The 60948-nt window shown below is 42.1% G+C and overlaps 3 protein-coding genes and 1 long non-coding RNA gene across 7 annotated transcripts; 3 read left to right on the plus strand and 1 right to left on the minus strand.

The window, feature by feature from the left end:
* Positions 1 to 5392: 5392 nt before the first annotated feature.
* On the minus strand, positions 5393 to 10983 carry LOC128449634 (uncharacterized). The gene is made up of 6 exons (XM_053432906.1): positions 10827 to 10983; positions 8938 to 9260; positions 8738 to 8813; positions 8330 to 8408; positions 7777 to 7960; positions 5393 to 7687 (listed from the first exon to the last, which is right to left on the minus strand). The coding sequence occupies exons 2-6, from the start codon at positions 9256 to 9258 to the stop codon at positions 7082 to 7084; spliced, it is 1266 nt and encodes a 421-aa protein (XP_053288881.1). The 5' UTR covers positions 9259 to 9260; positions 10827 to 10983; the 3' UTR covers positions 5393 to 7081.
* A 6566-nt stretch (positions 10984 to 17549) lies between these two features.
* On the plus strand, positions 17550 to 28822 carry ca14 (carbonic anhydrase XIV). Its single transcript, XM_053433256.1, has 13 exons — positions 17550 to 17625; positions 17920 to 17943; positions 21185 to 21364; positions 21636 to 21781; positions 22781 to 22876; positions 22979 to 23045; positions 23750 to 23907; positions 24878 to 25004; positions 25861 to 25884; positions 26243 to 26327; positions 26474 to 26515; positions 27908 to 27961; positions 28711 to 28822. Exons 1-13 carry the CDS (start codon positions 17556 to 17558, stop codon positions 28820 to 28822), a joined length of 1185 nt encoding a protein of 394 aa, XP_053289231.1. The 5' UTR covers positions 17550 to 17555.
* A 6631-nt stretch (positions 28823 to 35453) lies between these two features.
* On the plus strand, positions 35454 to 40691 carry LOC128449027 (uncharacterized). 4 transcript variants are annotated; one of them, XR_008339843.1, is made up of 5 exons: positions 35454 to 35612; positions 35695 to 36075; positions 37006 to 38102; positions 38185 to 39637; positions 39720 to 40691. XR_008339843.1 is itself a non-coding variant. In XM_053431984.1 (4 exons), exons 2-3 carry the CDS (start codon positions 35707 to 35709, stop codon positions 38695 to 38697), a joined length of 882 nt encoding a protein of 293 aa, XP_053287959.1. In that variant the 5' UTR covers positions 35454 to 35612; positions 35695 to 35706; the 3' UTR covers positions 38698 to 39637; positions 39720 to 40691. The 4 variants fall into 4 exon arrangements, 3 of the variants coding, with proteins under 3 accessions (XP_053287959.1, XP_053287961.1, XP_053287960.1); XM_053431984.1 differs by lacking the exon at positions 37006 to 38102; XM_053431986.1 differs by lacking the exon at positions 37006 to 38102 and having other exon boundaries at positions 38185 to 39506; positions 39703 to 40691.
* Positions 40692 to 48739: 8048 nt separating this feature from the next.
* On the plus strand, positions 48740 to 49660 carry LOC128449028 (uncharacterized). The gene is made up of 2 exons (XR_008339844.1): positions 48740 to 48879; positions 48962 to 49660. It is a non-coding gene; the product is annotated as an uncharacterized LOC128449028 (long non-coding RNA).
* The last annotated feature ends 11288 nt before the right edge of the window (positions 49661 to 60948 follow it).

A 60948-nucleotide genomic window follows, 5' to 3' on the forward strand; every position in this document is an offset into this window, starting at 1 on the left:
GTCTGTCAGATCACCCTTCACCCCCCCACTCACTTTACCAACGTCCACGCTTTCACTCACACTGTTCATGTTGTGTGTAACCACAAGGATAAACAGTTTCGAGTTTACCAGACAGGTTCTCCCTTCGACCGTATTTAACTAACTTATACTGAACCGCACAACCCCATCATCAACACCACCCTTCATATGCTGATTCATCAAGGATCCATTAGTCACAATTTACCTTCTGGCTTTCACTCACCCACTCACTCACCCACCACTCAAGTTGTTTACATTCAGGTTAATAAGTTCCCTACGGCCCTGTTTATCTGAATAACCAGACTGTGCTCTAATGTGGTTCGCACAATATTTCAGTATCTAGTAACTCAGAGGAAGACTCCTAAGAACACCACAGAATAATAGAGAGACATTTGATCATCATATATTTGCTTTTGTCAACGCTGTGAGTCTTCCACCACCACAAGCCTCTTTGTGTTTAGAAACACAACTTGGATCCAGTTCCCTCTGTGACCTCTCTGTGACCCCTCTGCTGCAAGTGTAAAATCATAACACAGAAACGAATTTGTCATTTATTTTTGAATGATTCTTTTCACCAATAAAAAACAAAACTCACGACATTAACATTTTGTGTTTTTCAACTTTTGGTCAGTCACCAAAGGTTTGGTCTTTATGCAAAGGCGAAGAAAAGATTGTCAAAGTGGTTGTATTGTTGATTTTTGTTGATCAACAAACTGATTAATTGATTGTCTCAGCCCAATATGAGTTATTTGTAAGGTTAATAATTAAGGAATAACAAAACAATTTAATATTTAAACGACATTTAGGCTGATACTGCCTTTATCTGGTTGTAATCAAATGATCAGCAGGAAATATCACACACACACACACACACACACACACACACACACACACACACACACACACACACACACACACACACACACACAGAGGTTTGGGAAGCTATCCTTTTTAGGACCTTGCATTGACTTCCATTAGGACCAAAGCCTGGTCCCCATTAGGTCTGCTAGTCCTGACAAAATCAGGGTTTATGCTGGAAAAGGTCCTAAAGAAGCAACAAAAATGAGTACACACACACACACACACAGACTCAGATTGACCCACCCCGCTGCCTCCTCACTGGCACATCACATGTGCTTCCCCCCACCCACACCCACACAGCCGCGCCGACCCCCCTCGCCAACCGCTCTCTGGCCAACACTGTTATGTAATGACACCTCAGCAGATAATATGACAATACCGCAGATATTTCTATACAACTACACACACACACACACAGACACATAGCCCTCACTGGTAAATACACTGACTTCAACCTGCTTGTGCAGCTTAAACAATGTGTGGTGAGAATTGCATGAATTAATGTATTATATCAGTGGAATGTGAAGCATTTAGTCTGCAGTAAATCCTCGTCCAGAATCTGTAAAGCACAGATTGTTGAGCCTTCACAAATGTTTCCTTGTGATTGCTGTATAATATTTCCTATAATGTGATGTCAGCCGACTCGAGTGTATTAAGGTGCATTAATGCTTCCACATAAATATTACATAAGAACATAATTCATGACTTAAGTTGAGAGGCTCCCCGTGCTGCCTCATCCAGCTTTTTGAGTCATCAAGTGTGTGGTTATGATATATTTCATCATGCTGACCCAGTTTTATTTCATTGTATCTGACACAGGCTCTAAATCATGTTGGAAGATACAATCTCAGGGGGACGTCGTTGTCTTTACTTCCACGCATGACTTCAGTGAATGTCTCAGTGTGAGTCCTAAATACTAAATCTCAAACTGTCTACTAAAGGTTTCAGCTTTTATTCTCTCATTCATAACCCAACTCTGCCTCCTTTATGCGGCTGCATATTTCCCCTTGTCAGTGTATTTTATCTGGTGATTCCCTTTCACTCACTGCACTTAATAATTGAGCAGGCGTGTAAAATGGCGTCATCACGGGCAGGCTCCCGAGAACACATTTAGGCCAAAGAAGCTGATGAGGATGTTATTTGCCTGTAGCTCGGGCGTGCCCCAAATATCACACACAATGTCATGGGATCCACGTGTGTCCTTGAAAATGTAGTCCTGGTATCTCTGTATTTACCGTGTCCCCTGTTGGTCACGTCACGGTGATGGGGACCACAGATGGTGGGCAGACCGAGGGCCCGTCATCATGGTGAGCTCCTCCGAGGCAGAGATGACTTCAAACTTGCTCTGATTTCCATTGTGGGGCTGCCCACTGTGCAGTTTTAATGAGCATCGAGGCTGTTTTGGGACTGGTCGGCACTAAACCCCCCTGAGGGCTGGGGTGAGTAAGAGTGTGTGTGTGTTTGCGTGTGTCTGTGTTTGCTCCCACCATGTCTGACTACACGAGCGTGTGTGTGTGCAATTGTAAAGTCACAGTGTGGCTTCACCTCGCGTGAGTTTTACTGGAGACCACTGGGGGAGGGGATTTTTGGAATAAGTTAATAAGAGCCTCATTCACTTCATTACACACAACAACACATACAGCAGGTAACTTGACAGACATCCTGGAATCATTGACTTGTTAAAACCAATAACGGGAATGCGGACAACTAAAACCTACACAACAAGGGATCAGAGGGGCAGTAAGTTCATTACGTGCAATCCTCTTCATGCACCGACACACATGCTCAATTAATCCAACGCACGCTTTTTGGATAGTCACAAGTGAAAACAACTGAGGGCGGTGGGGATGCAATAGCAATAAAGGGGGTTTTACTGGGCGGACTGCAGACATGTGGTTAACACAGTGATGGCGGAGGGGGTATTAAACTTCAAAAAGCAGAACACAAAGAGTAAAAACACACAAACAAGAAGATGAAATCAGTGTTAAAAAAAAGTAAGTGGGAAAATCAGCATACGTCCTTCATGCATCACGAAGCTGAAGTGAGGTCTCCTCCCTGTGCCCTCCACACATCCTCCTCCCGTCCTCTTCCTCTTGCCCCTCGTTTCCATCCTCCAGAGGAGAAAGAAGAAGAGAAGAAGGGGGGGTTAGCGTCTCTGCTAAAAACTGCATGGATACAAGGGGGGGCTGAGGGGGAGGCAGGCTGAGGGGAGGAGGGAGGGGGAGGGCGGTTACTGTTGTTGTACCACAGCAGAGTCAGTGTGTCAGAGACGGGCCCATCACAAAATCAGCCAGTCAGTGTGTCCGAGTGTGTGATGGGGAGTGGCCCACGTGTGTGTGTATGAGTGTTTATCACTGTGTGTGTGTGTGTGTGTGTGTGTGTGTGTGTGTGTGTACCATGGCTGATTTCACCCCTGTCTGAAAGCGAGAAATTAAACCACTCCCACCTAAAATATGCCATCTCCTGTGCCCATGTGCACGCATGCAATATCCATGGTTGGGAGACTGGCGAGGAGAGAAAATGGTGAAGATAGTGATTCAGGAATTTGAGAAATGATAATTAAATCTATGAAATGAATTTAAAAGCGGACAGCAAATTGTTAATTTCTTGTTTAAATTACTGTAAACGGGATATTTTTGGTGTTTTAGCTGTCTTAGTCTGTCATCCAAAATATTTCAAGATTTCACTGGGAAGGGCATTTTCTTAGTATTGTTTTTTTAGCATCAGGATTTTTTTAAACATTTCATAAAATGATCCGTTAATTCAGAAAATAATCAATGACCTCATTAATGAAAATAGTTGTTAGTTGCTGGCCCTGTGACATCTTCAGAATATGATTTATGTTTATGTTTCATTTATGTTAACAGTCCAGAATCCAATTCTATTTACGATCATAACGTGAGGATACTCACATTCAAAAATGGGGAAAATATGATCCGGTTAACGATTTTTTTTCCTTCTTGTTTTTTCTCGTGCTGCAAAAATCTGAAATATATTATATATATTTATGTTCATACCCAAGTTTGAGATTTATGTTCATACCCAAGTTAGAGTTCTTCTTTGGTTATGTTATGATGGTGAACTGTTCAGTAAAATCAGCCCTTGGGTTTTGTTTAGAAACTCTGGTGACTGAACTGTATAGCTTTCTCCCAATATTCTGCACGTGAACTTTTACCCTTACATTTTTGTTTCAGAAGGACTGCTGTGTCTGTGTCAGTATGCAGAGAATCAGGTGGAGGCAGCTCATGTCTGACTGAGGTGTTGTTATTCAAGACATTTACACACACACACACACTCACCAGGCTCGTCTCTACACATCTACTCATTTACTCACTGTGATCACAATATCAACACCCAACCCAAACAGGAGAGCTACAGTAATGTTTGGGCTGCGTGTAGTATAGTAGCAGCTGGTCGGAGGATCATCCCCCCCCCCCCTACTACTACTACCACTACTACTACTCCTGCCAGTGAGATTAACAAGGCTGTAGTCTCACACCCTGCCGCCCCTCCTTCCTCCCTCCATCACCCCTCCTCACTTCAAAATGTACAGTCTCTAAATCTGCACCCCATTGAGTCACACATCTGTTTAGCGTGAGCTGCTCTCCAGAACAAGCCCCACTACATGTAGTGTTTTTATAGCAGAATATTAAAGGAAAACAGAAATGTGGAAAAAACACGTGTAAATATATGAATAAAATAAGCACAAAATACCGGCAGACAGTTCAGCTGTCAAAAATGTGTCATTTATTAAAAGATTTTTTGCCCTTTTGCATCATTATTGAAAAAAGATTAGCCAGAAGAATAATAGCAAGTAGAAATGGGGTGAGAGACGGACAGATTTAGCTGAGAAAAAAAGAGAAACTAATGGGATTGAGGGAGACGAAGGAGAGAGGGATAAAAGCAGACGAATGCAGCAGGGTGGGGGAGGGGAGACATGGGGTTTTGGGGGGGGGAACTATCGTCAAAATTTGGGACGAAAGAACGGGAGGAAGCAGAAGCAGAAGAAAAGGCAGCAACAATAAACAAGACGTATTATTTCTGAGCAGTCATCAGTAGAAAAACCCATACATGAAAAAACGATGAAAAATTTAAACAAGTGCAAATGGTTTGTCTTTCAAACCACAACCGTATAAAAACTGGGTGGAAGGAACCCCCCCCCCCCCCCCTCCCTCAGACAGAGAGCCAGCATCTGACGCACCGTGAAACGGGATGGGGCAGGACAGTCTGACCCTGGGTCTGCGACTGAGGGTGTGTACACTCCTTCACGCCAAAACACAAATCGGCAGCATGGAGGCTGCCATTGGCTCGGAGTTGACATGTGGGGCTTTTTCGAGGGAGGAGATCTGGTACATGGATAATACCCCCCTTCCTCCTCATCTCTCTTGTTATGTAAATGCATAAAATGATTCACTTGTAAAATTTTAAAAATACTTTAGTCTAAATATTTACTATTTTTGCCATTATAGGTAAATCCAATCACATTATTACCCCCCCCCCCCCCCCCCCCGTTATACATGAATAATAATATTGTGAGGTTTCCAAATAAAGAGAGAGAGCCTCCTATTAAAAATCTTAATTAGAAGTGTAATTAGAATAACAATAGCAGCAGTCGAGTAGAGCAGTAGAGGGTTAAATTAATATTTTCAGCTTTTTCAAGTTTTCAAAAGCACCATCTTGAAGTGGAGGTCAGTCTGTTCCTCCGTCGATCAGAACCAATAGAAAATCCCCAAATGAAGGCTCGTAGCAGCCGCTGCTGTTTGTGTGTAGAAGGTGGAGAAGTATGGATTCACCATAGAATGTGAATGTAAATGTCAGAATATTGGATAGTTTTGGATAGTGTCATTTTTTGTGCGTGTCTGCCGATGAGGGATGATCACATGTAGGTGTTCAGGATTCGAGTGTGTACTCGTTTTGTGAAACAAGAGCAAACAATCAAAACACTTTTTATGTTTTCCTGTAAAGCACCCATTGCTCTTCTGCTTTTTTCTGAACACATCCTATTTGGTAAAAAAGGCACAGTAGTCCCAATAGTCCAGGTCAAGAAATTTCACTTCCTTCAGTTAATTATGTTTCTCATATTCATCATGATTGCAATAAAAAACCCACAAACAGCATCTTCCCAATCACCTCAAAAAACCTTAGGCCAAACTGTGAGTGTGCACAGGAGGTGATACTCAGCCGCCCAATAAATAAATAAAAACAATAAATAAAAACAGTGTCGGATCAACACATGAATAAATTAACTGTGGGACTCCAGAGTCATATATGTCCTTGAGTGGTCCTTGTTTTGTCTTCAAGCTGGTCTTTTTTGTTAAGTCTCTCACGACCCTGATTATCGGCCAGTTTTGCAGAAACATTTGGACCCATAGCAGAACATGAAAGTTCAGGTAACTTCTGTCCACCATGATGTCGCTCCTTTCCACGCCGATCCACCGGCCAAGTGCCCAGACATTTCTCTGATTACATTCGTGACTTAATGACATCATTTTCCCCACTGTCTCCTGGATGACTCCTGAAGCACCGCACGTACAGTTGAATGCTGCGCTCTGTACATATTTCACATTGCTAGCTGTGAGATTTTCAAATGACATTTTTCTCTCCACAAACCAGACGCATCGGTTTCTATCTACAAGTGAGTGTAGAGTCAATGTGTCTCGTGTCATAAGACGCCACGTTACTCACTCATCGCTTGAGTTACCTCATCAAACTGAACCCTGGAAGCTTTTTGCTATGAACGCTGAAGCCAGCGCCTTCTATTTTCTGTCCCTCAAGTCAGATACCTTCTGAAACATCTCAGATTAGTGTATTTCGTTTTCATGCTGAGGAGGAACTGCTCATCAGCAAATCTTCATAATCTCTCCTATCGGTCGTTACTCAAAAACCTGTAAATAACCTTTAAGTGATTGGTTCTCTTTCCGATCCCCCTCACTCACAACCACCATAGTGCACATGTTTATGATTATAATGGAATTGTTATTATCATCTAGGTTTGATTTATTGAAATATATTACGTCTTGTTGTTTACACTAACTGTTGAAGTTGCGGTCCTGATAAGGGGTTGTGCTTCATCTATCATTTACCTACTTTTCCTTCCTTTCTTTAATGACAGGCCCTCAGCCTCTTCCCTTCTTCCTCTCACAGCAGCTTTTAACTCGAAGTTACAAAATCGAAGCCGCCGACTCTTTTCGTGTCAAATGCATCAGGTCTTTACCGGGGTGGAGCACGCCCTGGGTAACAGAGATTGGCTTTGAACCTGACAGGCAGCGACTGTCTTACTCTGTTGTCCGGCAACAGGCTGGCTTTGGCACGGGGTTGGCTTCTTCAGGTTGTTGCGCTGCTTGGAAGGCTTAGATGAAGAGATGGCCTTGTTTTGCCTAGCGGGGCTGCCCCTCCTACTCGATGGGGGAACGGCACTGATGGGCTGGTTTTCACCATTACTCGCCGCCGCTGCGCCCTCATGTGAGGGGAGGGCCTTTCGTGGGGACAGGATGGGGGCGACGTGAACCCACGTCGGACTCGGCTCAGAGCTTTGACCTGCTTTGTAGTTTGATAGCTTGCCTCGGTCGTCGCTGTCATTGTCCTTTCCCTTTGTGACCGCAGTTAGCTGTCTGTCACCGGCCACATCTGGGGAAATTGGATTTGCATCAGATGCCAATGATGGAGGAGGTGGAGGAGGAGCAGAGGGTTTGTCCCTTTCATCATGATCTCGCTTCACCCTCTTCTCTTCTGTTCTGACCTGAGGGCAATTGAGAAGCAGCGGGGAAGGCGTGGGGGTGCATGTACTTGTCCAGCTGAGTCTGCGTTTCTGGAAAAACAAGCAGTAGAGTAATTTGCATGAGAACCTGAAAACTTAGAGCGGTGGTGGTGGCGGTGGCTTGTTTCATGTGTTCTCACCTTGACGGGAATATGCAGCTGATCCCTGTGCTTATGCGGCGGCGTGGAGCTGGAAGAGTCTTGGAGGGAGAGGGCAGGGGATGTGGCCACGCTGGAGTTTGAGGAGGCCGGCGGGATAGAGATCTGAGGAAACCAAAGCTTTAGCATCATCTCCACCTTGAGCAGAGTGTTCAGGTACTTCTCACTAAAAATAGAAGAAAAGAGGAGACATAAACGTAAATTGAGGGAACAGAAGGTGATGAAATTGTGCACTTCATGATAAAACATCTGGATGCTAACAATCCTGTATATAGATCTTGGTTACACGTCCTCTAAACTGCAGTGTTGCTCTGCCATGGATGTGAATGCTGTAACTCTACCCACCCTAAGGACTGTTAAATAAAACATTGAACAGGAGATGAGGCTTGAAAGACATCTCTATAATGATCCTCCCCTCTAGTTATAACTACAATTTAATAATCATTAAGATGTTGTGTCTAATTATTCACAGGCGAGGAGGAGTCACCGATTAAACACTGAGGCTGGATGTGGGACAATGTGAATGATATCTCACCCGCTGTTTGGTCTCTGTAGAACCCCGACAATCCTCTGGATTCGATCCATAGCAACACTCTGCTGGAAAGTACTCAAACCTGTCAATCAAAGACAAATTCCTCCAGTCAGACGTTTACACCTTTGCGTCGTGGAAAATCCGTGCACATGTTGACACACGCACAGGCTCACACACATGCACACACAACACTTTCTCTTGGGAGATTAGTAACCTCTCGTGAGCTGATGGTTCAGCCCCAAGACTGTCGCTTCACACATGCTGCACTTTGGACTGCATCAATAAGCAGAAAAACTCCCTATTACATGGTGGAGACTGCTCAGACCTCTCGAACCATGCACTCAGCATCTTGAGTTACCAGTCTGCACACATGCTTATCTGAAGGTGGTGTCGTGCGGCGTGGATGCTTACCACGCTCGAATCGACCCCTCTTCAGGCCACTCAGCAGCTCCAGCAAGGGCCTGACAAAACCCTGCAGCTCAGCACACTGTGGGAGGGAGAGAAGACAGATCCAGACTGAGTTTGGGTTCGGACTTTCTATCTAAACCATTCTGGTGGGACTTGATCTGTCATCTATTCTTCTTTTTCCTGCACCCTGACCCATCCCTCACCTTCTGAGAAAACTGCAGGTCGCCGTGTGATTTCGCGGTCTGGCCTGAAGGGCCCGTATCGTCCTCCTTCTTGCCGCCACTCTCCAACCTGTACGACTCCTCCTCTTCTTCTTTATCTGTGAAGCTATCGCACGTCCACTGGGACCCTGGGCTTTCTGACCCCCTGTCTCCGTTGGCCGTAGCCCCTCCCGAGGAGGAGCCGTCTGTGAGGAAGACATCCGCGTCGTCCTCCACCTGATCCAAGTCGCTAAACGGGAGGCTGTCGCTGGAGCTCAGGGAATCGAAGCAGGCCTGGGTGGAGGTGCTGCCCTGGGACTGCATTGCTGTTGTGGGGCAGGAGCAGAGGGACGGGGTTATTATGACAAGTCAAACCTGATCGAATGTAAACTCAAAAGGACACAGGTCACATGGAGACAGATGAGAAGTGGAAATCATGCAAAAGAACTGATTTCCTGGTGCTTTACTTCCTTCAATAATACCCTCAATTACTCAAAATGGTGGGTATACCAGTGCCCTAGTTTAACATGGTGCAGAGTGGGACTGGGGCTAGGCAGTAGGCACACAATGGTAGTGCATGTCTGGCTCCCATTGAGGAGATTGTAGAGGAGAGTAAAGTGTGAGGGGGATGGGAGATCGTAGAGTAGTGAAATCAGAATAGGCCGTCTCTCTCCCTCCCTCTCTCTCTATCTCTCGGCCTCCAGTGCTCTCTCTTTCTCTCTCTAGCCCCTCCTCTCTGTCTCAGGCTTGCTCTGCCCCCCTTGGTTTCACACACAAACCTCTCTCTCTTTCCTCTCCGGCTGTGTTTCTGTATGCCTCTCCGCTCTCCCTTCATCTCATCCTGTTTGTTATGCACACACACACACACACACACAAGCCTGGTGCTCCTCTTCCTTTCCTCTTCCACAGACCAACCCTTCTCCGTTTCCTCTTATTCACATTTTACGTTCTCCATCTCTGGCCATGTGCCTTCTCTCCTCTCTTTTCCCTTTCCCTCTGTGTAATCTGCTTTCGGGGCCGGATTCCACCACCACAAGAGTGGGGGGAATTAGGAAGGGGGGGGGGGGGGGGGGGGCGTGATCACTGGAAGACACCCGGCCCCCTCACACACAAACACAGCTTGTGTCACTATCACATGTACAGTCTAAAAAAATTGTGTGTCCACATAGATGGAATAAAGAGCATGAACCACTTCAGAGTTCACATGTAGGAAGATATAACCAAACTTGTTTGCGCTTTTCATTTTTTGAATGTATCTGATGGATGACTTCCCTGGTTCCTTCTACAACCAAATGTCACTATGTTTTCATGCATTAAAAGTGGAAGACGATTCCATTAAATTAATCTCTTTTTTTTCTGATTAGGTCCACAAGCCCTAGGAACTGAGATGGGGATGGGGTACAGGGTGAGGTGGTGCATGTCTGCTCACTCAGGTATGGGCATGGACCACGAGGCTGCGTCTCAGGTGCGGGCTGCCTGTCTGCGCACCAACACAGCCGCTGCACTATATCATACAAAATGTTCTGTAGGCTTGAGAAGGGTCGGATCAGCGGGGGGGCGTCAGGAATCGAACCGGTGACACCAAACAACACAGCAAATATCAGAGCGAAGATGGAGTAGGATTTATCATTGTATGTTGCGGAAATCTTAAAAGTCCGAGCAATCGCATGTTATTATGAGGTAGTGAGTGATAATAATGAATGATAATAATAGTTGGCATAAAGCTCCATGAGGAAATATAGCTGTGTTGATGAAATGCAATCCGTCTCGGGATCTATCTGGGCAGGAAATTCCTTCAGGCTGCACCGTGAACTTCTGGAAACGTTGCAGACCCACGCTAACACACACACACACCCCCACACACTCGTACAATCACACGTATATTTACTCACCCTCAGTAATATGCTATTAAACACCAGCAGCTGCCACTAAACAAAGCGTCTGTGTCCGTACTCTGCTCCGTCAGTGTTCAGTCCGAACCGGATCATCGTCGGGTCTCCTAGCATCCGCTCTCCACCCGGCGGCTCCTCCGTGTGACACAGCTCGCTCCTTCTCTCTCCGCTTTACGAGTGACAACATGTGCGCAGATTCACGTGCCCATGTTTTACGCGCCTCCCATTGGCTCCCGGCCTGGCAGCGGCGCTCGCCACTGGCCGAAGCTACCAGCCAGTGATCTCATTGCTCGCAGCTGATTGGACGCTGGCCCGGGCACTCACGGTGCTTGCCCACTCATGTGTCGCCCGTGTGCACGGAGCGCGGAGCCGGGGCTGCGCGCTTTTACTACCGCTGTCCGGTGTAAACACATGAGAGATGCTCGATGTATCTCGTTCTCTATGGGTCCCGATGTGAAGAGGACCCCGCCCACCACACTCATAACCAACTACTACACGTCGTGAACGCGCCCGCATCAATAATAAATCTTACGCAGGCCTTCTGCGATTACACTGATCGGATTTAATTGAACTGATTTGATGAGAAGTAACGAGCAAGAAGAAAAATATCGATGAGGATGATGCTCGAATGTGAGGAGGAGAAACTGCTTGTGTGCTCTTTCCCTGGTTCACTGCTCATTTCTTCAGCTCGTCTGTCAAGTCAAATGTGTGATCAACAGATGATCCAATAGCTTCATGGCGTGATAGACGATTCCTAACAAACATGACAGGAGCAGGAGCAGAAATATCACATGTGACTGGCTGAGGTTACATAGGAATACCGTCAAACGACAACTTGTTATTCTAACATCATTCTTTGAACCTGCCTGTAAGGGCCAGCATACATTTGGATCTTATAACTGCTCGTCTAAATGTGTTATTGTAAAGTTTTGGCAGTTTTGTATTAGGAGATTTGCTGTATTCTGTATTGTCTCCAGTTGTCTCGTGGGTGACCAATCACATAAGTCACACAAACCAGTTTCTCAAGCTTAGCCACTCAAATATTTCGTCTCACAAACATCCCTAAAAATCCCTTAGGGTGATGAAAAATGTGTCCACGCTGTACACATTGCAAAACCAGAAAACAAAAGAATTTCCTTTTTTTTAATAGCATTTTGATTTCATTGTGTCTCTATTGATAAATTAAAGTCACTAATACATCAAAATAGATAGAGATATGACCGTAATGCAGAAAGTTTCTTTCCAGATCCACGGATTTATGGCTGTGGAGCAACAACCCCCTCCCTGGGCTTTACCTTACTAGAGTGAACTCAATGACCCTCGCTAGAAACGTATAGGGAAGTTCATCAGCCTAAAGCCTACACACACAAACCTACGCACACAGATCACCAGATGAATTGGTATTTTCTCTCCTCATAAGACTTTAACTGCTGGTCTGTTATAATGCTGGCTTTACTGGTATTTTTAGATGGGAAATACCAGGTTCAAGCGTGAGGAGTGAGTGGGGGGATGCCTCCTCTAAGCGCCTTGCATGATGCACCGAGGAAGGGGCTGCCTCCCATCCCCCACTATACATACAACATACATACAAACCCAATGACCCTCTCCTCAACACAGGCACGCACACAGACACACACACACACACACACTGACAGCTATCCATAGGACTTTGTATTGACTTCTATTCATTGTGGACAGCCCAACCCAGCCCTTTTCCTCACAATGACAGTAACAAAATCAAGATTTACCAATGACCTTAACCAGGATCTCAGAAATTACATTTGGCCTCAGTAGGACCAGGCTTTGGTCCCCATGAGGTCTACTGGACCTGACAAGGTCAGTGTTTATGCCATTCCAAGTCCAAAAGAGGCACAAGAAACAAGTGGAAACAACAATACCTGTCTTTTAACATTGTAACCATGCACAATCCCTTGGTAATCTTAACACCAGGTGAGCAAACCATCCCTTAGTGTCCGAACAATACAAAGGTTAACCTTAAACCAAGGTTGTTGTTTGTGTATACCAGCACCAGGTCAAAAGAAAAAAGCTTTCCAGCCTAGCATTCCAATGAACCACATGAACCCAGTGAACCTCCTCTGAGTTCATGAAGGCTGGAGACCACCCCCATCACTTCCATCACCCATCCCCCTGGGTCCCTTCCCCCCACCTGGTTTCTGTGGTGTTTTTTTCTACATTCCCTTCCCAGTACCCATCCCTTGTGTTGACATGCTTGAGAATTCAATAGCAAAGGTAACCATGTTAAGCTTAAGCCTATGGGTTTGGTGTGCGTTTGACATTGAAGTGGGTTAAGGATGAGTCAAATTAGTTACCCATATGACCAAATACACCCTTCCTCAGTTGGGTCACTCGAGGCAGACATTGAGTCACGCAAAGAGAATCACTTATGTTGATCGTGAAGTTACAACACAGTGTAGATGATTTGTTGATCTCCTGCTGGAGCTTGTGTCCTCAGATGAGGGCAGCGGAAGACAGTCGTCCGGAGAGCTCGGTGGCAGCACTTTAAGTCATGCTGAATATCACATTCATAAGCAACCTGTAATGATGAGACGTTACTCTGTGCTCATTGTGAAGGCATGCAGGCCTTCGGGTCGTGAACCCACGCAGGAGTTTCTTTAAGGCCAAATGCACAGAGCAGGTGTGGCGAAAGCCAGACACTGAAACAGAAATGTGATCTTCCTGAGTGAAGACCGAGGCCTAAAGAGAGACTAAACTGTCTCCCCCCTCTCTTTGCAGAGGCTGAGGCACGTTGGATCACGTTTCACCTGGAAACCGGACAGTTGGAAAACAATCGCACACTGCTGATGTCCTTGTTGCACTGGACCTGTCTACCTTCCCGCCTGCCTGTCTGTCTTTCAGCATGCTTCCCCCTCCCTCTTAAACGGTCATCTTTCAGTGAGACAAATTGGACTATAGAAAACAAGATGAAATCATGTGTGGTTGCAAATGTTTCAGCTTCAGGACATGACAGACAGAAAGAATACACCTTTAACATCCTAATGCATTAGTATGGTTGTTATAGAGCATGCATATCATAGTTTGAAGCAGCCGAGTGCAAAGTGATGACATAGCTCTGCACATTTTATGAGCCATTATCTCTCTCCAGGTCATGCAAACGGATTCTGTTTTGGTATTGGTGAACAGCGCTTTCACAACCGGCCCCTCTCAGATCCTATTAAAGAGATAGTTCGACCAAAAATGTAAATTGACTTATTATTTACTCTTATGTCGATGGATGGGGGGCAGAAGTATTTGAGTCCACAAAACACTTTAGCAGTTTCAGGGGTAAACAGCGTTGCAGCCTAATGTAATAGAAAATTATATAACCTGGCAACAACTTCCTCAATTTGAAAAAATAATAATAATGCAAAATGGTCCTCATACTACTACTGTGTTGTAAGCAGGCCCGAACATTAAAAATCAACTGGAAACGGTTTAACTTACGTAGTGTTTTTAACCCTGATGTCAGCTGTTATTCTCCTCCTAGTTGTAGGAGCAGAAACTGCAGCTCGATTTGGCTCGACTTTGGACTCTACTTTACCCACCCCTCCGTCGGCATAGTGGTGAGTAGATAATGAGTGAGTTTTCATTTTTGGGTGAACTGTCCCTTTAAAGGATGTGAGCTGTGCCTCTGCAGCTGTGGGATAATATATGTTTATACCAGTTTCCAATAAATGGCCAAATTACCGAGTTGTAAACACCACATGGCCATGTGATCACACTGCACCTCCTCTTTACATGTTGGAAAGACTCAGCTAGGAGATTTGTGAATGAACCCCCCCCCCCCCCCCCCCAGAGAAGGCCCAGCCAATAGCGTGGGGAGAATGCTCTAAACCCCGCCCCTCTCAGGCCGATGAAGGACCAATCGGGAGCCGGATGTGGCGGCTGCTGTTGCATAATTTGGCTGAACTGCTTCACGTTTGCTCGGAGCCGGAACACAGTGTGAGAAGATGGAGCAGCAGAGTCACAGGAGAACGAACACATGGGAGCTCACGATAGAACCGTTCACCGCCACTGAATCTAATAATCATCTTCAACATGACAGAGCTGCTGTGAGAGGAGAGTGTAGCGTGTTCCTCAGTCATGGAGGATAAAGGTCACAATAATGCAACTGATAAACAATGTCCAGAAAAACTGGTGAGGTCACATGTTGAAGATTGAAATAATCCTAAACCGTCAGATTACAGCTGGAAAATTATAATCTAGGGAATAGGAACACATACAAAATCAATGTAATACGATGAATACAATGAATATTCAATAATCAGATTACTGGTATCTATCTATCTATCCATCTATCTATCTATCTATCTATCTATCTATCTATCTATCTATCTATCTATCTATCTTCCCCCCTCTCTCTCTCTCCATCCATCTCTATATCTCTCTATTCACCCATTTATTCTCTCTCTCTAGACTCTAGAGGGGGTTGGATGGATGCCTTTAGGGTCTAGAGGCATCCACCCCCCCCCCCCCCCCCCATCTATCCACCCATCCATTCATTCATTCTATATCCATCCAACCATCCATCCATCCATCCATCCATCCATCCATCCATCCCTCCCTCCCTCCATCCCTCCCACCCTTCCTTCCTCTCTAACTCTCTCAATCTATCTATCTATCTATCTATCTATCTATCTATCTATCTATCTATCTATCTATCTGTGGGATTACGTGCAGTATATGATGCAGTATATGATGTAACCTTTGCAATTTTATTGTCATGTTGTAACATTGTTATGTAAGTAGATCAAAGAACTGTGATTATCTGTGATTTAATTAATACATCTCCACCCTGAAAACACAGGTGTTGATGATGGGGGCCACCCGCCAATAAACCGAACAAAGATGAAGATACAAGTTGTGTTTTTAAAAGATAAATGTTTAATCTACTTAACTCATGCGAGCAGCATGGCTTTAAATATCATTTTTTTTTCCATTTTGATGGACTCACGTGGCCATACACTATTCTATTTTTAGGAGCTGTTAGTGTTACTTTAATGTCTTATCAAATAACCATTATTCTGTTACTTACCGTCTATGGTGCTGTTCCTGGATCGCAAATATAATCTGTTCGGGAGTTAAAGATACAATTATTCCCATAAGGAAGAAAACCATCATGTCACGTGGAGAGGGCTCCCCCTTGTGTTCATAATAGAACAGGTCCATAACATTTGTGAACACTGTGTCCTGATTGTGTAACCATTTCTAAATAGAGACACAGGTTACTGGGATCTAAAATACTAAGATATAATTAACTACTTTTCTCTCTAGTGAATGATGCAGGGTTGTGTAATCTCAACACAAACAGTTAAATGTGAACACTCCTGCTGAGAAAGCTGCTCTGCATTTCACTGCGGGCCTCGGTTCATTGTTGGTTACAAAGAGAGTTAATGATGAAAATAACAATGGGCCTTTTTTTTAATCATTTAAGTATTCAAGTGCTGTAGCAACACACGACAGTGAGTGTGTTTACATACATACACTAAGATCCTGGTTGTGATCTTAAGATTCATGAGACACCTATTTATATCCCTGTCTCCATCAATCACTCTGACATTATCCAGGTTTCTGATCGGCTGTGTGCTCTCATGTTTTTGATTCCTCAACATCACAGCCTCTGTGTTCAAGACCAAGAAATAATTTTCAGGAACCTGAATTTGGTGTTTGCATGCCAAAGTATCCTGGTTTCCACTGGAGGCCTCCAGGCAGCAGATCCGGTTTTCTAACACGCTGACACTGGTAAACGAGTCAGTCTGTGCAACACAGGGAAACTGAAAGCATGACTTGTATTTATGTTTTTGTCCATATCTTTGCTTTTCTTTTTCATTATGACCTCTGTGAAAGAAAGCTCCCAACTCTCAAAATGAAAAATTAACAGCTGAATAAAATCAAACTACTGCATATATAAGACATAACACGATTATTGTGTATTTAATCCCTACCAAACTAACACACATCACACACATTACATTTACGCACACATAGCACTGCCACAATGAGTCCATTACTAAATTTGCTGATGAGCAGAATTTGTTATCAGTAATATTTTGATAACCCATTTATTGTGTCATTATATTATATTCTAGGCAAAACAAATAATTTTATTAATAAAGAAAAAAAAAGAAGCTTTATTTATATTTTAAAAAAGTTGATGGTCGCACCTCTAATTCAACTCTTGTTTATCAAGTCAATCAAATTGACACATTCCGATCCCTCGTCTGTCGGGAACTGAGCACCTCTGCATCACAAGGCTTTTTCTCTCCTTCTCCTTTATTTCTCGCCCTGTTTTTGGCACCCTGTTGTTTCTGTGCCGTAAGCTCCTTTTCTCTGGATTGTGTTCCTCTCACCCTCTGTTGTATCACCTTTTTTTCTGTGGTGACTAACGCTGAATTAACTCTCACATGCTGGTCTGTCAGTCACCTTGTCTCTCCCCTTTTTCCTTCTCGCTCTCTCTCTCCCTCTGTTTGTCTCGTGCTCTGGTGCCAGCGTTGATTCAGCAACATCCACAATGTGGCTGTTACCCAGAGCTGTGGCAGGTGGGATCACTGGTCCCAGCTAACCCCCCTCCCCACCTTCTCTCTCTCTCTCTCTCTCTCTCTCTCTCTCTCTCTCTCTCTCTCTCTCTGTGTCTATCTCTCTCTCAGACTTGCTCCTCATCTCTCTCTGTCCTCTTTTATTCATTTCTGTTTGTGGACAAGAAGGACTAACATGGACTCTTTGGGTCTTTTTATCTTTCTAATGCTGATGTGTTCCCAGTGGACTGCCGCCCCTGCTGCTGGTAAGGTTTTATTAACATTATAATCAGCATCATGCTTGGTTTGATATTAGTGTGGTAGCTTGTTTCAGTGATTCAGTGTGAGAGCTGTCGTATAGCCGCAGAGTTGAAAAGTCCAGACATAATTAGATTTGACAAATACTGTACGGCTGAGTAAACAGTTGGTTCAGGAATGTACTCAAATATTTAAGGAGTTAGGTGAAATATAAAATACTTCCGAGCTGTGGTGAACCAGAGGAATACAAATATTGGCTAAAAGGAGTTTTAGGAGTTTTTGTCTCTTTTATTCTTTTTCAGAGGAAATTACCTGGACCTACACTGGTGAGTTCAACTTTAAGTTAATTTATAGAACAAATATAAAGCAGCATAATATGTTGTAGATAGATGGACACAAAATGTAGAAAGTTAAACATATGATTATATATTTTCTGACATGGGACCAAACTTTTGTAATGAATAGGTGATAAGTACAGATAATTGAGAAATATTCATGTGATAAATGTTTTACTGTATGAGCAGCTGCTGAAGATGTCGTGTGACTTAATAGTATTAATAACAATCCACAGTGTTTTCACCCTGACAAGTTAAAACCATATCTCTAAAAACATAACTGTCTCAAAAGTGAGTGCAACATATATAGGATTTGTCCATTTCCCCCTCGTATCACCCACTCCTTCTCTTCCCCTTCCCTCCGTATTAGTTACAGCTCACCAAGCTGGCATGAGCACAGCAGTCAAACCGAGCTGATGAAGGGTTGGAGGGACACATGGAGGGAGAAGGCAGAAGGAGGGCTTAGCGAGAGGCTGCAGGGGCCGAGGGAGGCAGGTGCACGCAGGGATGAAGCAGGCGGGAGAGGAGAGCTCGATGGGCAGAGAGAGGGAGATGGGACGGGATGAAGCAGGGGCATACCAAATCGTGGCCTGTATTGTTGCAGCGCACAAAAACCTGTGTGTTTATTGTTCTGTGGAAGCACACTGGCTGCCTTTGCCGTGGACAATGACACTGTGTGAATGAATGGGGGCACACACACTCACACTCTGCGTGTATTCAGGAGCCCAACACCAATGTACAGTGCATACAGGACGCATAGCAAACCTCCAAGGCCGTGTCTGGAGCCCACTTGTATCTATACATCGTCTGTTTAAGCGTTGTTACAATAGATACAGCTGCACGTGTTGTGTGTGGTGCTGTGTCACATTGGCAGCCTGCATGTTGTGTGCTACGTCTCTTAAATTTAGATGATTTTAATTGGGCTATTGTCAACATTTGTTTAAGTGAAAGGGACTTGAATCCATGCTCAGTCCATACAGTGCTTGAGTAAGTCAGGGTGTGTGTGTGAGGCATGTTGTGAGACACATCAATCAATGACGTGGCTGCCACTGAGCTGCTAGCTGAGGTGGAAAGTCAGTTTGGTGGTGCACAAGATTTTGTCACGCGACACAGCAGAATGGCAAGTAATGGCGGGAGAGTCTGTGTGTCTTTCCATCATTATGCTCTGAATGTGAGTGAATATGTGTGCGTCTTTGTTCCTGGCTGTATTCTGCACAGGGGCAGCGTGCTAGGGGAGCTAGGGCAGGCGCATCGGGTCAGAATTTTCGGCCTCCGGTTACCATGGAGACCTCCAGGACGACCAATAGCAGGGCTGCGGGACTCGACTTTTGAAGTCGTATCATGGTGTGGGGCTTTGCTCTGGAGAGTGGAGAGAAGAGGGTGGGTTAGAAGTGCAAAATGGGGGTTGCAGGCACAGGGAGAGGAGAGGTGGTATGTGTTTACATCACCAACGAAGAGACCCCTCCTCGTATTGTTTGTTTGTGTGAGTCATGAAGGGGGGGACTACTATACTACTTCACTGTATTTAAGTGGATGACATTGGGTTTAGGAAAGGGTTGCAGCTACGATCCATCGCTAACAAACATGGAGCCATATTCCCCATATTTGACGACATTTATTTCATTTTCTTCAACTTTTTGCATAGACGCATTTGTCCTTAACAACTTTAGCGTCGGCAAAACCTGCAAGCGTAGAATATATCATTTGAAACCCGTTTATACGGACGACTGACACGTTTCCTTTTGTGCCTGTTTTCTAAAGCATTCCTTTGCAATTTAAATTCACATTCTTTCCCTCATGTGTCACTCACTTTTTCATTCAAACTCGTTCTTTCTAACTGTCTTTTATTCTGCAATTGAAGAGACCACTCTCTGTTTTTTTACTCTGTGTATCCAGGCCTCAGTCAGAGTATTCTCTCTTGCTTAAAGTCCTTTAGGTTCATCTGTTGTACGAGGATGAATTAAGTACTAATATACAATATCTGAAAGAATGTATACTAGTGTGTTTAATTAATTAATGTGGAAAATTCCTAGTTGCATGTGGTCAGCTATCAACTTATGTTTTGTACTAGCTACTACAATCATTACTTCTACATTTCTGACATTATAATTATTATTATTTGAACACCAGTTTGGTTTAATAATTTCAAATGCTGAATTTTGTGCATCAAACTCATTTTACATTTCTCCATGTGATGTTCTTTATTGGAGACCGATATAAAATTGCAATTTGAAGTCAATGTTCAGTCTGTGTTATGACTAAGAAAAAATAATTTAATACATTTTTTTATTTTTAACCTGCTATTAAAAAGAGAATTTATCATACAGCCAATTTCAGTTGTAAATCCTAGAATCTGAGGTACAGTATAAATCAATTTGTAATTTAAACTTGTATTAATATGTAAATAAAAATAAATTTCAGTAGCATGAAGAAAGAGACATTTCATTCAAGAATAATAGGTCTATTCATAGAGAGGACGGCTCTTATTATCACTTCTCAGGCAAATTCAGAGAAAAATAGATTATCACCTAATTGTATTGTGCTTAACCTCTGTTGATTCTGGATGTGTTGTTATGGCTGAACAGCTTTTTTTTTGCTTAATGTTATTCTTTGTCTAATGAGGCTTGTAGATTGTTAGGGTTTTAATATATTGCAGTAGAAGACATAACACTGGCAACAGCTCATAACTGTGTGCATTTCTTTGTGAGTGGCACACGTCACTTAGATTTTAGGTTCATTCGATACAACAACACAATTCAACTGTGGGTGGACCAAGCAAAGATCTATCCAGTACTGTGTGTTTAGTGATGCTCCTCCATGTGTGATCTTATGGAGTGTTAATAAACAACATTTTATATATTGCTTACTGGCAATGCAAGTACTATTTAGTGGAAAATCTATTAATATTGTGAAGTAACTTGCTTTTTTAAAAACACATGTTGAAGTTGCTGTTTCAGGAATAATTGTATCCTTTAAAAACATCTGAACATAGAATTCATACTATATTCTTCTGTCAATGTTATGCTGGATAATTCTGCATTATGAGTGTTTATTGTTTTCATTGTACAATTCACGTCCACGATAATGTGAACCTAAAGAGAACATGGAGGGATTATTGCCCTGCACAATTAGAGTCTGATCAATGGAGCTGCTTTTCTCTGCAGGACTTGGACGCAGCAGGCTGTGTAATTGGGTGACATCATTCTCTCTCTGTCTATTCTCCCCGTCAAAGGTTTGGTGGGTCAGTCCGAGTGGTCCGAGTACTTCCCGGACTGCGGTGGTACATCTCAATCCCCTGTGGATGTAGTTACCACCCAGACTAAATATGACCCCAGTTTGATCCCTCTGACCCCACTGGGCTACAGTCAGCACGGCAACATGCCCTTCACTCTGTCCAACAATGGACACACAGGTAACTATAGCAGCTGGTCTCCAAATCACAATGTGACCCTCTGCCAGGTTTCCCCAGCAGCTTTATGGTCCATCTGATTATACTGCACCTTCCTCAAACACAAGCCGGCAGCGCACTATTTACTGCTCATTAATACGTTCAGGAGATAAGTTATAATTAAGATAAATATCTATAACCATAACCACTTTTAAGAACAATGTACTATGCTTTCATGGTGTTTTTTAGAGCTTAGAAGAAGTCATCGGTTTTATTTCATTCTTCTCTTCTCCAGCTGTGATTGAGCTGCCAGAGTGGATGGGACTTGGGGGGCTGCCCTGGCTCTTCACAGCCGTACAGCTGCACCTCCACTGGGGCAGCGGCGGCCCGAGCCACGGGGGCAGTGAACACACCATCAATGGACTGAGTGCAGAGGCAGAGGTACTTGTGAATGCAGCCATGTGCACAGAGTCCAACAGACGTCAGACAAAGAAAACGTCAATCTGAGTCACAAGGAATGAAGAACAGTCAAGGTCAAGTGATTTGGTGATGATACTCTTTAACACAGCAAATGTGTTTGAGCTCAGAGGAAAGGTGTCCTCAACAAATGACCGAAAAGAGAAGCAAACCTAAGACATTACTGTCGGAACTGTGGAGAAATTCGTATAGACTTATCGCACTGGGGTTGGATGCCTCTGTCGACCAGTGCAGTTTCAGTCAACACATGTAACGGAATTCTCGATGGCTGTTCCAGATATATCACAACAACTCAAGATCACCATGATCTTTGACCTTTAACCACCAGAATCAAATCAGGGAGCGTTTTCTACCCAATTTGAAGAAATTCTCTCAAGACATTCTGGAGATTACGTGTTAAACACAATGCCTCCGGCCTCTGACTGTCGCTGGCTGCAGATGATTCATAATCATTTGTCTGTTAAATCTCTAATTAGTCAAGAATGATTCAGATTGTTAATTAAATAACCTTTTATGGAAGTGGACAAGATGGAGAGAGTGTATGAAGGAGGGATGGTTCCCCCGTCTTCAGTTTCTGTCCATTTGTCACTAGTCAGGAACGACAACACTGTGGTTTCCTCAGGGGTGAATGGATGGAGGGAAACAGGCCTGAAAGGATGCTACAACAAATGATGAAATGACAGATACAAACAAACAAAACAATGAGTGGTCTTATTACATAACGAGACAATTAAGTGCTTTCTCGTTCACATCAGTCTTTCCTCATCGCTCTTTATTTTTCTTCAGTCGTCCTCTCAAAAGAAAAAACGAGTTGGCAGGCAGCCTTTTCCTCTTTCACTCTCTCCCTCTGCTTTTCCTCTTTTTTTTAAACCCTCATCTGTCGGGAGGTCGAGTCTCTCTCTCTCACTCCCTTTCCCCTTTTCTTCAGAGTCACTCAACTAACTGTGCTCGTCCTCTCTCCAGCTTCACGTGGTTCACTACAACTCGGAGCTCTACCCCAACATGTCTGCCGCCATGACACAGAGGGATGGCCTGGCGGTTTTAGGCATTCTCATTGTGGTAATAAATAATTACAAATGAGGAAAAAACTGAAATGATAAATTAAGTCATTATTTTCGAGAAAATTCATGAAACATTCAAGTCTGAGTTATGTTTTTCCAGACAGGTGAGGAGACAAATGATGCATTCAACAACATCCTCAACTACCTGAGTCGCATCAGGCACGCAGGTAAAAAACAGGAAATATGAAAAGATACAAAAATGAAACATATAATTTATGAAACTATATGTTTTTGTTTGGCTTAACATGGCTTTACCGTTAATTTATAATCAAGTGATTTTGAATGTTTGTCCTTTTTTTTTGATAGATTGAATCAGATGTTAATGGGTTCTCCAGTCACAATTTATTGACCATAGACATGGCTTTTAAAATAAAAGTTTTGGGATGAGGGCATAAAACAAAGCATGTTGCAATTGAATTTTACTAAACTGATGACACAATTATAGAGAAATAAAAAGAACAGCGATAGAATTTGCTTTCCTCCTGGATGTGATGATATTTGGCTCCAATAGCACCCAGTGGACCTGCGCCTATGGCCCTATCTCGCAATGTTAGAGAAAATTAAATTTTCCGGATTTGTTTCTTTGTCAGAATCCGCGCCAAAAGAAGCCCCCCCCCCCCCCCCCCCCCCCCCCCTATCTACTAGATCCAGATTTTTATTTGGATTCACACCAAATTGCACACACTCATAAATATCAGTTCTCCATATGCAGCAGCTTTTTTTCATCAAGATCCATGAATTATTCCCTGAGGAATCTATTAAAAGCCTTGTTAAGCAATGTGATACAAAATGTAGGGGGAAACAAAACCTTCTGGTTTGAGGCCAAAATAACCCACTTACTCTTCTTTCTCCTCCCTTCGTCCACTGTCAGACCAGAAAGCTTCCATCCCAGCCTTTGACGTCCAGTCCCTGCTCCCGAAGGATCTGAAACGCTACTACCGCTACAATGGCTCCCTCACGACGCCGCCCTGCTATCAGAGCGTGATCTGGTCGGTGTTTCACGAGAGGGTTCAGGTCTCTAAAGCACAGGTGAGGCCGGGACACCTGAAGTGTACAGATCCTACTTGCATCAACTCAACAAGCACCTTTTTTTTCTACCGTCCCAAAAACTCTGGAAAAAAACAACTCCCGCGATTTGTTGTGGTTCCTCTATGTCAGAAACGATACGCTAGAGTGCGTCATAGTCACACCATGCCCATGTAGGGAGTCTCGCTACATAGCCTTGGACGAGCGAGCTAACGCTAGCCGGCTAGTTTTAGCTCGCGAGCTAAACGGGCCGGTTGAGCCCGGCTAGCGTTAGCTCACTGCTGCTACCCGTCCGACATTTAAGTGGCCGCATAAACAAGGGACCCCCGGGACACCTCTAAACGTTGACTCAACAGTGTGGAAGGATGCTGCGCCAGCCCAAGCTCCCACTGCTCCCAATGCTCCCACTGAGGGGCTGCACTGGGGAGCTGGGGCTCTCACAGCCAGGCTCACCGGGGGTGAGGGGGGCGGGGCACTCAAAACAGGTCAGTCTGAGGAGGGCTGTTTTAGACAGGGTAAAAAGGTGCTGTTTTAAATGATCCTTGTGGTATTTTGACCAAAATATGTTACAGATATTTCATTAAGACCCCAAGGAACCATATCAACTGTGGTAAAATGGGCATAATACGTCCCCTTTAAGGCCACTGATGACATGTTCCGTCCTATGGATCTCGTTAAAGCCAAACTGTGATGCAACACTTTCATTTGTCTAACGCAATGTAGATATTGATATTTGATTGATTGATAATATTATCAGAGATGAATATTAGTGAATATGGGCTATACATATACAATTTGATTTATTGATTCATCGATAAAGCTGCAAAAGCCTGGTACCCATATCCAAAGCAGCGGTAACACACCCCACAACTAACCTTGCTCTTTACTGCCAGTCAATGTTTGTCCTTGATTGTTATTGTTGCTAACAACTAATCAAACAAATACTCCATCTCTTTTCCTCCATTCACTCCAGCTGCTGAAGATGGAGACGATACTTTATTCCAGTAAAGCCAAAGATCCCGACAGGATGCTGCTGCAGGACAACTACCGCACGACGCAGCTGCTCAACCACAGGGTCGTCTTCGCCTCCTTCTCTGCAGGTCAGGCAACAGATACACAGATATTTATGACTGGAGAAAAAAAATGACATACCAACTCTTCCAAGTTTACAGCTACCATGAAAGATAAGCACTCTCTACATTTGCTAAGCTGATTGGTGTACTTTATAATTAGTATATTCCTGGAGTTTATCCCTTCAAACTGCACAAATGTGATGGCGCAAAAGGTCAAAGCCAATCTGCTTTGAACTCCGGTGCCCCCCGAAGGCATTTCCACACTGTTAGATTGTGCAGGCGGCCTGCTGCTTACAATGCCAACCACAACAATTAGACGGAGAGTGGCCATGCAGAGCAAAGCTAGCAATTAGCACAATCCACGCAGAGAGTGAAACGTGGAATGCGGAGAAAGCATGTGGGAAATAGTAAGGATTACCGGTGACTTTGTCTGAGAGGGCCTTGGGAAGGCGGCAGAGAGAGAGAGAGAGAGCGAGAGAGAGAGAGAGAGAGAGAGAGAGAGAGAGAGAGAGAGGAATAGTGGGAAGGGGTGGAAGAGTAAAGGAGGGGTTGCAGTGTTTGTTTGCCAGCTGATTAGAGAAAAGGATTGTCGCAAACGAAACACTGACGGCATTGTTATAACGGGGGAGAGGAGAGAGAGACAAAGAGGTGAACGAGGGAGAGAGAGTGGCAGACAAAAACAAAGGGCAAAGAATCTGTGTGAAGTGGACATTGTGGTGAGCGACTGAAGTGGAAGACCTGTGATGTCAGCATAGCGGTCACAGGCAGCGAGGCCGACCACACACAAACAGACTTCAATCAGCCGAACGCACAAATCACTGTGAGAAAAATAAACATCCACTGGGATTTTTAAATGATTTGGTCTGTGTCTTCTCTGTTGTAGAATCAGGGAAGGAGCTGTCCCCCGGTAAGACCACATCACCTCCTCCGGCTAAAATCAAAATGTTTCTCTGGTGTTAACAAGGGCTGTGGAAAAAAACTTATCAATAATTATCATGATATAATTTTCTTAATCAACAGCCAGGTCCAAATTATATTGACACAATGCTCAGATGGAAAAAAGTAAAGTTTTCATCACATTTAAAAAATGATAATAACGTGACATCATCTGAATAATTCTCAATATTGACCGGTAACAAAGTATTTATCTTGAGGTAATTCGGCCATGTTCTCCAGCCCTACTGATTATCATGTCCCTTCTTTAATTGCTATGATTCCTGTGTTGTGTTTGAAGCTCTCTTGCTTCCTTGTGTTGTCCTGCGCAGGTGAAGTCACAGCCATCGTGATAGGGGTGATGTGCGGCTGTGTGGGTCTGGCTGTTATCGTTCGCTTCATCGTGAAGACAATACGGTAAGAAGCGATCGGTGGCCCTGCTTTCATTAGACCTCTCCTCCACCGGTGGCAACAGCAGACACTCTCCACCGGTCGGCTGTGGGAAAATGTCCCAGTGGAAAGCTCCCGTCTCTTCTCATCCTCTCTCTCCCGTCTCTCGGCAGATTTTTTACTCTCCTCCACCATGAAACAGTCGTGGTAAACAGGTGGCCTACTTGACCTCAGTACTGACAGAAACGCTCAGCATGCACTGACTCTGCTGCTCTTTTTGTGCTTGAGAGATATTCTTATGCGCAGATCTTGGATCAATGCTTTAATAAACTAATAATGCACATAGGCAAATTTGTAATTGAGTTATATATCTGCAGGGAAATACTATTGTATTTTACCGTAATGCTCTACAGGGACATTTGAGACATTTTGTTGAGTCCAACTGATACAAACCTGGCTGATATATTGGTACTGGTGTGTTTATCACATGAAATTCAAACAGATATTGTGTGTATTAGGTAATAAAGAAACAGTTTGGCCATAACATAGTTTGTCCAGCAAAGAGCACTGACAGGTTCTCTTTTGTTTTTAATATTTGTATACGAGGCCTCCAATTCAATTTGTCACTCATCTTTCAACCTTTCATCAAAAATGTTTTTCGTGTTTTTACATATAGATAATATGTGTAGTAAAATAAATAAGACGAATTATATTCACTTAAAAAATCTGTATAGTTCTAATATTTATTTTTGATCTTAGTCTAAGCTATTGCAAGCCAATGAAACATCAATTAACTTAAAGCTAAGTCTGATCTGACCGATACACACCTTTATTTTGTCATAACTCACTGAGGAAAGTTATTCAAACATCATCTCCGTACAACATTATATGGAGAATCATTGATGAATCATCGCGGGAAGCCAAATCGGTTTTGTTGGGGTCATGAAAATGTCTCAAAATGTGAAATCCTGATGTAAGATTTCTACACAAAAGTTAAAAGATTAGCGCTAAGGATAATCTGATCTACTTACCTTTGCTGCAATGTCATGGCTGTTTCCCAATATTCTGTAATTACTTTCTCTCACAACTACTCACCACATACCAATGAAAGTCTGTGGTGCGTTTGCCCCCGTGTCCAAACAGTAAGTTATTTAACCTTTTCCCCTGCTTTGACCAAGGGTTCCCAAAGTCCCCATATTCATTTCAGCTCAAAGTCTAAGTCATTCCTCCTAAGAACATGAATCAGATTTAAATGATTGGATATGTTGTTGTATAGAGTTGATTTATGACAGGGAGAATCAAACCTCTCATCACAACTGTTTTCTCCAGTGATTTCAGTCACATTAGAACCTCGTTCCCTAAAACCTTGTTAAGGAGCCTTCCAGGGGCCCTTACCTCTCACTTTGGGAACCACTGGCTTTCATTATGTCAATCAGCCAAGTGCAATTACTTTAAAAGAATCATTTCCAATCCCTCTATCTGATGACAGTGGACCAGGGGGAGGGACTGGAGTTTTGAAGTTGTTGCACATTGCCACTTTGAAATTTGAACTCTGGGATTTTGTCTCTGTTTTGGTCATGTGACTCTGTCTTTTGATTTTCTGACAGCTCTACCTCTAGCTGGGACGTCCTGCCCAGTAACCGGCCTGCTCCCACTCCAAGGTCACCTTTCAGATTTATGACCTCTGACCCTAAAACTTTAACTTTGACACAGTTAGATTCTCAAACACATCTCTTAGCTTTAACCATCCATTTACAGTGTCTCATCCTCTTAGGTTAGACCCTAACACCCCTGTTAGAGAATTAGTGTCTAAAGAAATTCCACAGGCTCTGGGAAATCTCTTTAGATAAATTAACTGACTTGTTACCTCACAGTGTTTCGTGTGTTTTAAACTTTTAACCATCAACAATTGTTATTAATCCTTTTGTCCTTTTATCCTCAGTTTTTAAACCTGGTGCTTTAGAGGCTTTCTACCACACTCTATTGTCTTGATTGATCCAGTGTGACCCACTCAGGTTTATTCTAACCTGACTCACTATAATATTTTAACAAAATTAAAGCAACACTAAGCAACATCTTTTTTTAAACCTTAAAACAGCAACTTCAAAATTAGTATGACGTTACACTGACATGGACATTTGACTGCGGAGGGCGCTGTTGTTCAGTAAAAGTTACATTGTTGTGTTTTACCAGGTCATACCACATATGTTATCTTATTCTCTGAGTTCTTAAACCCTTCTTGCTTTTAATTGTCTTATCGTGCCCCAGCAGTTGATATTTTATAAGGTTTTCAGTTTCTCAGTCGAAGGCCATAACAAACTACTCCAGCACTAACAAGTCTACTGTCGGGCCAGCTTTACATCTCATGGCATGACTCAGAAATAAATTACCGTTTCATTTCAAATTTCAGGGCTAAGGAGCCAGAGAAAGCAAATGAGAAAAAACAAGACGTGGCTCTGAACTCGACCTCTGGGGCAAGAAAGACAGAAGAGCCCTCGCCGTCTCTTCAGACTGAGCCCTAGCTGACCGCACACAGTCCACTTCAGGCCTCGATCAGACGCTCAAACACTCGACTCCCCTCTCAACGGTTAAGCCATCGCTGATCCCAGGGGACAGAAAGCAAACATGTTCTCATTCGCCACAGCTCAGCAGGAAAAAACGGTTTACAAACAACGAGGGAAGGATGTAAAGTGAACACAGGACAAATCACCTGCTTAAATGGTGTCAGTATTATTATTTCCTTCCAAATTCAGAGATGTTGGGAGGTATGGTATCAGACATTTCTTTAGTTTGCACAAGACGCACTTAGTGTAAATAAGTCAGTTTGCTGGCTCGGAGTTAAAATGCCTGTGGTGCATGACGTGATTCATGTAAATACTTTGTAAAATACATTTTTATTCACGTTTGTCATCTCATCTGGTTCATTCTGCCTCGAAACACAAGCACACTGTACTGTATGAACTGAAATAGACTAGTTTTTCATTTAATTAATCATTAATGTTACGTTATTATGATTTTTTGCCCCAGAGACTTGAAGATTAACAAAAATTTGTCTCAAAGTGTCTGGATTTGTAAATACGGGTTCTGTCCAAACATATTGACTCTGAATTCAAATCGGATTATTTTGTGAATGTGTGATGAGTTATATTTGTGTATATGCGTTTATCTGTCAGAAAAAGACTTTTGGAGCCATATATCATCTTCGTCTGATTTTTGTTTGTTTTGTTGTATATAACTCGCCACATTAAAATACTTGAAGGTCAAACTCAGTTTGAACTTTTTTCATGTGCTTGATTGACATTATCTTGATCAGATTACATAAACATCGCCTCTTGCAATGCAACTTTCCCCAAAATACGCAATTTTTCCAACTCAACTGCAGAGGGTGATAATGTGATAATAAAGATAATAATCACATGTTGTTTTTAGTTTGTTCAACAGCCCAAAAACGACTCAAAATATCATTTAAATACAACTTTAAAAGAGAGGTTTGTAACATAATGTGTACAGTTTGTGCCACTGCCCCCTAGTGGCCAATTAGACCATGTATTGCAGCTTTAAAGGAACTGATACGTTCTAATTGTTGTTATTTATACTTATGCTGTGCAAAGGTCCAAAGCCGGAACTCAGTACCTTTCAAACAATGGTAACATGTTGCACTATATATTTCATCACTGCGTCACTTGATATTTACATGTTGAACATAAAACATAAGCATCGGTTTCATTACCGTCATCCAAATTCTACTATGGTGATCTATTCTCAGCCAGGTTTGGTCCTGAAGCAGCAGAACTCAGACTTCAATCAGCTTCATAATGAGATCTGCACATCAGCATGTCACAGCTGTACACTGAGCCATCTGGTAAGTGATGTGTGAGCTAAACAGGGAAATATGAAACGAGAAAAAGGGAAGTTGAACCTATATTTTACTTCTGAAAGCACTTTTTTTTCTTTTTCCTCCTACAAACAGATGCCTACTCACTATTTTTGTCTGCTGATCGTGGTGGTTATATCTGCCATTAGAATTAGGGTTTGTTTGATTTGATATGATTGCTGTCTTTTTGGTACGCAGTTGTATTCTTCATTAGATATGAACATGGGTATAAATCCTTCAAACCCAAAAAGTTCTTAGATTGATTGATTTTTATTTATGAATAAGCAAAAAAAACAACAGAATGAATGAAAAGTGGAACTTTTTTTAATTTCCAACATGGTCTTCAGATGTCAACACAAAAATTGACATTATGAAACAAGGACTTATCTAAAAGCTAAATAATAGACATTGACAGCATCGAACCAAAAGACCAGTATACCACTGGTGCTTCATTTACTCAGGATCTCTGTCATTTCCAATCAAATCTAAGTTTTTCCAAATATTTCACTTCATTGATTTACGCTCCTTATTTATTGTTTACAATTATGGTGCCATTTACTTTTAAATTATCTACATGTTGTTGGGACAGAAGAGAAGAGTAAAGAGTGATTTTCTACATCCTGATGTAGACATTAAAACATTAGATAGAATATAAGATGCCGTCTGAGAAAGACGTACAATCATCTTGGTTTAAGGCAGCACACAGACACTGCTAATCTAAATATAGCTGACTGAACTACACTGAGTATTTATAGCTGTAACTGGATCATCTTTCACAGTGATGGCTGCTCTAAAGCACAGCCCTGTGGACAGACTTATATAATGCAAAACACATGCAGTCTAGGCCACTCCCACTGCTGACACAACACAAGGAAGTGAAATGTTGGACCGCCACTGACAGACAGAAGGAGACTCTCACACAAATGACACAACTGGAGGTTTCAGGTCACTCGTAGCTCACGTGATTCTCCAGGCCTGTTAACATAAGGTAGGGAAGCTGTAGGGCAGCTGATTGCTACAGTCCTGCTACAGACAGACAGACAGACAGACAGAGACAGACAGACTCAGCTCTTTGACACACTCGTACATAACTCAGAATCAGAAAAAGTAAGTTGACTGAGTGGAAGAGGGTAAAGTAAAGTTTCTTTGTTCATGCTGTTGTGACCTTACAGGCTGTGTTCCTCCCTAGGTCTGCTGGGTAATGGCTGCTCTCAGGGGGTTTCTCCCTCTCGCCATCTGCCTCCTGCTGGGGCATCAGACGTTTGCCAAGAATGACGCTCCCTGCCAGAAGTCCAACAGGAACAACGGCTTCAACACCTTCGTCAAGCGCCACATCCGCGCCGGGTTGCCCAACACTCTCGACCAGAACGAATGGGAGAGGTACATTAAGAATAACGGCGGCTGTGACAGACCCACGCAGTCTTTCCTTCATCCTGCAGATCTTGACAGGGTGAAGGCTGTGTGCACGAAGGCAGGCGGGAAGACGTTCAAGGAGAACCTGTGCATCAGCAACAAGCCTTTCACTTTTGTTACAGTGAGGAGCCAGCAAGGCACCTGCGGCATCAGGAATATACGTGAGGAAAGTAAACATCTGATTCTGGCCTGTGAAGAGCTGGAGAATCAGTGTCTGCCTGTGCATTTTGAGGGAAACCCTGGAAATGTAAAGCCCCAGTACAACTCAGGAAGCTGCCAGGACCCTGAGAGTAGAGGCCACTCACCCAGCTTTAAAGTGTCATTGCTCCTCTTGTTCCTCTTATCATTTCTGGCTTTTTACTTATTTTAATAGGGGAAACATGAGGGGACAATAACGATTTTATTAAGGGACATTTGAGCAAAACTATAAGTACTGCAATTAAATTGAAAGACGTTGAGGTTTTAAAACAGCATTAAAAAAAGTATTTTCTAGTTGTATTTTTTATAACTTGTATTATATTTCATACTCATGCTTGTGTATCTGTAATTTGTGTGTCATCCATCTTTTTGGTGATATGTTTTCGAGGATAGTTGCGCCAGTAGTGTTACATTTTAGGATTGCGATTTGTGATCATGACCGACTGCATGCGTTGTGTGTATTAAAAAGGGAATCAATCACATTTCCACACCAAAGGGATTGTACATTATTATATATGTGTGCGGTATATTTAATAAAGTGAATTTAGAAGAATTTGAATCTGTCTACAATCATTTCCACTGTGTTTTATTTTAGGTGTGAAACAGATACATAGTAGGATCTTCACTCGATTAACAGGCACACGATATGACAAAATGAAAACATCAAAAGTTTTAGAACACCTCAATTTTTCAAATCTTCGAGCATCAAAGTCTCAGTTTACTTTATTAAGAGGTCAGCATTATCATGTAGTGTTTGTCAAATTAAAACATTATTCAAGAATTAAAACCCAAACTGAGAATGTACAGTCTGATGATGGTTACAGTGCCTTGCATAAGTATTCACCCCCTTTGGACTTTTCTACATTTTGTCATGGTATAACCACAGATTAAAATTTATTTCATCGTGAGTTTATGTAATGGACCAACACAAAATAGTGCATCATTTGGAAGTGGGGGGAAATATTACATGGATTTCACAATTATTTACAAATAAAAATCTGAAAAGTGTTGAGTGCATATGTATTCACCCCCTTTACTGTGAAACCCCTAACAAAGATCTGGTGCGACCAATTGCATTCACAAGTCACATTTGCAAGTCACATAATTAGTAAATAGGGTCCACCTGTCTGCAATTTAATCTCAGTATAAATACACCTGTTCTGTGACGGACTCAGAGTTTGTTGGAGATCATTACTGAACAAACAGCATCATGAAGACCAAGGAGCTCACCAAACAGGTCAGGGATAAAGTTGTGGAGAAATATGAAGCAGGGTTAGGTTATAAAAAAATATCCAGAGCTTTGAACATCTCTCTGAGCACCATAAAATCCATCATAAGAAAATGGAAAGAATATGGCACAACCGCAAACCTACCAAGAGGAGGCCGTCCACCCAAACTGAAGAGTCGGACAAGGAGAAAATTAATCAGAGAAGCAACCAGGAGGCCCATGGTTACTCTGGAGGAGTTGCAGAGATCCACAGCTGAGGTGGGAGAATCTGTCCACAGGACAACTATTAGTCGTCTACTCCACAAATCTGGCCTTTATGGAAGAGTGGCAAGAAGAAAGCCATTGTTGAAAGGGATCCATAAAAAATCCCGTTTGGAGTTTGCCAGAAGCCATGTGGGAGACACAGCAAACATGTGGAAGAAGGTGCTCTGGTCAGATGAGACCAAAATTGAACTTTTTGGCCTCAATGCAAAACGCTATGTGTGGCGAAAACCCAACACTGCCCATCACCCTGAGCACACCATCCCAACAGTGAAACATGGTGGTGGTAGCATCATGCTGTGGGGATGCTTCTCTTCAGCAGGTACAGGGAAACTGGTCAGAATAGAGGGAAAGATGGATGGAGCCAAATACAGGGAAATCCTTGAAGAAAATCTGATGCAGTCTGCAAAAGACTTGAGACTGGGGCGGAGGTTCATCTTCCAGCAGGACAATGACCCTAAACATACAGCCAGAGCTACAAAGGAATGGTTTGGATTAAAGAATGTTAATGTCTTAAAATGGCCCAGTCAAAGCCCAGACCTCAATCCAATAGAGAATCTATGGCAAGACTTGAAGATTGCGGTTCACAGACGGTCTCCATCCAATCTGACTGAGCTTCATCTTTTTTGCCAAGAAGAATGGACAAACCTTTCCATCTCTAGATGTGCAAAGCTGGTAGAGACATACCCCAAAAGACTTGCAGCTGTAATTGCAGCGAAAGGGGGTTCTACCAAGTATTGACACAGGGGGGTGAATACTTATGCACCCAACAGATGTCAACTTTTTTGTTCTCATTATTGTTTGTGTCACAATAAAATTTATATTGCACCTCCAAAGTACTATGCATGTTTTGTTGATCAAACGGGAAAAAGTTTATTTAAAGTTTATATGAATTCCAATTAGTGACAGTACATAATGGGAAAAAGTCCAAGGGGGGTGAATACTTATGCAAGGCACTGTATTTACCATCCAGAGCATGTGTCACTCTGAACCTGACCAGAGATCAGTAATCCATCTGTGCTCACCTGAGATGTGGTATCTTGCCTCTGGTGGTAGAAACCCGACGCTTCCACTAAATTCCAGAGGAAAAAAGAAAGTGTTAACTGTGTGTGCGGACTGGACACATTTTGGAGTGTGACATTTTTAGCGATAAATTACTTACTCCCTAAAAAGCAAATAGATGGTAAAGATTTAAAAAAGAAACACATAATTGTCTTATTGAACTACATCTTATCTAAAGTTTGGATTAATTCAGCAGCTGAAGACACACCAGACGTCTTTCTATAATGAAGATGAAACCTGGTTTGGAAAGTTCCTCCCACCACAGCTGTAGAAGTTCCCACAAACGTGTTGCACCTGCTTCTTTGCTTTCACCTTTTTGTCCAGTTCATCCTTTGGTAGGTTCATTGCTCACCTTTCTGCCTTTTAAGGTTATCTAGTGAACTTAAAGGGATAATTCACGAAAAAACTAAAATTCACTCATTATCTACTCACCACTATGCTGATAGAGGGGTGGGCGACGTGTTGAGTCCACAGAGCACTGCTGGAGTTTCAGGGGTAAACATTGTTGCAGCCAATTCCGGTTTAATTGATTTAAATGGAACCATTTCCTCAGATGTAAAAAAGACAACACAAAAAAACATAAAATGCCTCCATGTTGCTCGTGTGGTGTCATCCAAGTGTCTGCAAGCCCCGACATTCTTATTCTCCTCGGAGGCCTGTTAATGTTCGCACAATCACAACGGAAAACCACACACCCTCTCGGCCAAGGGCTCCTGCGATGTGTGCGCTGGTGTGGCTACGTCCGCTAGCATCGCCACTTCCAGTAGTTGACCTTTAGGCCCAAAACATGGTGAAAATGAGGCCGTTTTGATTTGAATATGAATGTCGGGGCTTGCGGACACCTGGATGACACGACACAAGCAGTATGGAGGCATGTATTCTTGTTTCTGTTGTTTTATTACCTCTGAATAAGAGGTCACATTGGCTGAATCATTGTTTATCCCTGTGACTCCTACAGTGTTTTGTGGACCTTAAACCTTCATCCACTCCTCCATTGGGATAGTGGTGAGTAGATGAGTACATTTTCATTTTTCTGTGAACTATCCCTTTAAACTTTTAATTGTTCTAAAAAATTTGAAATGGTAGAGAATAGAGTGTAGATTAGGCCACTCCCTCTGCTGATACACTTCAAGGAAGTAAAATGTGGAACTGCATCTAACGGACAAAAGAAATCTCTCACACAAGGGGAGCTTTCAGGTCACTGCTACAGTCCTGCTACAGACAGATAGAAGAACTTTGTCAAACTCAGCTCTTTGACACATTGGGACATAACTAAGTAAGTTGACTGAGCGGTAGAGGGTAAAGTAAAGTTTCTTTGTTCATGCTGTTGTGACCTTACAGGCTGTGTTCCTCCCTAGGTCTGCTGGGTAATGGCTGCTCTCAGGGTTTTTCTCCCTTTCGCCATCTGCCTCCTGCTGGGGCATCAGACGTTCGCCCAAAATGACGCTCCCTGCCAGAAGTCCAAGTGGAACAACGCCTTCAACACCTTCAAATATCGTCACATTCTCAATAAGTTGCCCAACTCTCTCCAGAAGGAAAAATGGAATGAGCTCATCAAGAAAGACAACAACTGTAGCAGAACCAGGCAGTCTTTCCTTGGTCTTGACATGCTGGACAAGGTGAAGGCCGTGTGCACGAAGGAAGGCGGGAAGATCTATGAGAAGAACATGTGCATCAGCAACCAGATTTTCACTTTTTATACAGTGATCATCCAGGAAGTTACCTGCAAAATCTTGAAGGTAATTCGTGAAAAAAAACACCTGATTCTGGCCTGTGATAAGCTGGTGAATCTGTGTCTGCCTGTGCATTTTCAGGGAAACCGTGAAAATAAAAGCCCTGACAACAACGCCAAAAGCTGCCAGGCCCCTTAGAGTAGAGGCTACGCAGGCAGCTATAAAATGTCATGGCTCCAATAGTTCCTCTTTTAGTTTGAGGAACATGAGACAACAACAGAGTTTCTATTTAGGGCATTTGAGCAAAGCTATTACAAGTAATGAAATTCAATTTGAAGAATTTAAGGTTTTAAACCACCAATTTCCACACCAAAGGGATTGTATTTTATTATATGTTTGTGGTATATTTATAAAGTGAATTAAGAAGAATTTGAATTTGTCGACTATCATTTCCAACGTGATTTATTTTAAGTGTGAAACAGATCATTGTAGTAACTTCACTCGACTAACAGGCACATGACATGACAATGTGAAAAAATCCAAAGTTTTAGAACACCTCAGTTTTTCCAATCTTCGAGCATCAAGTCTCAGTTTACTTTATTAAGAGGTCAAAATTATCATGTAGTGTTTGTCAAATTAAAACAATATTATTAAAGAATTAAAACCCAAACTGAGAATGTACAGTCTGAAGATGTTTATTTACCATCCAGAGCATGGGTCACTCTGAACCTGACCAGAGATCAGAGGTCCATGTGTGCTCACCTGAGATGTGGTATCTTCTTGCCTCTAGTGGTAGAAACCCGACGCTTCCACTCAATTCCAGAGGAAAAAAGAAAGTGTTAACTGTGTGTGCGGACTGGACACATTTTGGAGTGTGACATTTTGAGCGATAAATTACTTACTCACTATAAAGCAAATAGATGGTAAAGATTTAAAAAAAGAAACACATAATTTTCTTATTGAACTACATCTTATCTAAAGTTTGGATTAATTCAGCAGCTGAAGACACACCAGACGTCTTTCTATGATGAAGATGAAACCTGGTTTGGAAAGTTCCTCCCACCACAGCTGTAGAAGTTCCCACAAACGTGTTGCACCTGCTTCTTTGCTTTCACCTTTTGTCCAGTTCATCCTTTGGTAGGTTCATTGCTCACCTTTCTGCCTTTTAAGGTTATCTGGTGAACTTAAAGGGATAGTTCACCAAAAAACTAAAATTCACTCATTATCTACTCACCACTATGCTGATGGAGGGGTGGGCGACGTGTTGAGTCCACAGAGCACTGCTGGAGTTTCAGGGGTAAACATTGTTGCAGCCAATTCCGGTTTAATTGATTTAAATGGAACCATTTCCTCAGATGTAAAAAAGACAACACAAAAAAACATAAAATGCCTCCATGTTGCTCGTGTGGTGTCATCCAAGTGTCTGCAAGCCCCGACATTCTTATTCTCCTCGGAGGCCTGTTAATGTTCGCACAGTCACAACGGAAAACCACACACCCTCTCGGCCAAGGGTTCCTGCGATGTGTGCGTTGGTGTGGCTACGTCCGCTAGCATCGCCACTTCCAGTAGTTGACCTTTAGCCCAAAAACTAGGTGAAAATGAGGCCGTTTTGATCCGAATATGAATGTCGGGGCTTGCGGACACCTGGATGACACGACACAAGCAGTATGGAGGCATGTATTCTTGTTTCTGTTGTTTTATTACGTCTGAAGAAGAGGTCGCCTTGGCTGAAACATTGCTTACCCCTGAGACTCCTACAGTGTTTTGTGGACCCAAGCACTTCACCCACTCCTCCATTGGGATAGTGGTGAGTAGATGATGAGTACAATTTTCTTTTTTCGGTGAACTATCCCTTTAAACTTTTAATTGTTCTAAAAAATTTGAAATGGTAGAGAATAGAGTGTAGTTTAGGCCACTCCCGCTGCTGATACACTTCAAGGAAGTAAAATGTGGAACTGCATCTGACTGACAAAAGAAAGCTCTCACACAAGGGGAGCTGTCAGGTCACTGCTACAGAGAGACAGACATAGACAGAAGAACTTTGTCAAACTCAGCTCTTTGATACACTCGTACATAACTCAGAATCAGAAAAGGTAAGTTGACTGAGTGGTAGAGGGTAAAGTAAAGTTAATTGGTTCATGCTGTTGTGACCTTACAGGCTGTGTTCCTCCCTAGGTCTGCTGGGTAATGGCTGCTCTCAGGGTTTTTCTCCCTCTCGCCATCTGCCTCCTGCTGGGGCATCAGACGTTCGCCCAAAATGACGCTCCCTGCCAGAAGTCCAAGCGGAACAACGAATTCAACACCTTCGAAGAGCGCCACATTAGCGATGAGTTGCCCAGCGCAGACGACCTGAACAAATGGAAGGAGTACATCAAGAATAAAGGCAACTGTAAAAGACCTATTCAGTCTTTCCTTCTTCGTAAAGATCTAGACAAGGTGAAGGCTGTGTGCAGGGATGCAGGCAAGAAGATGTACAATAATAACCTGTGCATCAGCAACCAGCCTTTCACTTTTTTCACTGTGACAAGCGAGATAGGCACCTGCAACATCTGGAGTGTATCTAAGGAAAACAAATCTCTGATTCTGGGCTGTAATACACTGGCGGATGAGTGTCTGCCTGTGCATTTTGAGAGAAACCCTCAAAATCGAGGGCCCCATAAATGCGCAGAAAGCTGCCAGGCCCCTTAGAGTAGAGACCACACACGCAGCTTTAAAATGTCAGGGCTCCAATAGTTCCTCTTTAAATTTGAGGAACATGAGACGACAACAGAGTTTCTATTCGGGGCATTTGGGCCAAAACTATTACAAGTACTGAAATTAAATTTGAAGAATTTAAAGATTTTAAACAACCAATATGTAAACCATTTTTTTTGACAGGACTTTTTTATAAATGTATTTGTTACTGTATTATATTTCATGCTATAACATGCTTGTACCTGTGTATCTGTAAGTTGTGCATGAACTATCTTTTAGTGATATGTTTTAGAGGATTGATGCTCCAGTGGCATTCAATTCAGTTTTAGTTTTAGGATTTGGGATGACCGACTGCATGCGTAGTGTGTATTAAAGGGAATCAATCACATTTCCATACCAAAGGGATGTATTTGATTATATATGTGTGTAGTATATTAATAAAGAGAATTCACAAGAATTTGTCTACAGTCATTTCCAACGTGGTTTGTTTCGCCTTTGCTGAAACCCTGTTTACTACTGAGACTTCTAAAGTGTTTTGTGAACTCAAACACTTCACCCCCCCCCCCCTTCCATGGGTCTAGTGGTGAGTAGATAGAGTAAATGTTAATTTTTCAGTGAACTTCCCCTTTAAACTGTCCTTAAAAAACTTGAGAATAAATATAATTTAGGCCACTCCCGCTGGTGACACAACACGAGGAAGTGAAATGTGGAACTGCATCTGAAGTACAGAAGAAAGTTCTCAAACAACTGGAGCTTTCAGGTCACTCCTATCTCACATGAGCCTCCACGTCTGTTAACATAAGGTAGGGAAGCTGTGAGACAGCTGTATGCTACAGTCCTGCTACAGACAGAGACAGACAGAGACAGACAGACAGAAGAATTTTGTCAAACTCAGCTCTTTGACACACTCGTATATAACTCAGAATCAGAAAAAGTAAGTTGACTGAGTGGTAGAGGGTAAAGTAATGTTTCTTTATTCGTGCTGTTGTGACCTTACAGGCTGTGTTCCTCCCTAGGTCTGCTGGGTAATGGCTGCTCTCAGGGTTTTTCTCCCTCTCGCCATCAGCCTCCTGCTGGGGCATCAGATGTTCGCCCAAAATGACGCTCCCTGCCAGAAGTCCAAGTGGAACAACGGCTTCAACACCTCCGTCAAGCGCCACATTCGCGCCGGGTTGCCCAACACTCGAGACCGAAACGATTGGGAAAGGTACATCAGGAATAACGGCGACTGTGACAGACCCACGCAGTCTTTCCTTCGTCGAGAGGAGCTGGACAGGGTGAAGGCCGTGTGCACGGATGCAGGCGGGAAGACGTACATGAGGAACCTGTGCATCAGCAACCAGCCTTTCACTTTTTTCACAGTGAGGATCAAGGAAGGCACCTGCAGCATCAGGAGCATAAGCCGGGAAAACAAACATCTGATTCTGGCCTGTGATAGGCTGGGGAATCAGTGTCTGCCTGTGCATTTTGAGGGAAACCCTGGAAATCAAAGGCCCAATAACAACGCAGAAAGCTGCCAGGCCCCTTAGAGTAAATGCCACGCAGGCAGCTTTATAATGTAATGGCTCCAATAGTTCCTCTTTTAGTTTGAGGAACATGAAACAACAACAGAGTTTCTATTTATGGCATTTGAGCAAAACCATAACAAGTACTGAAATTAAATTTGAAGAATTTAAGGTTTTAAACAATCAATATGTAAACCATTTTTTTTACAGGATTTTTTTTATACATCTATTTGTTACTTATTTTATATTCAATACTATAACATGCTTGTGCCTGTGTATCTGTAAGTTGTTAATGAACTATATTTAAGTGATATATTTTAGAGGATTGATGCTGCAGTGGCGTTTCATTTAGTTTCAGGATTTGCGATGACCGACTGCATGAGTAGTGTGTATTAAAGGGAATCAATCACATTTCCATACCAAAGGGATTTTTTTTTTATTATATATGTGTGCGGAATATTAATAAAGTGAATTCAGAAGAAATTGTCTACAGTCATTTCCAACGTGGTTTGTTTGGTCGCCTTTGCTAAAACACTGTTGACCCCTGATACTGCTAAATTGTTTTGTGGACTCAAACACTTCATCCCCCCCCCCCCCCCTCCATTGGTTTAGTGGTGAGTAGAAAGAGTAAATGTACATTTTCAAGTGAACTATCCCTTTAAACTTTAAATTGTTCTTAAGAAATCTTTAATGTTAGAGAATAGAGTGTAGTTTAGGCCACTCCCGCTGGTGACACAACACAAGGAAGGGAAATGTGGAACCGCAACTGAAGTACAGAAGAAAGCTCTCACACAACTGGAGCTTTCAGGTCACTCCTATCTCACATGAGCCTCCACGTCTGTTAACACAAGGTAGGAAAGCTGTGAGGCAGCTGATTGCTACAGTCCTGCTACCGACAGACAGACAGACAGAAGAACTTTGTCAAACTCAGCTCTTTGACACACTCGTACATAAGTCAGAATCAGAAAAGGTAAGTTGACTGAGTGGTAGAGGGTAAAGTAATGTTTCTTTGTTCATGCTGTTGTGACCTTACAGGCTGTGTTCTTCCGTAGGTCTGCTGGGTAATGGCTGCTCTCAGGGGTTTTCTCCCTTTCGCCATCTCCCTCCTGCTGGGGCATCAAACGTTTGCCATAAACGACGCTCCCTGCCAGCCGTCCCAGTGGAACAACAGCTTCAACACCTTCGTCAAGCACCACATTCGCGCTGGTTGGCCCAGCGTAGACAACCTGACCGGATGGGAGAATTACATCAGGAATAATGGCAGCTGTGACAGACCCACGCAGTCTTTCCTTCAGCCTGACGAGCTGGACAGGGTGAAGGCCGTGTGCACGAAGGCAGGCGGGAAGATCTACGAGAAGAACATGTGCATCAGCAACCAGAATTTCACTTTTGTCACAGTGAGGATCGAGTCAGGCACCTGCGTCATCAGGAACGTAAGTCAGGAAAACAAACATCTGATTCTGGCCTGTGATAAACTGGAGAATCAGTGTCTGCCTGTGCATTTTGAGGGAAACCCTGGAAATGTAAAGCCCCAAATCAACGCAGAAAGCTGTAGAGGCCACTCACCCAGCTTTAAAATGTCATGGCTCCACTTGTTACTTTTATCTTTTGTGGCTTTTTACTCATTTTAATATGAGAAACATGAGATGACAACAAAGATTCTGTTAAAGGAAATTTTGCCCTGCGGAACACATTTGAGCAAAACTATTGTAGATAGATATAGATAGATCGATGTACTCTATTGTTCCCAATTTGGGAAATTATTTTGTCACGGCAGCATGTCAAGGGCATTTCACAGAGAGCAAAGACAACAGAAGAGACAAGCATGCAAAAATGGATTAATTGTTTGACTAAAATAAATAAACAAGACTTTAAGATGTGCAGTAAAAATGAATATGAATGTAATACTCTCGCGGCCTCGCGGCAACGAAGATGTACCAGTCTGTGGGAGAAAGTGCTGTCAGCCATTTTGAGAACTGAAATTAAATTTGAAGAAGTTGAGGTTTTTAAAAAGTATTACAAACACAGTCAAACCACCGATGTGTAAACCACTTTTTCTTCAAACTTGTGCCTGTGTGCCTGTAAGTTGTCCATCATTTTTCTTTTAGGATCGATGCGCCAGTGGCGTTTCATTTAGAGTTTTCTGATTGCAGTTTCTGATCATGACCGCCTACATGCCTTATGTGTATTAAAAAGGAAATTAATCACATCTCCACACCAAAGGGATTGTATTTTATTATATATGTGCGGTTTATTTAATAAAGTGAATTCTGAAGAATTTGCCTACAGTCATTTCCACCTTGGTGTGTTTGGTCCCCTTTGCTGAAACAATGTTTACTACTGAGACTTCTAAGTGTTTTGTGCCCCCCCCCATCGGTTTAGTGGTGAGTACATAATTAGTGAATAATTAATTTTCATCTTCTTTTTAAACTTTGAATTGCTCTGAAAGTTTTTAACGGTAGTGTCCCGTTGTAGGCTTAAAAATGAAAATATGAATAGGTTTGAGTAGACTTACTGGCTTGACCTTTGGATCACAATACATCTACAAAGCTAATAAGATTAAAGACTCCACCATAATCATATCTGTCAGAGCTTCAGGTTTTAAGAACAAACATTTACAGTTCTGGGTGGTGAGTTTTCTAGACACAACTGTGTGTCCTCTGACTCAGTGTGACTGCATGTGCACGAAACCCACAAGTAAACATTATAATCAGAATGGTTCTCAAAGGAGCGTGTACCTGTTCCAACAGTCAGGTTCAACAAATGTTAGTCACCCATCTTGCAATGTTAATGAAAGTGACAAACAAAAGCAAACATAAACCTGGTCCCTGATCTGGATCCTGATCTCGATTGAATTCGGCTCTTCCCTGTTTCATATCACATTCTTCCAACAAGTGTCATGGTAATCAAATTTAAATTGGTCATATGCAAGTGAACACACAGGGTCAACAGTACAATGAAAGGTGTTGGACAAGAAGACACCGCTCAGCTCAGCAGTGCAATAGTTACATTTAAATAAAAGCAAGGAAGAAAGAGCTTACGATAAAAAAGTCAAATACAATATAAAACTAAAACTATATATACATATAGTAGTCTTTATATCCAGCTTAAACAAAACAAAAACATAACATAACTTTCTTTGTGGAGGAAACAACAATATATTAAACAGAGGGTCAGTATAGGTGCACATGTCCAAACTGTTCTTAACAGGTGGAGCTAGAGAGTTCAAACACAGTGTGGAGACAAAACGTTACCTGTTTGAAACCACTAGATGGCAGGAGAGTTACTTGCTTACTTATCACAGAGCATCAAGTGTTCACTCAGCAAACTGGGATCTGTCCACTACTCCAACAACTTTCTTCATATTTTCTCCTCAGTCTGCAAACTTATTGTAATATTCAGGGTTGGTCACACGCTGATGACTAAAAAGACTTTGTAATAAAAGTGAATCCTCTGAACGGAAATAACTCCACACGCTGTGAAACACAACTAGTGCAAAAGTATCCAAAGCTTCCATCAAGCTCAGACTGCTGCAGGGTTTAAGTGTGGAGTAGCAGGAAAATACTGCTATAAGGCTAAAGAAGTGGCCAAGTTTTTCAATAATGATGCAATATATGTTTGTTTCATTATTTCTGGTGCACATCAACTATATACATGTCTGAGCGAATAGTCATGCTGACAGATGATCCCTGAAAACATCCTCAACTTTTCATTCTGTCCTAGTTCATCATTTTCTGCCTGTTAATGCCACTGCAGAGACATGAGTAAACAGGTGTAATTCAACTGTCTTTCATGTGTTTTCTTGTGCTTCTGTTTTATTACAGGTCTTTGACAAAGTCGTGGGGTCAAGAAGAAATTATAGGACATATCTACACATGTGTTTAATGTCAAGAGCCACATGGAATGACACATCTGAAGAGAGCTGTTCAACACAAGAAGAAACGACAACACAAATATATTAACATTTAATTCTGAGACTTCAAGGAAACCCACTGTATGGACAGTGACCAGAGGTTGACTTCCTGTGAAATGTCCATATCCATAACATCATAGGATAACACGCACACGTTTGTACGTCAATATGGTGGACTTTATAAAGTGAACATTACGCTCAGGTTAGTTGGCACACAGTTTTATCAGAATTTTCTTTTGTGTATGCCATTTCCGTCATTGGTGCGCACATACACTTTTAGTATGAATCCTACTTTGTTGTGTGAAGGTGGATCAGTCGTTTTGCTGCTTCTGCACTTGTTTTTGTCATGTGTGCTGTGACTTGTCAGTCTGTGCGGGCTGGACACATTTTGGAGTGTGACATTTTGAGTGATAAATTATTTACCCGTTATAAAGGAAATAAATGCCAAAGATTTGAAAAAGGAAACAGAATCTTCTTATTGAACAACATCTAATCTAACGTTTTGATTAATTCAGCAGCTGAAGACACACCAGACGTCTTTCTATGATGGAGATGAAACCTGGTTTTGAAAGTTCCTCCCACCACAGCTGTCGAAGTTCCCACAAACGTGTTGCAGTTGCTTATTTGCTTTCACCTTTTATCCAGTTCATCCTGTGGTAGGTTCATTGCTCACCTTTCTACCTTTTAAGGCTATCCAGTGAACTGAAAGAGATAGTTCACCACAAAATGAAATTTCCTTCACTATCTTCTCACCACTATGCTGATGGAGGGGTAGGTGAGGTGTTGAGTCCCGAAAGCACTGTTGCAGACAATTTCAGTACAATTGAATTAAATGGAACCATTTCCTTCTACTTAAAAAAACAACATAAAAAACATAACATTTTGTCCGCAAGCCTCAACATTCATATTCTCCTCGGAGGCCTGTTCATGTTTGCACAGGCACAACGGAAACCGCACAAACTCTCAACCAAGGGCACGTGCGAGGTGCGCGTTGGTGTGGCTACGTCCGCTAGCATCTTTTAGGCAAAAAACATGGTGCAAATAAGGCCATTTCGAGTGGAATATGAATGTCCGGGCTTGCGGACACCTGGATAACAAGATACAAGCAGTACGGAGGCATAATGCTTTTTTCTGTTTTTATTACGTCTGAAGAAAAGGTCACTCTGGCTGAACCCCTGAGACTCCTACCGTGTTTTGTGGATTCAAACACTTCACCCACCCCTCCGTTGGCTTAGTGGTGAGTAGATGATGAGTACATTTCAATTTTTCGGTGAACTATCCCTTTAAACTTTTAATTGTTTTAAAAAATTTAAACTGGTAGAGTATAGAGTCTAGTTTAGTCCACGCGCGCTGGTGACACAACACAAGAAAGTAAAATGTGGAACCGCAACTGACGGACAGAACAAAGCTCTCACACAAGCCGAACTATCATGTCACTCCTATCTCACACGAGCCTCCACGCCTGATAACATAAGGTAGGGAAGCTGTCAGGCATCTGTCTGCTACAGTCCTGCTACAGACCAATGGTGTATAAAGTACTTGAAAGCCATACTTGAGTAAAAGTACAGATATCTTACCTGAAAGTGACTCTGGTTAAAATAAAAGTCACCGGTAAGAAAATGACTTGAGGAAAAGTCTTAAAGTACCTCATATTAAACGTGCTTAAGTATCAAAAGTATTTGGTGTTGAATTGTACTTAAGTATCAAGTACCAAGTACCAAAATGAAAAATACAGACACTAAACAAACCAAAATTGTTCCCTTCAGGATTTATTTCAACTGACTGAAAAATTATAACAAAAATATACATATACTGTATAATTTCACAAATTTTAAACCCCAGATGCTGAGGTTCAAAAAGTAATGGACTAGAGCATCTGAACTTCTAGAGACAACAAAGAACCAACATTACAGAATAAACAAGTGTCTCTTGTGTCTGTCAAACCCCTTATTGCCTGAATTTATTTACAATTATAAAAAAAGTGTTTTTTGCTGTCATGCAGATGCTAAACTAAGTGGAAATTGCTAATTTATATAGCACATACAATAGATATAAATTAAGGTATGAGACAAATTAGCGACATTAGGCATAATTCATCGCTATTGTCACTGTCACTGAGACAGCTGTCATCACTTTCGACAGGTGTAACCCTGGTTTGAAGTCCATCAGCTCGCTTCCCGTAGAAAGTTGATGTGTTCATTTAGTTCTCCCAAACAATAAAGGGAAGAAATTGCATTTATATACCAGCATTATATTTTTATTATGTTTTGTACAGAATTAGATGTTGCACACTTACTCTGCACATACAGTTGTACATAGTCTGTATTTCTTCATATTTGTATTTATTTGTATTTTATTTGATAGGGACAATGCCCAGCTCCTTAGCAGTTCCAGAGTTAGCTATAATCTAATTGTCATCTGTAGTCCCTGGTATTATACATTATTATATATATTATATATATTCAATGAACCAAACGTCAGATGTACAATCATATAAGGATACTTATACTTATATGCTTCAAAACATTTGAAGTATACGCACAGGAATTCGATTTTATACGATATTGCATATAATAAGATTTTATAAATTTGCAGCCATTACTGCTTAATGTAGCGAAAACGCGACAAACCGAAATCTTCTAATTACATCATCAATTTTCGTCACATGTAGTATATTCTGATACATATTAGCATTAGAAGCAACCAATAAGCTGGTATGTATTTTTTATATTTGCATAACTACCTAAAATGTGGATAACTCCCCAAATTTAGCAGCCAAAATCCATACTGTCTGCCGAGCCGCACTTCCGAGTGCATCCACCGGATGTATTTTCGATCCGACCATTAGATGGTGGTAGAGTGCTTCCAATACCTTCCTTGGTATTTTTAAACTTTGCATCAACAGGCGTTAGTGGAATACAAACACCACTGTGGCGGCATTAAGACCGGGAGCGGTTTGATGCGAATTCGCGAAAATCGTTTACAAGGGGCTAAGAACACTAATTGACCACAGTGTAACCACTAAGAAATTTATAACTGTAAATATCACTTAACATGGACCTTTTACTTTCTAATCAGTAGCAGGAATGATACACAATGCCCCTTATGATAAATCAGCATAAAGAAACAAGTTATAGACACACAACATTGGATAGTTTCTCTTTTGTTAACAGCCTGCACAGTGCTAGTTCAGAGAAGAAAAAATCACCAGACACAGTCTAGTTTGCTGCCAAATTTCAGACCGAATAATAAAGACTGAACTTGAACCGAGCTCCTGCACGAGCAACCGGATAATTCTAAAAGGAATAAATGGATGGCACCGGTGGACCAAGGCAGCCCGACCAACATCTGGATGCTTAGGGTATCGCGCTGTCCCCCCGACGGCAAACACGTCCCCGGGCCTGTGTATCTCCCGATTCAGGGGGCACTCGAGTGGGCGAGAGAGAGGTGCGCCGTGCGTATAGGCGCCCGTTGTGTCAACCTCCGCTGCTCAAGTAACAAGACAGTTTTGAGAATACAAGAAGTAAAAAGTACAGAACTTTGTGTTCAAATGTAGCGAGTAAAAGTAAAAAGTCGTCAGGAAAATAAACACTCAAGTAAAGTACAGATATATGAAAAATTGACTTAAGTACCGAAACGAAGTATTTGTACTTCGTTACTTCCCACCAATGCTACAGACATTCAGACAGACAGACGACAACACAAACTGCATTGTCGTCTTCAACTGCAACACAAACGTGTTGCAGTTGCTTATTTGCTTTCATCTTTTGTCCAGTTCATCCTGTGGTAGGTTCATTGCTCACCTTTCTACCTTTTAAGGCTATCTATTGAACTTAAAGGGATAGTTAACCACAAAATGAAATTTCCTTGACTATCTACTCACCACTATGCTGATGGAGGAGTGGGTGAGGTGTTGAGTCCACAAAACACTGCTGGAGTTTCAGGATCAAACAGTGTTGCAGCCAATTCAAGTCAAATTTAATAAAAAAAATGGAACCATTTCCTTTTCCGTAAAAAAACAACACGAAAAAACTTAAAGTATTGTCGCAAGCCCCGACATTCTTATTCTCCTCGGAGGCCTGTTCATGTTCGCACAGTCACAACGGAAAACTGCACAAACTCTCAACCAAGGGCTCCCGCAATGTGCGCGTTGGTGTGGCTACATCCGCTAGCATCACCACTTCCAGTAGTGAACTTTTAGGTAAAAACATGGTGCAAATGTTTCGAGTCTAATATGAATGTCCGGGCTTGCAGACACCTGGATGACATGACACAAGCAGTATGGAGGCATAATGTTTTTTTCTGTTTTGTTACGTCTGAAGATGGTTTGTCGTTGTTGAAACATTCTTCACCCCTGAGACTCCTACCGTGTTTTGTGGACCCAAACACTTCACCCACCCCTCCGTTGGCTTTGTGGTGAGTAGATGATGAGTACATTTTCATTTTTTGGTGAACTATCCTTTTAAACTTTTAATTGTTTTAAAAAATCGTAGAAAATAGACTATAGCTTAGTCCACTCCCGCTGCTGACACAACACAAGGAAGTGAAATGTCGAACCGCAACTGACGGACAGAACAAAGCTCTCACACAATTGGATGTTTCAGGTCACTCCTATCTCACATGAGCCTCCACACCTGAGAATATAAGGTAGGGAAGCTGTGAGGCAGCTTATTGCTACAGTCCTGCTACAAACAGACAGACAGAGAAAGACAGACTCAGCTCTTTGACACACTCATACATAACTCAAAATCAGACAAAGTAAGTTGACTGAGTGGAAGAGGGTAAAGTAAAGTTTCTTTGTTCATGCTGTTGTGACCTTACAGGCTGTGTTCCTCCCTAGGTCTGCTGGGTAATGGCTGCTCTCAGGGTTTTTCTCCCTCTCGCCATCTGCCACCTGCTGGGGCATCAGACGTTTGCCAAACATGTCGCTCCCTGCCAGAAGTCTGCCCGGATCAACGGCTATGACACCTTCGTCAAGCGCCACATTCGTGGCGATTGGCCCGCCATTGAAAAGAAAGAAGAATGGACGATTTACATCAAGAAAGTCAGCAGTGACTGTAAGAGAACCATTCAGTCTTTTCTTCAGCCTAAAGATCAGAAAGATGTGAAGGATGTGTGCTTGAAAGCAGGCTGGAAGATCAACCGGGAAAACCTGTGCATCAGCGACAAGCTATTCAAATTTGTTACAGTGACAAGCGAGATTAACACCTGCAAAGTCACTGATGTAACTATGGAAGAAAAATATCTGATTCTGGGCTGTGAGATCGAGAGGGATGTGTGTCTGCCTGTGCATTTTGAGGCAAACCGTGACGAAAAACCTGAAGGAAAAAAAAATCGCTGCCTAGAGCCCTGACATTTTAAAGCAGCTTAAAAATGTCAGGGCTCCAATAGTACCTCTTTTAAATTTGAGAAACATGAGATCTTAACATCTTAACACGTTGTGTGGATTAAAATGGGAATCAATCACATTTCCACACCAAAGGGATTGTATTTTATTATGCATGTTTGCGGTATATTTAATAAAGTGAGTTCAGAAGAATTTGAATTTGTCTACAATCATTTCCACCGTGGTTTATTTTAAGTGTGAAAAAGAACATAGTAGTAACTTAACATTAACAGGCACACAATATGACAATATGAAAACAACAAAAGTTTGAGAACACCTCCATTTTTCCAAAATTATCATGTAGTGTTTTCTCAAATTAAAACAATATTATTAAAGAATTAAAACTCAAACTGAGAATGTACAGTCTGATGATGTTTATTTACCATCGAGAGCACGTGTCACTCTGAACCTGACCAGTGATCAGAGGTCCAACTGTGCTCGGCTGAGATGTGGTATCTTGCCTCTAGTGGTAGAAACCCGACGCTTCAACTCAATTCGAGAGGAAAAAATAAAGTGTTAACTGTTTGATCTGGTAGAGGTCAAAAACGAATAACCCTTTGTTTTTTTTATTTTTTATTGTATCACGCAGGCTTCTCTGTCAAATATCTGCAGGAGGTCTTGATTTGATCGAGGGCGAAGTGTTGAGTCCACGAAACACTGATGGAGATTCAGGGGTAAACAGTGTTGCAGCCAATTCAAGTAAAATGTAATTAAATGGAACCATTTCCTTGGAAGTAAAAAACAACACAAAAAAACATAAAATGCCTCCATACTGCTCGTGTGGTGGCATCCAACTGTCCGCAAGCTCCGACATTCTTACCCTCTTCGGAGGCACGTTCATGTTCGCACAGTCACAATTGAAAACCGCACACACTCTCGGCCAAGGGCCAGGAATAACGGCTGCTGTAACAGAACCATGCTGTATTTTCTTCAGCCTGAAGAGCTGGACAGGGTGAAGGCTGTGTGCAAGAAGCGAGGCGGGAAGACGTAAGAGAGGAACATGTGCATCAGCAACCAGCCTTTCACTTTTGTCACAGTGAGGATCGAGTTAGGCATCTGCGGCATCAGGACAGAAATCAGGAAAACAAACATCTGAGCAAAACTATTTTAGCTAAATCGATGTACTTTATTGTTCCTAATTTGGGAAATTATTTATTCACGGCAGCATGTCAAGGGCTTTTGACATAGAACAAAGACGACAAAAGAGACAAGCGTGCTAAATTGCAGTAGTTGTTTGACTAAAATCAATAAACAAGACTTTAAGATGTGCAGTAAAAATGAATATGAATGTAATACACTATGTGCCAAAAAAATGATAAATTATCGCAGGAGTAATCAGAGAGTTTTGGTGAGGACAGGATCTATAGGACTCACCTTTCGACAGAGGTGACAAGTTGAAAAGTGTTTTTGCTGTGGGCAGGAAAGACTTTCTGTATCTGTCCTCGAGGCAACAGAGATGTACCAGTCTGTGTAAGAAAGTGCTGTCAGCCATTTTAAGAACTGAAAGTAAATTTGAAGTAGTTGAGGTTTTTAAAAAGAATTAAAAACAGTCAAACCACCAATATGTAAACCACTTTTGCTTGAAACTTGTGCCTGTAAGATGTACATCATTTTTCTTTTAGGATTGACGCGCCAGTGACGTTTCAGTTAGAGTTTTCTGATTGAAATTTCTGATCATGACCGTCTGAATGCCTTGTGTGTATTAAAAGGGGAATTAATCACATCTCCACACCAAAGGGATTGTATTTTATTATATGTATGTGCGGTTTATTTAATAAAGTGAATTCAGAAGAATTTGTCTACAGTCATTTCCACCTTGGTTTGTTTGGTCGCCTTTCCTGAAACAATGTTTACTACCGAGACTTCACCCCCCCTCCATCGTTTTAGTGGTGAGTACATAATTAGTGAATTTTCATTTTTCGCCGAACTATCCTTTTAAACTTTGAATTGTTCCGAAAGTTTTTTAACGGTAGTGTCACTTTGTGGGCTTGAAAATGAAAATATGAATAGGTTTGAGTAGATTTACTGGCTTGACCTTTGGATCACAATACATCTACATAGCTAATGAGTTTCAAGACAAATTCACACCTTTGTCAGAGCTTCAGGTTTTAAGAACAAACTAACTCAGTATGACTGCATGTGCACGAAACCCACAAGTAAACATTATAATCAGAATGGTTCTCAAAGGAGCGTGTACCTGTTCCAACAGTCAGGTTCAACAAATTTTAGTCACCCATCTTGCAATGTTAATGAAAGTGACAAACAAAAGCAAACATAAACCTGGTCCCTGATCTGGATCCTGATCTCGATTGAATGCGTCTCTTCCCTGTTTCATATCACATTCTTCCAACAAGTGTCATGGTAATCAAATTTAAATTGGTCATATGCAAGTGAACACACAGGGTCAACAGTACAATGAAAGGTGTTGGACAAGAAGACACCGCTCAGCTCAGCAGTGCAATAGTTACATTTAAATAAAAGCAAGGAAGAAAGAGCTTACAATAAAAAAGTAAAATACAATATAAAACTAAAACTATATATACATATAGTAGTCTTTATATCCAGCTTAAACAAAACAAAAACATAACATAAATTTATTTGTGGAGGAAACAACAATATATTAATCAGAGGGTCAGTATAGGTGCACATGTCCAAACTGTTCTAAACAGGTGGAGCTAGAGAGTTCAAGCGGAATGTAGAGACAAAACGTTACCTGTTTGAAACCACTAGATGGCAGGAGAGTTACTTGCTTACTTATCACAGAGCATCAAGTGTTCACTCAGCAAACTGGGATCTGTCCACTACTCCAACAACTTTCTTCATATTTCCTGCTCAGTCTGCAAACTTATTGTAATATTCAGGGTTGGTCACACGCTGATGACTAAAAAGACTTTGTAATCAAAGTGAATCCTCTGAACGGAAATAACTCCACACGCTGTGAAACACAACTAGTGCAAAAGTATCCAAAGCTTCCATCAAGCTCAGACTGTTGCAGGGTTTAAGTGCGGAGTTGCAGTAAAATACTGCTATAAGGCTAAAGAAGGGATCACGTGTTTCAATTGTGATGCAATATATGTTTGTTACATTCTTTCTGGTGCACATCAACAATATACATGTCTGAGCTAATAGTCATGCTGACAGATGATCCCTGAAAACCTCCTCAACTTTTCATCCTGTCCTATTGCATCATTTTCTGCCTCATGATGCCACTGCAGAGACATGAGTTAACAGGTGTAATTCAACTGACTTTCATGTGTTTTCTTGTGCTTTTGTTTTTTTACAGGTCTTTGACAAAGTCGTGGGGTCAAGATGAAATCATAGGACATATCTACACATGTGTTTAATGTCAAGAGCCACAGGGAATGACCCATCTGCAGAGTGCTGTTCAACACAAGAAGAAACAACAAGACCTCCTGTGAAGTTTACTTTGGCCATATCCATAACATCATAGGATCACACACACACGTTTGTACATCAATATTAATGAGGACACTCATTGGCATGATGCCTTCTCTTGCCCCTAACCTCGACCTTAACCATCGAAAAAAATTGCTTCAGAGTATTAATGTATTTTCTATATTATCAACTCACTGCTGTGCCATAAAATTGCTCTTCATCCCCACCTCAGCAACACACACCTCAGCTTCCTCTTCTCATCCCTTGATCCCGTGACTCTGTCATGACTCACGGTGGAAATCCATTGGTCAGCTCGATAATTTAATATTCATGAGGTGCTTTGCATAGATCATTTATAGTTGAAAGTGGGCGTGTCGAGGACTGGATATGATGCAGATCCAAGTAGGAACGTTTCCAGGTGGACTTTGATTTGTAAAGTGAAAATTGCCCTCAGGTGTGTGTGCACACGATTTTATTAATCTGAATTTTCTTTTGTCCAGTTCATCCTGTGGTAGGTTCATTGGTTACTGTTGACCTGGTGAGAATTCTGAAATAAAGAAATTAGAGAATCATAGTCTTTTAAGTATACTTTATTCCTTGCAAGGAAGGTCAGACAAGCATACAGCATGCATAAAGCATTCTGCAGAGGGAATGACTGAGAAACAGTTGCAGGCGTGTGCTTTTTATGCAGATGCAGTGAAGAGATGTGTGTGTGAACTGTGTGTGAACTATGTGAACAGCAAAATCCCAGGAGATAAGACCCAGACTCAGGTAGAAGGACTCTTCAAGCTCTTGGGGAGACGTGCACACACTCAGATTTGTGGCCCTGATGTCATCTTGGCAGTTACACGAGCAGAACTATGTATAAAGCAGAGATAACAGATAAGTGTAGTATAATGGTAAAATATTCCATGATATCACCTTTGTACCTTCTAAGATTATCTAAGATAAGAAAAGAGAATAAGTCCTTTATTGGTCCCGCAATGAGGAAATTAGCAAAGGATATAAAGAAATAGAAACACAACAATATCTTTAGTCTATAATATCTAGAACTATCCCATTAAACTTTGAATTGTTAAAAAACAAATTAAATGGCAGAGAATGGAGTGTAGTTTAGGCAACTCCTGCTGCTGACACACACAAGGAAGTGAAATCTGGAACTGCAACTGACAGTGTTGTGCATGAACAAGTTCAAAAGAACGCGTTCATTGAACACGTTCATTTTTATCAGAACGATGAACTGAACGCAACTTAATGAAAAATAATGAATTTGAACAGTGAACACGTTCATATTGTGGCGTCCTCGCGTATAGACGACAGAAAACGTCTCTCTTTATGTGTAACTTTATTAAAGTCCAACGAACACGACACACTTCTTGTTCGTAACTCCGACACTGCTAACATCCACCACCGTATTCTTCACTCCCCTTCCTCATTCACCCTTTACCCGCCAACTCATCAGCCAATGAAAGCCTGCCATCCCACAAGACCCCACAGCCATTGGTCTAGAACTGTCAAGTGCCCCACCCCGACCTGTTCACTGACCCTCAGGACATCTCAACACTTATTTAACATGGTGTACTTAGCTGAACATACACTACTGATCAAAATCTTAAGACCAGTTAAAAAAATGCATGAATTTGCATTTTGCACTGTTGAATCTTAGGAAGGTTCTAAATAGAGTTTCAAAATGCAAAAAGAAGAAATGGGAACAAGAGACCAAAAGTTGTGGGCAGGCAATTTATTGAAAACAACAATTTAACTGAAGTAGGCTGTTCATCAGCTGATCAAAAGTTTAAGACCACAGCTAAAAAAAAAAAAAAACCTCCTAAAACAGAAATTAAAGTGTCAAAAACTGACTCAGTAATGAGTAGCTCCACCATTATTGTTGATCACTTCAAAAATTCGTTTGGCATGCTTGATGCAAGTGTTTCCAAAAGGCTAGTGAGAAAGTTGCGCCAAGTGGTGAAAATGGCAAGTGAAAGCAGAGCAGACTCAGCAACTACATCCGATGCACCTTATTATTATTTGCAGGATTTTTACACGCTGTCTGATAAAGGTTCCGACAGTTAAAAAGCTCACCTTTCTGTGCAGATTGTGTCCTCCTGCGCTGAAAAAGCAAGTCCGGACATCAGCCAAACTTTTTGTCCTCTGTCCACACATATACTTTATAAATTTAAATGATAGCATTTAAGGTCTAGTCTAATAATTGGTTTCATAGCAAGGCATAGCACTATGATTTAATTTGCCTTTTGTTTACAGAGGATGAATAAATAAACAGGTAAAATTAGCAATATAAAAAAATTAAAAAATTTTTTTTAGGAATTGATATATATATGAAGTACGGTTTAAGGCAAGGGGTTGTGATAGATAAAGTTTTCTTTAAAAAACAAGTTAATTTTTCATTCTCACTCTCCACCTTAAAACTATGAAATGAACTGAACTATAAACTAGTTCAGAATTTAAATGGTGAACTTACGTGAACTATTCATGTTTACTTTTATGAACTGAACTTTGAACTGGTTCATGAGAGCTGTAAACTTATACAACACTGAACTGACAGACAGAAGAAAGCTCTCAATCAGCTGGAGCTTGGGTTAGACAGACAGACAGACAGACTGACAGAGACAGACAGACTGACAGACTGACAGAGACAGACAGACAGAAGAACTTTGTCAAACTCAGCTCTTTGACACAATCGTACATAACTCAGAATCAGAAAAGGTAAGTTGACTGAGTGGTAGAGGGTAAAGTAAAGTTTCTTTGTTCATGCTGTTGTGACCTTACAGGCTGTGTTCCTCCCTAGGTCTGCTGGGTAATGGCTGCTCTCAGGGTTTTTCTCCCTCTCACCATCTGCATCCTGCTGGGGCATCAGACGTTTGCCACAAATGACGTTCCCTGCCAGAAGTCCAAGTGGAACAACGCCTTCAACACCTTCGTCAAGCGCCACATTCGCGCCGGGTTGCCCAGCACTCTCGACCAGAACGAATGGGAGAGGTACATCAGGAATAACAGCGACTGTGACAGACCCACGCAGTCTTTCCTTCGTCGTGAAGAGCTCAACAGGGTGAATGCCGTGTGCACGAAGGAAGGCGGGAAGATCTACGAGAAGAACATGTGCATGAGCAACCAGAATTTCACTTTTGTCACAGTGAGGATCCAGTCAGGCACCTGTAGCATCAGGAACGTAATTCAGGAAAACAAACATCTGATTCTGGCCTGTGATAAGCTGGAGAATCAGTGTCTGCCTGTGCATTTTGAGGGAAATCCTGGAAATGTAAAGCCTCAAAACAACTGGAAAGGCTGCCAGGACCCTTATATGATAGGCCACTCACCCAGCTTTAAAATGTCATGGATCCACTTTTTCCTTTTATCTCTTCTAGCTTTTTGCTTATTTTAATATGAGAAACATGAGAGGACAACAAAGATTCTATTAAGGGACATTTTGCCCTGTGGAACACATTCGAGCAAAACTATTTTAGATAGATATAGATAGATCGATGTACTTTATTGTAGTAAAGTCGACATAAGAGACAAGCGTGCTAAATTGCAGTAGTTGTTTGACTAAAATAAATAAATATGACTTTAAGATGTGCAGTAAAAATGAATATGAATGTAATACAGTATGTGCAAAAAAATAATGATAAATTCAAAGCTAATGCAGGAGTAATCAGAGAGTTTTGGTGAGGTCAGGATCTATAGGACTCATGGTTTTGAAGGTTCACCTTTCGACAGAGGTCAGAAGTTGTAAAGTGTTATTTCTGTGGGCAGGAAAGACTTTCTGTATCTGTCCTCGCGGCAACGGAGATGTACCAGTCTGTGGGAGAAAGTGCTGTCAGCCATTTTGAGAACTGAAATTATATTTGAAGAAGTTGAGGTTTAAAAAAAAAATTATTACAAACACAGTCAAACCATATTTGATTACATATGTGTGCGGTATATTTAATAAAGTGAATTCAGAAGAATTTGTCTACAGTCATTTCCACCGTGTTTTGTTTGGTCGACTTCGCTGAATCAATACTGAGACTTCTAAGGGTTTTGTGGACTCACACCTTATAGTGGTGAGTACATAATTAGTGAAATTTCATTTTTCGGTGAACTATCCTTTTAAACTTTCAATTGTTCCGAAGGTTTTGAACAGTAGTGTTACTTTTTGTGCTTGAAAATGAAAATATAAATAGATTTGAGTAGACTTACTGCCTTGACCTTTGGATCACAATACATCTTCACAGCTATAAAAGTGAGAAACAAAAGCAAACATAAACCTGCCCCGTGATCTGGAACCTGATCTTGTTTGAATGCGGCTCTTCCCTGTTTCATATCACATCCTTCAAACAAGTGTCATGGTAATCAAATTTAAATTTGTCCTATGCAAGTGAACACACAGGGTCAACAGTACAATGAAAGGTGTTGGACAAGAAGACACTGCTCAGCTCAGCAGTGCAATAGTTACATTTAAATAAAAGCAAGGAAGAAAGTGCTTACAATAAAAAAGTCAAATACAATGCAAAACTAAAACTATATATACTCAAAGGTGCAGTGTGACATGTGCTGCAAATGAGGTGACATACATAACTGTATGGAGCAGTAGTTTTTATATCCAGCTAAAACAAAACAAAAACATAACATAACTTTCTTTGTGGAGGAAACAACAATATATTAATCAGAGGGTCAGTATAGGTGCACATGTCCAAACTGTTCTTAACAGGTGGAGCTAGAGAGTTCAAACAGAGTGTGGAGACAAAACGTTACCTGTTTGAAACCACTAGATGGCAGGAGAGTTACTTGCTTACTTATCACAAAGCATCAAGTGTTCACTCAGCAAACTGGGATCTGTCTACTAGTCCAACAACTTTCTTCATATTTTCTGCTTTGTCTGCAAACTTATTGTAATATTCAGGGTTGGTCACACGCTGATGACTAAAAAGACTTTGCAATCAAAGTTATTCCTCCGAACGGAAATAACTCCACACGCTGTGAAACACAACTAGTGCAAAAGTATCCAAAGCTTCATCAAGCTCAGACTGCTGCAGGGTTTAAGTGTGGAGTAGCAGGAAAATACTGCTATAAGGCTAAAGAAGGGATCACGTGTTTCAATTGTGATGCAATATATGTTTGTTACATTCTTTCTGGTGCACATCAACTATATACATGTCTGAGCGAATAGTCATGCTGACAGATGATCCCTGAAAACCTCCTCAACGTTTTATTCTGTCCTACTGCATCATTTTCTGCCCCATGATGCCACTGCAGAGACATGAGTAAACAAGTGTAATTCAACTGTCTCTCATGTGTTTTCTTGTGCTTCTGTTTTCTTTCAGGCCTTTGACAAAGTCATGGGATCAAGAGGAAACTATAGAACATATCTAGACATGTGTTTAATTTCAAGAGCCACAGGGAATGACCCATCTGCAGAGTGCTGTTCAACACAAGAAGAAACAACAAGACCTCCTGTGAAGTTTACTATGGCCATATCCATAACATCATAGGATCACACACACACGTTTGTACATCAATATCAATGAGGACACTCATTGACATGATGCCTTCTCTAGCCCCTAACCTTGACCTTAACCATTGAAACAAATTGCCTCAACCTGACCCTAACTATAAAACAAACCCTCAAACAGACCATTAAAGGTTGTCAGAGTGAGGACCAGCCAAAATGTCCTCACTTTCCCAAAATGTCCTCACTTTGTGAGTTAGAGGCTCAAAGTGGACCTCGTAAAAATATCTCTACAACTATACAAACACGTATAGATATGCATTCTTACAACACACATGCATGCTCAAAGTCACATAAGGAAGAACAGTCTCCTGAAGGCACGTACACATACAACCACACTAAACACTGACACACACACAGGTTGGTATAGCTTCCTTATTAGGACTTTGCATTGACATAGTGGATGACTAACGAAAGCCTTAACCTTAACCATGACCAAGTCATACCTAACCCTAACCTTAACCTAACCATAATTCACATTTTAGCCATAATCTTAACCAGGAGCTCAGAAGTTATGTTTTGCCTCAGTACGGCCAGGCTTGGTCCCCATGAGGTCTACTGGAAAAGGTCATAAAGAGTTAGCAAAAAAAAACACACACACACTGACACACACAAACACGGCTGAGGAAAAAGCCACAGAGAACAACAATCGTTGACTCGGGGTGAAGAGGAAAGGCTACAGGGGAATAAAAGAATGAGTGCAGAGTGAGAGGTAGTGTGAGGGTGGAGAGGAAGGAGGATGGAAGAGAAGGGGGGGGGGGCTGCCAGAGCTGCATTTTTATTGAACCTTTTTTAATTTTTAGGTTTTACACATTCTCTTCACACGTTAACGTATATCTACTTCGCTTTCCTTTAAAAAAAGCAAAAAACAAGTTGAACTCCCCACCCTCTCCTCTTCTCAGCTAAATCCTTCCCTCCTGTTGTCCTCCACCTTCCTGTCGAGTGTAAAGCAATTTAGCGTCATTCAGGCCACACAATGCTGTTTCACACTGCTGTTGTCACGTAGCGCCTCACAGGAGCCCGCGGCCTCATTAAACTGCAGGTGGCGTCGGACAAACTGCTAAAACAGAGGAGACGATTGGGGGAGACGAACGCAAACATGACTAAAAACAAGAGAACTTGGACAAACTTGACTTTTTATTCATAACACATCTCCACATCTCCCATGCTTCTCCTTCCAGGTCCTACCTCTCTCGGGCTCTTACTCGCTCTCTGTCCGGATCAGCTCATAACAAATGAGCGTGATAATTAGAACCACAAAGACTCGAGAGGGAGGCCAGAGAGATTTTAGGGGATGTCGGCGGCGGGGGGGCTGCAAGGACAAAAGGAAGTTGAGTGTGAGTAATACAGGCGTCTGGGTGCAACTGTCCAGGCATCTGGAGATTTGGTTACATGAAGACTCGGCTCAGTCGTGTGAGTCACACCGTTAAAAGCCCTTTTAAATATAAAATTCTTGAAAATATGATGTGGTGAGAGAGCGGGGGCGGATTCTTCAGTAATCATTTAGATTAAATCTAAGATACGACTTCATCCAAGAAAAGTAACGAATGACTGAGAAATATCTGAAGGAGCCTGCAGGAGCATGCACACGTTCGTGAAGACAAAGTGGAGGCGTCCTGTGTTTAGAGCATTCTCAAGAGGCTGGCCTCGTTTTGCCCTGAAACAAAGTATTTCTGCCCTATTTCTTTTTTTCAGGACGTTGGCAAGCTGTGGCACACACACATTCAAACAAAATGTGGACACACTCCTCCGTGTGCACACCTCAGAGACATTTCACATCCGGCCTCCACTCTCCATCTTGGCTCCTCTCCTCTCGTCTGTCCCGCTGCCTGCTCGCTGCTCTCCCACACGCTGTGCCTCTCATTTCCACGGAGGTAGTGAAACGCTGCCATCTCCGCTCTAATCAAACCCACATGGTCTGGCTGGACAGACACTGCTCACTGTTTTGACTGCGTCTGTGCGCATGGCCCCCATGGCCTGTCTACCGTGCATGATGTCACACAGAACAGGGGCTCCGAAAACGTTTTGGCATGGTGACCTCTTAAAGTAAAACATCCTCTTGTGTCATGTGTTGTATACATCTATGAGCTGAGAGAGCTGTAATTTCGAGAGGCCTGAAGAGAGCTGTAATGAGTAATTCACAAGAAAAGTGCGAAGGTTGGAGAGAAGGACACTATATTGTGAGGCGGAGATATTTTTCTTCTCCTTCCTGTCCAGTTAATCTTGCCTCCGCCCGTCAGATTCATGTTACGACCCCTGAGGGGAGGCCTGGACTCGACATCGACACAGACGAGAAAGATACAGTAAGGCCCGGCTCCTTTTCCTGCATGCCCTCGCACTCCCTGTCCACTGGCTTCCTCCGGGGGGTAAAGGCCACTGATAATGACTTCCAGGAGTTGGCGATTGAGGAAAGCCAGTGTCAAGTTCACATCTGGGATTACCGGGGTTACTGGGGTGAGCGGATTTTACTGGAGGTCATCAGGATGATTAAGTGAAGAATGCCACTGAAGTGTGCCTTTACCACGGGCTCATCTCACAC

The sequence above is a fragment of the Pleuronectes platessa genome, chromosome 10 (genome assembly GCF_947347685.1).
Source record: "Pleuronectes platessa chromosome 10, fPlePla1.1, whole genome shotgun sequence".
Classification (NCBI taxonomy): Eukaryota; Metazoa; Chordata; class Actinopteri; order Pleuronectiformes; family Pleuronectidae; genus Pleuronectes; species Pleuronectes platessa.

Bases quoted from the DNA above. Each gene is read 5' to 3' on its own strand.
- ca14 (XM_053433256.1), top strand. From the start codon at position 17,556: ATGGACTCTTTGGGTCTTTTTATCTTTCTAATGCTGATGTGTTCCCAG. The intron at 23,046-23,749 runs GTAAAAAACAGG...GTCCACTGTCAG, and splicing joins GAGTCGCATCAGGCACGCAG to ACCAGAAAGCTTCCATCCCA. The intron at 26,516-27,907 runs GTGGCCTACTTG...ATTTTCTGACAG, and splicing joins GAAACAGTCGTGGTAAACAG to CTCTACCTCTAGCTGGGACG.
- LOC128449634 (XM_053432906.1), bottom strand. From the start codon at position 9,258: ATGCAGTCCCAGGGCAGCACCTCCACCCAGGCCTGCTTCGATTCCCTG. The intron at 8,409-8,737 runs GTAAGCATCCAC...TTTGATTGACAG, and splicing joins GAGGGGTCGATTCGAGCGTG to GTTTGAGTACTTTCCAGCAG. The intron at 7,688-7,776 runs GTGAGAACACAT...TTGTTTTTCCAG, and splicing joins AGCTGCATATTCCCGTCAAG to AAACGCAGACTCAGCTGGAC.
- LOC128449027 (XM_053431984.1), top strand. From the start codon at position 35,707: ATGGCTGCTCTCAGGGTTTTTCTCCCTTTCGCCATCTGCCTCCTGCTG. The intron at 36,076-38,184 runs GTAATTCGTGAA...GTTCCTCCCTAG, and splicing joins TTACCTGCAAAATCTTGAAG to GTCTGCTGGGTAATGGCTGC.